The 72,089-nt window shown below is 47.8% G+C and overlaps 1 protein-coding gene across 1 annotated transcript; it reads right to left on the reverse strand.

Annotated features, from left to right (window-relative positions):
- Positions 1-4,643: 4,643 nt before the first annotated feature.
- On the reverse strand, positions 4,644-30,807 carry SEL1L2 (SEL1L2 adaptor subunit of ERAD E3 ligase). The gene is made up of 10 exons (XM_048506371.1): positions 30,791-30,807; positions 24,552-24,714; positions 17,321-17,374; positions 17,165-17,224; positions 16,997-17,078; positions 14,550-14,704; positions 8,256-8,316; positions 5,679-5,843; positions 5,435-5,543; positions 4,644-4,743 (listed from the first exon to the last, which is right to left on the reverse strand). The coding sequence occupies exons 1-10, from the start codon at positions 30,805-30,807 to the stop codon at positions 4,644-4,646; spliced, it is 966 nt and encodes a 321-aa protein (XP_048362328.1).
- Between the last annotated feature and the right edge of the window lie 41,282 nt (positions 30,808-72,089).

A 72,089-nucleotide genomic window follows, 5' to 3' on the forward strand; every position in this document is an offset into this window, starting at 1 on the left:
CACCCCCCCCCCCCCCCACCCCCCCCCCCCCCCACCCCCCCCCCCCCCCACCCCCCCCCCCCCCCACCCCCCCCCCCCCCCACCCCCCCCCCCCCCCACCCCCCCCCCCCCCCACCCCCCCCCCCCCCCACCCCCCCCCCCCCCCACCCCCCCCCCCCCCCACCCCCCCCCCCCCCCACCCCCCCCCCCCCCCACCCCCCCCCCCCCCCACCCCCCCCCCCCCCCACCCCCCCCCCCCCCCACCCCCCCCCCCCCCCACCCCCCCCCCCCCCCACCCCCCCCCCCCCCCACCCCCCCCCCCCCCCACCCCCCCCCCCCCCCACCCCCCCCCCCCCCCACCCCCCCCCCCCCCCACCCCCCCCCCCCCCCACCCCCCCCCCCCCCCACCCCCCCCCCCCCCCACCCCCCCCCCCCCCCACCCCCCCCCCCCCCCACCCCCCCCCCCCCCCACCCCCCCCCCCCCCCACCCCCCCCCCCCCCCACCCCCCCCCCCCCCCACCCCCCCCCCCCCCCACCCCCCCCCCCCCCCACCCCCCCCCCCCCCCACCCCCCCCCCCCCCCACCCCCCCCCCCCCCCACCCCCCCCCCCCCCCACCCCCCCCCCCCCCCACCCCCCCCCCCCCCCACCCCCCCCCCCCCCCACCCCCCCCCCCCCCCACCCCCCCCCCCCCCCACCCCCCCCCCCCCCCACCCCCCCCCCCCCCCACCCCCCCCCCCCCCCACCCCCCCCCCCCCCCACCCCCCCCCCCCCCCACCCCCCCCCCCCCCCACCCCCCCCCCCCCCCACCCCCCCCCCCCCCCACCCCCCCCCCCCCCCACCCCCCCCCCCCCCCACCCCCCCCCCCCCCCACCCCCCCCCCCCCCCACCCCCCCCCCCCCCCACCCCCCCCCCCCCCCACCCCCCCCCCCCCCCACCCCCCCCCCCCCCCACCCCCCCCCCCCCCCACCCCCCCCCCCCCCCACCCCCCCCCCCCCCCACCCCCCCCCCCCCCCACCCCCCCCCCCCCCCACCCCCCCCCCCCCCCACCCCCCCCCCCCCCCACCCCCCCCCCCCCCCACCCCCCCCCCCCCCCACCCCCCCCCCCCCCCACCCCCCCCCCCCCCCACCCCCCCCCCCCCCCACCCCCCCCCCCCCCCACCCCCCCCCCCCCCCACCCCCCCCCCCCCCCACCCCCCCCCCCCCCCACCCCCCCCCCCCCCCACCCCCCCCCCCCCCCACCCCCCCCCCCCCCCACCCCCCCCCCCCCCCACCCCCCCCCCCCCCCACCCCCCCCCCCCCCCACCCCCCCCCCCCCCCACCCCCCCCCCCCCCCACCCCCCCCCCCCCCCACCCCCCCCCCCCCCCACCCCCCCCCCCCCCCACCCCCCCCCCCCCCCACCCCCCCCCCCCCCCACCCCCCCCCCCCCCCACCCCCCCCCCCCCCCACCCCCCCCCCCCCCCACCCCCCCCCCCCCCCACCCCCCCCCCCCCCCACCCCCCCCCCCCCCCACCCCCCCCCCCCCCCACCCCCCCCCCCCCCCACCCCCCCCCCCCCCCACCCCCCCCCCCCCCCACCCCCCCCCCCCCCCACCCCCCCCCCCCCCCACCCCCCCCCCCCCCCACCCCCCCCCCCCCCCACCCCCCCCCCCCCCCACCCCCCCCCCCCCCCACCCCCCCCCCCCCCCACCCCCCCCCCCCCCCACCCCCCCCCCCCCCCACCCCCCCCCCCCCCCACCCCCCCCCCCCCCCACCCCCCCCCCCCCCCACCCCCCCCCCCCCCCACCCCCCCCCCCCCCCACCCCCCCCCCCCCCCACCCCCCCCCCCCCCCACCCCCCCCCCCCCCCACCCCCCCCCCCCCCCACCCCCCCCCCCCCCCACCCCCCCCCCCCCCCACCCCCCCCCCCCCCCACCCCCCCCCCCCCCCACCCCCCCCCCCCCCCACCCCCCCCCCCCCCCACCCCCCCCCCCCCCCACCCCCCCCCCCCCCCACCCCCCCCCCCCCCCACCCCCCCCCCCCCCCACCCCCCCCCCCCCCCACCCCCCCCCCCCCCCACCCCCCCCCCCCCCCACCCCCCCCCCCCCCCACCCCCCCCCCCCCCCACCCCCCCCCCCCCCCACCCCCCCCCCCCCCCACCCCCCATGTCCGAACACGCATGGGGGGCGACCGGACACGCAAGAGGGCATCCGGACAAACAAGTGGTCCGTCCGGACATGCATGGGGGGCGTCCGGACATGCAGGGGGCGTCCGTACAAACAAGGTGGCCGTCCAGACACACATGGGGGCCGTCCGGACAAACAAGGGGTCCGTCCGGACACGCAAGGGGGGCATCCGGACACGCAGGAGGGTGTTCGAACAAACAAGGGGGCCGTCCGGACACACAGGGGGTGTCCGGACACATAGGGGGCCATCGGGACACGCAGGGGGGCGTCCGCACACGCAGGGGGAGTGTCCGGACACGCATGGGGGGCATCCGGACACGCAGGAGGGTGTTCGAACAAACAAGGGGGCCGTCTGGACACACAGGGGGCGTCCGGACACATAGGGGGCCATCCGGACACGCAGGGGGGCGTCCGCACACGCAGGGGGAGCGTCCGGACATGCAAGGGGGCCGTCCGGACTCGCAGGGGGCCATCCGGACACGCACGAGGGTGTCCGGACAAACAAGGGGGCTGTCCGAACACGCATGGGGGCGACCGGACACGCAAGAGGGTGTCCGGACAAACAAGTGGTCCGTCCGGACACGCATGGGGGGCGTCCGGACACGCAGGGGGGCGTCCAGACAAACAAGGTGGCCGTCCGGATACGCATGGGGGCCGTCCGGACAAACAAGGGGGCCGTCCGGACACGCAAGGGGGGCATCCGGACACGCAGGAGGGTGTTCGAACAAACAAGGGGGCCGTCTGGACACACAGGGGGCGTCCGGACACATAGGGGGCCATCCGGACACACAGGGGGGCGTCCGCACACGCAGGGGGAGCGTCCGGACATGCAAGGGGGCCGTCCGGACACGCAGGGGGCCATCCGGACACGCACGAGGGTGTCCGGACAAACAAGGGGGCTGTCCGAACACGCATGGGGGCGACCGGACACGCAAGAGGGTGTCCGGACAAACAAGTGGTCCGTCCGGACACGCATGGGGGGCGTCCGGACACGCAGGGGGGCGTCCAGACACGCATGGAGCGTCCGGACATGCAGGGGGCCATCCAGACACGCAGGGGGCATCTGCACATGTAGGGGCGTCTGCACACGCATGGGGAGCATCCGGACACGCATGGGGCATCCGGACACGCAGGGGGCGTCCTGACACACAGGGGGGCTTCCGGACACGCAGGGGGGTGTCCGGACAAACAAGTGGTCTGTCCGGACACACATGGGGGGCTGTCCGGACAAACAAGAGAGACGTTCAGACATGCATGGGGGGCGTCTGGACAGGCATGGGGGGCGTCCGGAAATGCAGGGGGGCGTCCGCACACGCAGGGGGACATCCAGAAATGCAGGGGGCTTGTCCGGAAAAAGGGGGCCTTCTGGACAAGCATGGGGGGCGTCTGGACATGCATGGGGCGTCCGGACATGCAGGGGGCCGTCCGGACACGCATGGGGCGTCCGCACACGCAAGAGGGTGTCCGCACACGCAGGGGAGCATCCGAACAAGCATGGGGCGTCCGGACACGCATGGGGCATCTGGAAACACAGGGGTCGTCCGGACACGCAGGGGGCCTGTATGGACACGCAGGGAGGCTTCCGGAGACGCAGGGGGGCGTCCGGACAAAAAAGTGGTCCATCCGGACACACATGGGGGGCTGTCTGGACAAACAAGAGAGACGTTCAGACACGCAGGGGGGCGTCCGGACATGCATGGGGGTGTCCCGACAAACAAGTGGTCAATCCGGACACGCAGGGGGGTGTCCGGACATGCAGGGGGAGCATCCGAACACGCAGGGGGCATTCGGACACACAGGGGGCCGTCCGGACACGCAGGGGGGACCTCCGGACACGCAGGGGGGTGTCCGGACAAACAAGTGGTCCGTCTGGACACACAAATGGGGGCTGTCTGGACAAACAAGAGAGACGTTCCGACAAGCATGGGGAGGTGTCCGGACACGCATGGGGCATCTGGAAACACAGGGGTCGTCCGGACCCGCAGGGGGCCTGTCCGGACACGCAGGGAGGCTTCCGGAGACGCAGGGGGGCGTCCGGACAAACAAGTGGTCCATCCGGACACACATGGGGGGCTGTCTGGACAAACAAGAGAGACATTCAGACACGCATGGGGGGCGTCCGGACACGCATGGGAGGCATCCGGACATGCATGGGGGCGTCCCGACAAACAAGTAGTCAATCCGGACACGCAGGGGGGTGTCCGGACATGCAGGAGGGTGTCCGGACAAACAAGGGGTCCCTCCAGACACACATGGGGGGGCGTCAGACACGCATGGGGCGTCCGCACATGCAAGAGGGTGTCCGTACACGCAGGGGAGCATCCAGACATGAATGGGGCGTCCGGACATGCGGGAGGGCTTGCGGACACACAGGGGGCGCGTCCGGAAATGCAGGGGGCTTGTCCGGGAAAAGGGGGCCGTCCGTACACGCATGGGTGGCATCCGGACACGCATGGGGCGTCCAGACACGCAGGAGGGTGTCCGGACAAACAAGTGGTCAATTCAGACACGCAGGGGGCCGTCCGGACACGCATGGGGCGTCCGCACACGCAAGAGGGTGTCCGCACACACAGGGGGAGCATCCGAACACGCATGGGGGCGTCTGGATACGCATGGAGGGCGTCCGGACACGCATGGAGCGTCCGCACACGCAGGGGGTGTCCGGACACGCATGGGGTGTCCGCACACACAAGAGGGTGTCCACACACGCAGGGGGAGCATCCGAACATGCATGGAGCGTCCGGACACGCAGGGGGCATCCGGACATGCAGGGGGCATCCGGACACGTAGGGGGGCATCCGGACACGCAGGAGGGTGTCCGGACAAACAAGTGGTCCGTCCAGACACACAAATGGGGGCTGTCCGGACAAACAAGAGAGACGTTGAGACACGCATCGGGGCGTCCGGACATGCATGGGGGCGTACGGACAAACAAAGTGGCCGTCCGATCACGCATCGTGGGTTTCCGGACACGCATGGTGCGTCCAGACATGCAGGGGGCGTCCGGACACGCAGGGGCCCTGTCTGGACACGCAGGGGGGCTTCCGGACACGCAGGGGGCCATCCGGACACGCAGGGGGCGTCCGCACACGCAGGGGGAGTGTCCGGACACGCATGGGGGGTGTCTGGACACACAGGCGGCATCCGGAAACGCAGGGGGGCTTCCGGACACGCAGGGGAGCGTCCGGACAAACAAGGTGGCCGTCCAGACACGCATGGGGGGTGTCCGGACATGCAGGGGGGCCGTCTGGACACGCATGGAGGGCGTCCGGACACGCATGGAGCGTCCGCACATGCAGGGGGCCGTCCGGACATGCATGGAGCGTCCGCACACGCAAGAGGGTGTCCGCACACGCAGGGGAGCATTCGAACATGCATGGAGCGTCCGGACACGCAGGGGGGCTTCCGGACATGCAGGGGGCATTCGGACACACAGGGGGGCTTCCGGACACGCAGGGGAGCGTCCGGACAAACAAGGTGGCCGTCCGGACACGCATGGGGGGTGTCCGGACATGCAGGGGGGCCGTCTGGACACGCATGGGGGCGTCTGGATATGCATGGAGGGCGTCCGGACACACATGGAGCGTCCGCACATGCAGGGGGACATTCGGACACGCATGGGGTGTCCGGACACACAGGGGGGCTTCTGGACACGCAGGGGAGCATCCGAACATGCATGGAGCGTCCGGACACGCAGGGGGGCTTCCGGACATGCAGGGGGCATCCGGACACGCGGGGGGGGCGTCCGGACACGCAGAAGGGTGTCCGGACAAACAAGTGGTCCGTCCGGACACACAAATGGGGGCTGTCCGGACAAACAAGAGAGACGTTGAGACACGCATCAGGGCGTCCGGACACGCATGGGGGCATACGGACAAACAAAGTGGCCGTCCGATCACGCATGGGGGGATTTCCGGACACGCATGGGGCGTCTGGACACGCAGGGGCCCTGTCTGGACACGCAGGGGGGCTTCCGGACACGCAGGAGGCGTCTGGACACACAGGGGGGCCGTCCGGACACGCAGGGGGCATCCGGACACCAGGAGGGTGTCCGGACAAACAAGTGGCTCGTCCGCACACAGACGGGGGGCTGTCCAGACAAACAAGAGAGACGTTCAGACACGCATGGGGAGCGTCTGGACACGCAGGAGGCCGTCCGGACAAACAAAGTGGCCGTGCGGACAAACAAGGTGGCTGTCCGGACACGCATGGGGGGCGTCCAGACACGCAGGGGGGCCGTCCAAACAAACAAGGGGAGTATGTGCCACATGATTTCTGTGGTCAGAGCTGTGGCTGAGGGCTTAAGGTGTCCTGTGATTGTGGTTTGGGGTGGGTTGGTGAAGAAATCACGGGACTCCTTCAATATCCCTGTTTTTCAAACAGGGTTTTGCACCTCTGGTGCGCCAGGGAGCATGTGCTTTGTGATTGCTGTGGTCAGAGCTGCGGCTGAGGGCTTGAGGTGTGCTGTGATGGTGGTTTGGGTTGGTTTGGTGCAGAAATCACGGGACTCCTTGAATATCCCTGTTTTTCAAACAGGGTTTTGCGCCTCTGGTGCGCAGGAGAACATGTGCCGCGTGATTTCAGTGGTCAGAGCCTTCTCAAGCCACACCTCAAGCCTTCGCAGGCTGAAGGCTTGAGGTGCGCTGTGATGGTGGTTTGGGGTGGGTTGTTGCAGAAATCATGGGACTCCTTCAATATCCCTGTTTTTCAACCAGGGTTTTGCGCCTCTGGTGCACAGGGGAGCATGTGCCGCGTGATTTCTGTGGTCAGAGCTGTGGCTGAGGGCTTGAGGTGTGCTGTGATGGTGGTTTGGGGTGGCTTGGCTCAGAAAATTTAGGAACAGCTGAAGGGGAGAAGGGTTGCAGCATCTCAATTCAAGGGATAGTGCACATTTGCAACTTCATTAACTATAGCTCTGGCTTGGGTGTGGACATCAAGGGAGCAAATGAGTAGATTAACTCGCTACTGTTTGCTATTTTCCAGACTTGCTATTAGCCTGTTCCATCCTTCTCCACACCATGTATAACTATTGGCATTAATACAAATCAGAAATATATTGTAGCCATAAAAATCCCGGATTGAATGCATGTTCTGAGATGTGGGGTGGAAGGGGAGCATAACAATGCTCATGAGTGTTTTGGACTTTGCTTTCAAAAGTAACCTTGCTTCTTCCCTGCATTAAGTAAGTAAAAAATTCTGCTAAGAGTGCAAAACTTTGGCTTCATCCAGGCCAATCACTGGGGTTTCTGCAAAAGAAGATTTGCCTCACTAAACCTTTTGCAATTCTATGAAGGTTCTCCTCCTTTAAACATGAGCATAAGTTTTATTAAGTATATAGGTTTGAATTTGCAGTTTTTTGGAAAACACATCGGGGTGCAATCCTGAACCTCATGAAGAACAAGAAGAAGAAGAGTTTGGATTTATATCCCCCCTTTCTCTCCTGTAGGAGACTCAAAGGGGCTTACAATCTCCTTGCCCTTCCCCCCTCACAACAAACACCCTGTGAGGTAGGTGGGGCTGAGAGAGCTCCGAGAAGCCGTGACTAGCCCCAGGTCACCCAGCTGGCATGTGTGGGAGTGTACAGGCTAAACTGAATTCCCCAGATAAGCCTCCACAGCTCAGGCGACAGAGCGGGGAATCAAACCCGGTTCCTCCAGATTAGATACATGTGCTCTTAACCTCCTACGCCACTGCTGCATAGGCATGAGTCTGTGCCTCCCCTTTTCACCCATAGATAAACATTTTCCAAAGCCACTTTAGAGGACCCCAAGTAGTTCAATTTTTTAAAAAGCCGTCCTGAGGATCTGGTGCATGAAAGTTTTAAAGGGGAAATGAGAGAAAACAGCATGCACACATTGCGAGCATTTCCCTTCAAAACCGAATCAGCATCAACTGTTTGCAATTCATGGCACTTTAAAGAGCCACTTGGGCAGTCTCTTTGGGCAGATTCTAAAAAGAACGTCCATACAATCCCTTCCGGATAATAGAATTAGCCTGTGATCTTTAGCACATTTAGCTGGAAACGTCTTGCTGAAATAAACTAAAGACATTCATAAATACAAGGGCTCAGGATTAGGACAAGAAGATTAATTTTCAAGGTATATTTGAGTGTACTTGCAGTATGATCTCTTTCAAGTCCTTTTCTTCCCAAAAGGTGCAGTTGTCCAAGATAAACCTAGAAGAAATAAATATTTATTTTTTAAAAGTGCACGTTTTGTGTTTTTGTGAACCAAAACTATAAAAAGTTATTGATAAATACCTTGTGGCCAGAGGGTCAGATTATTTCAAGTATAACATGTAGGGTAAATATTGAATCTTCCAGATTAATCAAATACAAGCTTGCTAAAGAATTCTCTGTAAACCTAGTATACTTATGAAGAAGAAGAGTTTGGATTTATAACCCCCCTTTCTCTCCTATCAGGAGACTAAAAGGGGTTTACAAACTCCTTTCCCTTCCCCTCCCCACAACAGACACATTGTGAAATAGGTGGGGCTGAGAGAGTTCCAAAGGACTGTGACTAGCCCAAGGTCACCCAGCAGGCTTCATGTGTAGGAGCGAGGAAACCAATCCAGTTTGCCAGATAAGAGTTCGCCGCTCATGTGGAAGAGTTGGGAATCAAACCTGGTTCTCCAGGTTAGAGTCCACCTGCTCTTAACCCCAACGCCATGATGGCACCAAAAAGAATATGCAAGGGGAGGCCCTAATCTGGATGGCCCAGACTTGTCAAATCTCAGAAGGTAACCACCAAATCTCAGAAGGTAACCACCAAAGAAGTCCAGGATCACTACATGGAGGCAGGCAAACGGCAAACCATTCTAAGCATTTCTTGCCTTGAAAACCTATGGGATCTCTGTAGATCAACCCTAAAAAAATGGCTTCACACAAACAGACACTATTTGAGCTGTGGAGTGCTCTGGAAGTGCTGTGTTCCAATCAAAAGGCATTTACCCGCTGACCCCAGCATTGTGCTTGGAGGAAACTGGTTCTGTCAGTTTGCAGAGCTAGCTGTGCACAGCACTAATTGGCTGGTGACTGAGAGGTCAAACTCCCTTTTCCTTAGAGAAGGTTTGAAACTTACTTAACATTTGTGTAGCCAACTTGACCTGTGGTGGCGTGGAGGGGGAGGGAATGGTCTTTCTCCTGGGATGCTGCCCTGTCAGACCTGGCAGAACCGTGCCCTGAACGGAGGAGTCTGTTTGAATTCAGGAACTTCATATAGGGACTGGGCAAGGATGCCTAAATAACCCCCCCCACACACACACACACACCTCATGCCTGGCACATACTCAGGAAACAGCATTTGAATATGAACAACAGCGCACCTGGGTGAAACCAGGAACAGCACTGGCGTAGTGGTTAAGAGCAGATGCATTCTAATCTGGAGGAACTGGGTTTGGTTCCCCGCTCTGAACACTTGAGCTGTGGAGGCTTATCTGGAGTAATTCAGATTAGCCTGTGCACTCCTACACACGCCAGCTGGGTGACCTTGGGCTAGTCACAGCTTTTGGGAGTTTCCTTTCTCAGCTCCCACCCCACCTCTACCCCAGCAGGTGCGCTTTGCAGCGTGAGGGGGGAAGGAGCAAGGAAGATTGGTAAGTCCCTTTGAGTCTCCTGCAGGAGAGAAAGGGGGAGATAAATCTAAACTCTTCGTCTTCTTCTGTAGTCAGCCTCCTTTCGGAGCCCTCTGTTTACTGCTTCGCTGCTCGGGTAACATTAAATTCACGGATTTGGAACTAGCTCTCAGGCAACATAGTGGAGCCGAGGTGCCAGTGTACTTCAAAAAAGCAGAATATTTGATTTTCCCAGAGAAGAAGTTGCTTCAAACAGCTCAGGTAGGGGAATCACACCCTCGTAGTCAAGAGCAGCAACTTTTATATACACTTATCAAAAGAGGGCAAGGAGGCAGGTAAGGGGGCAGGTCCCTTACCTTGCAACAATAAAGAACACATCAACACATAAAAAGAAAGGTACAATTACAACTTTGTGAATGGGACCATGAGATCTCGCTGTCAGGAGTCTTTCCGCGAGACTTTACGACAGTTCTGGAACAGGGAGCAAAGAGTGTCCATTCATAAAACTGGGTGAGGCTGTTAACGCACCCAGGCCTCAGTCCCGCAACAAAAAGAAAGTTCAAATGGTCCAATGGTGATCTTGGCGCGTTCTCCAACAGCCGGGATATCTGGGGTCCGTCATCAGATTCAATTTGTAATTCCAAAAGGGTCTTTGTTTTCGCTAAAGAGGTTTACCGGGTGTTGGCCCAAACTGAATTCCAAGGCTAACTTCCTTGGGCCTTAATATTCAGCTGCTACAAGCTATTGCTCTTACTAACAGATACAAATATCTGGAATAACATTTCTAATTTAAACATTTGATGCAATCCTACAGAACTTACAATATATTAAAAGAGTATAAACAAGAATATCCTAAACTAACAGCAATAAACCTTAAATCATGTGAAACATTGGCACAACCACATATACGTCCTTTCCAGGTCCTATGGAGACTTTTGGGTAACACTGGTCTCTTTGCTCTGGCCTTTAGCCAGTGTACTCTAGCAACAGGCTTAGGAAAATATTTTTTGATATTTTCCTGGCGACAATAAGTCTTTTACAGGAGAGAAAGGGGGGATATAAATCCAAACTCCTCCTCCTCCTCTTCTTCTTCTTCTCTTGTCTACCTCTCTTAATCTACTCAAGAGCCTTCCTCTGACTCATCCTCCTTGTGACCATCTATGTTGCAACACCCATTAAGGGTCATTGCCTGTTTTGTCCAACACCTGGCAAAACCCATCAAGATTATAGGTCAGCTATCAAGTCAGTAGTCTGATACTCAAGACTATTACCTCACCTGGAACAGCAGAAAAAATCCTATGTCAAAGGATTTCCTTTGCCCCAAAACATGTTTTTCCTATAAAAACACCACAGTTAGGTGTTCAATATTATCTCACACCATCATGGTGCTCAATAATACTGTTCCATCAGCGCTGATCATTTCAGAGCCTAGTGCTGGCCCATTAGGTCTCTGTCTCCTGGATGTCCACTACAAGACTGGTAAATATATTCTTTGATATTCCTCCATTTCTCTATTTCCAAAACCTGTCCTTCACCTCTAAATTACATCCTCGGAAACCTTGTATGCATGTGTTTTTACCCCAGCAATTGAGTGATTGTGAGTGGGAATTTATTTTATTCCATTTCTTATTTTCCCAATAAAATCCTAGAAAAATAAATTTATTTTCTCTGCTGGTTTCTTATAGTGAGCTGAAACTAGAGGTGGGATCCAGCAGGTTCTCACAGGTTCCCGAGAGTAGGTTACTAATTATTTGTGTGTGCTGAGAGGGGGTTACTAATTGGTGATTTTGCCACGTGATTTTTGCCTTAGTTACGCCCCTCCTCTCAGCAGTAGCGCACAGAACTTGAAGCAGTCTCAAAGACTGGCGCAGCAGCTGAGGCCCTTCTGCCACAGCCCCGGCCAGAAATGCCCCGCCCCTGTCATGCCTGGCCACGCCCCCTCGTGCCCCACCCAACCCCATTGGCGCTACGCCACAGTTTGAATCCCACCACCATGGGAACTTATTATTAAAATTTTTGGATCCCACCACTGGCTGAAACCCATATACACGGGCAATATATTGATCAAGTTACCCAACATTCCTTAAGCCACGCTAAGCGACCTTGCGCTGTACAGCTAATTCCCCAACCAAAGAGGGTTGTTGCGTCCCAACTTTTTGGGTAACATTTGTTTCCTTTTTTAATATTTAAGAAGGGATGATCAACAGTGTAATCCTATGGAGAGCTACCCCTGCTAAGTAACCTGAAGTCACCTCTGCTTGCGTCTGCACTGTAGACGTACACATAATGCTTTAAAACATGTAGGAAGGGCAGGACTGAATTTAATTAGTATTTAATTTACTAGTAAATAATCTGTGAATTAAAATCCCAAGGAGGGGGAAAACCAGGCTCATAATGTAAGAGAATCCTCCCTACTGCAATAATGAGTGAGTTGGTTTACCAGCTCCAAGTTGGATAATTCCTGCAAATTTGAGGGTGGTGCTTCAAAAGGGCAGAGATCAGGGAGGGAATGATCTTAGTGGGATCCAGTGCCAAAGAGTTCACCCTCCAAAGTCGCCATTTTCTCCTGGTGAACTGATCTTTGTAGTCTGGAAATGAACTTCAGTAGTTTTCCAGGCCCCACCTGGAGTTTGGCAAGCCTAAATATTTATGTATGTTATTTATAATCTATGTTTCTCACTTAAAGGCAAATTACACACAGCAAGCTAATACAACGGATGGATGCGACATTTGAAGCACAAATTATAACAACATGCTAATATGTACCCTGTTTCCCCTAATATAAGACATTCCCGAAAAATAAGACATAGTAGAGGTTTTGCTGAAGTACGAAGTATAAGGCATCCCCCGAAAGTAAGACATAGCAAAGTTTTTGTTTGGAAGCATGCCCGACGAACAGAACACAGGAAAAATAAGACATCCCCTGAAAATAAGACATAGCACATCTTTGGAAGCAAAAATTAATATAAGACACTGTCTTATATTCGGGGAAACACGGTAAGTACAGATAGTTTTACAGGGAATACAATAGTGCTACCCGAAAAGGTTTGGACATGGATTCCATTATGTCAGGGTATGGCGCATATCAGATGATTTTGCAGTTGAAAATCCTTAGACTACAGGTCAGATCTGTGCCGTTAAACTTTTTCATCTCCCAGCGATTGAAATATATTTTCAATTTAGGACTTTTGTGCATGCATAGCTTGCCACAGATGTTCCTAATGGTCAAACTTGTGACCTGGAAATGTTTTCTCTGAAACCATTCCACACCCCTCCATTCCCACCCCTCCACCCCCGTAGTTCTTCCCCTTGTCCCTTTGCCTCTTCAGTTGCAGTTATTCCACACACTACTGCTGAAAACATATTAATCTTAATGGTGGTGGGATGTTATCAGTGATGCAGAAGAACAACCCTCCCCTTCGGCCATTTTCTCCTCCCCCTCATTTGTTGTTTTGAAAGGAAAATTTCAATATTTTTTCTTTCTACCATATTAGCGATGTAACAACACAAACCAGCTGTGTCAATTTCATTCCAAATGAGCAAAGTTGTGTTAAGGTGAAGATACAATGTATCTGCAATTATATTCTGTCTCACGGAAAGACTACAGTGCAATCATGCATTCTTTGGCAGAAGGGTTGCTTACAGCCGTCCGTGGCAATATAAATGCTCTTTTATCAAAATGCTATGTTTAACAGTGCAGAAGATAATGGTTTTGATGACGGTGGCACTTAAGTAAGATTCTTTACTTGTAAAAGAGAATCAGATGGGGCAAGGGAACAGAAACTAGGACCTCACGGAACATTTTTTTAAGAGAGAGTTTGGATTTATGTCCCCCCTTTCTCTCCTGCAGGAGACTCAAAGGGGCTTACAATCTCCTTGCCCTTCCCCCCTCACAACAAACACCCTGTGAGGTAGGTGGGACTGAGAGAGCTCCGAGAAGCTGTGACTAGCCCAAGGTCACCCAGCAGGCGTGTGTGGGAGTGTACAGGCTAATCTGAATTCCCCAGATAAGCCTCCACAGCTCAGGTGGCAGAGCTGGGAATCAAACCCGGTTCCTCCAGATTAGATACACGAGCTCTTAACCTCCTATGCCACTGATGCTCCTTTTTCAACACAAATTTCAACACAAGGATGGCCCAGGAAAATGTGGCTGATTCACTCAACTCCTGATATCTTTCCCTGAGACAGAATATAGGAGCCAGTGAAACTGAGAAGGGAAATTGCTTTTGCAAAAAGGAAATTGACAAGGGACTGTTGCTGTAAAGCACCATCACCACTGCAAGAGTCTCTTGTCAATTTCCTCCTGCAAAAGAAACTTCCTTTATCAATTTTAATCGCTTCTAACTGTGATCACATTGTATTTTTGACTTAACGCTACTGTGCTCACTTGGGGCAAAGCTGATACAATAGACCTGTGTCTGTGCCCCTACCTTATATCACTAATGTGATAAGAGAAAAAAAACTCCGTTGAAAATGGAGGAGGAGGGAAAATGGCTGAAGGGGAAGTTGGACGACTATACAGGAGCATGGGTAAGGGTGAGGGGTTTGATGGGGCAGAGAAATAAAATCCCTTTCAACATGATTGCACCTTCTAGGGAACCTGGCTTGGAAAAAACATCACAGTAAAATTGCTCAGGAAAACAATGGAGGAGAAATGAAGAAAACCAGTTTTTGGAACCAAACTCAGGGGGGAAAGTGTGGAATTAAAAGGGAAAAAGTATATTAGATAGCAAGGTATTTTAATTTTTCCTTGTTGTTCTCTGTGCGTACACACTCTCTCTCTCACACACACACCTCTCTATTCATAACCCAGTCATTGTCACTGGCATATCTCACCTGTATTTTTGTGTCTCCTCTCTCAGCCAGAAATTTGTAGTACTGATATACATCCCAATCTAAAAATTCTGTTTTCAAACTCTGTTTTTCAGGCTTCTCCATCAGTCTCACTTTTTCTACCGGCAGTTCTTTGTTTTTTTCTAATCGCTTAGCAACTGTGAATAAAAAAATACAATTACATCAACGGAACAAGTGTTGTGCAGAATGTAGATGAATCTGAAACATCTATTCTAAGAAGTGAAACATTTTCTGCTGGCATAATGTCTTTCTTGGGCTAGCATAACAGTTTGTAATGAAGTGTTCCTCACAGTTGGTCCACCATAATCTGAGCAACCCCGTCGTGACACTTTAATGTCTTAGCCTGGGTCCTGCCATGTTTCTTGCTTTTGACAGCTTCCTGCTTGAACAATGTGGGAAAGTTTGCTTGTGCTAGATACTGTTATCTTGCAGCTGCAAGGGGGTGGGGCAGGGACGTAGGTATAGATTCTTATGGGAGGGTTCGGGGGCACGGGCACGCCCCCACCCGCCCCTGGGGCATGGCCATGCCTTCCCAAGCCCCGGCCCCGGCCCCAGTGCTTATAAAAGCAGCTCTCTGAGGCCAGGGACAGCAGACGCCCCTGTCCTGCCCTGCCCTCCCCCGCCCCCCATCAGCTGGGCTCACAGCCGGCAGCCAGCAGCCCCTTCTGCCCTCTTCTCTGGGCAGAGGCGTAGCTAGGGGAAATGGAGCCCGGTGCAAAATCTGAGTTTTGCACACACACTCCCCGGGCGGCCGCTGTGATGTTGTAATCCATTGCCAAACAACATCACTTTCAATGGTGTTTAAACTAGAGAGCCCAAATTCTCCTTTTAAATCCAACTTAAAGGGAGAATCTGGGGGTCCTGTTAAGAATAACATTGAAAGTGATGCCTGCCCAGTGGATTATCCCCCACCCTGAAACAGCATCACTTTCAATGTTTAAACTTTGGACCTCAGATTCTCCTTTTAAATCCATGCCGAAGGGGGTGGATTTAAATGGAGAATCTGGGGAAATTTGGGGAGTGCCTGCTGTCAAGGGTGCAATGCTTAATCTAGCAGCACCAGAATTTCAGGGCATCTTTAGGAGACTCTCCTGATGATACTAATTATGCCTGGGTGCAGTTTGGTTCTTGGGGTCCTAAAGTATGGACCCTCATAGGTGTAGTCCCCATCTCCTATTAGCTTCCATTGGAAACAATAGGGGATGGGGCACCCCCTTTGGAAGTCCATAGCTTTGTACTCCCTGGACCAAACTTCACCAAACCTGGGAGGTATCAGTAAGAAACTCTCCTGATGATGCCACCCAGGTTTGGTGAAGTTTGGTTTATGAGGTCCAAAGTTACAGACCCTCAAAGTGTAGCCTCCATCTTCTATTAGCTCCCATTGGAAACAATGGAGGATGGGGCACCCCCTTTGAGAGTCCATAACTTTGGACCCCCTGAACCAAATCTCACCAGACCTGGCTAGTACCATCAGGATAGTCTCCCAAACAATCCCTGAAAATGTGGTGCTGCTAGCCTAAAAACTGTGCCCCCTGCAGGCCAAAAACAGAAAACACTTTAAAAATACAAAAAAAACCCACAAACGGAGGGCAGAGCTTCAGACCCGTAATGGGGGGAGGGTGAACCCAAGAACCCCCCGCTTACCTATATTCTTGGGGTGGGGTGAAAACACTGGGTTCTCACCCCGTTCACCTGCCCTTGCTATCTCTGTGTACGGAATGTGTGTGTGTGCTATCTTCCCTCTTTTCTTAAGGAATACTTGTGAGTATGTGTGTGCCTCCTCACCTTTGAAGAAGGGGTGGTGGGCCTCTGTTAGGGAATACAATCTTTTGGTTGTTGTCTTGTAATCAGTTCAGACAACAGAGCAGAGGTAGACGGCTCATGGGGACATGTGAGGTCACATGTCCAGGGGCACACGCCAGCTGGTCAGGTGGGGGGAGGGGGGCAGAGAATCGCTCCCAGACCCCTCCCCTTGGCCCTGCCCTACCAGGCTGCTCTTTCATCCAGCAGAGTCTCTGCTGGCCAAAGGAGCAGCCTGGCAGGGCCGGGCAGAGGGGTAGCCAGCAGCAGGCTCCTGCCAGCTAAGATAAGTGGGGAACGGGGGGAGATGAAGGGAGGCTGGAGGAGGTAAGTCAGTTGCCCCAGGCACTCATTCCTTCCCCAAATGCCCTTCCTGCAACAGAGCTTCACTACAGCCGGCTCTTTGGCGCGCTTGTCATCAATAAACGAGAATTCTGCTTCTAAAGTACTGATCGCTTTCATTGAGCAAATCTGGGGTTGGGACAAACCCTTGTGACTGGATTTTAGGTCTCCTCAATACCTGTGGTGGGTTCCTGTGAAGTCAGTGTCTTTGTATGTTTACAGTGTGGAACCTCAATACTAAATACTCCATTTCAAACCAGGGCTAGACACAATACATAGACACTTACCAAAACGTGCAACTTCTTTGTAGTGGAGAAGTGCTACCCAACAGCTCCTTGGGACATTGATTCCTAGCCTGAACCGATAAGCCTAGGAGAGAAAATACTCATGATGATTTAAATCTACATCATTCAGGAATCTAGAATTGGAAACCAGCAAAATTATGTTTTACAAACCAAGATAAGCTTGGACATCAGATTTCCTCCCAAGCTTGCGAAATTGTAGTATAAAATTGCCTAGGGGAAAATGAAGGAAAATATAATGCTGGGGATCAAGAAACCATTTGACAGTTGAATGACGATTTGGTAGAATTGGCTTAGGGTTTGCCTTACCTTTGCTTGATCATGTTCCACTCCTATCCCATATGAGAGCAAAAATCCTAATGCCTGTGGGGTCAAATGAAAGCAAACGTTCAGCATATCCCCTCTACTTTTTGACCATTCTTTTGGTTTTCAGGAATGTTGTCGGCATTACTTTCTGATTATTTTATCGAGTCAGTTGTACCTGGGGAAGATGCTGGCTGCATGTCCACAAGGTCTGAGAAAAGCCAATATTTATACTCTGGTACACCAATGGTGAAATGTGGTTGCCAGTGGTTTGCCCAATCATGGTAAACAACTGATATTACTACACAAGGAGTGGATGGAAACGAAATATTCCACCATGATAACAAAACCACCTTGTGAAAAAGTCTACCACACCAAACACAATGTGAAAAGCAGCCCTTCTTGCCAACTGTAGGTGAATTCCCCCAGGCATATGTTTTTGTTTTATTTATTATTTTATTTTTATTTATTATTAATTTTATACACCGCCCTCCCCCGGAGGGCTCAGGGTGGTTCACAACAAGGTTAAAACATACATTAAAACATAATTTAAATATCAATTACATAAAAACAGAAGCCATTTAAAAATGTGGATGGCGTCTGGCTACCCACCCCCCTTGTGCCCACAGGAGGCCAGATGACATGGTAGGGATGTATGTTTAACTCAGGCTGAGCCAAAACGCCTGGGCAGAATAAACAGGTTCATGCAGGCCCTAAGGGCGGAAACCTGTAAGTTCCCCAGAGGGTCCCTGATCTCCCTAGGAGCCTTGTTCCACCAGGTAGGGGCCAGGTTTTTCTGAAAAGGCTCCTGCCTCCCTCGGGCCGGAGGCCAGCCCTGATCATTTTTTTGGGCCAGGGGATCCACGAGTAGGCGTCCTCCCTCCGAGGTGAGCAGGAGGGCTCCTACCAAAGTTCTCGGGGCAATATGGGGAGAGGCGGTCCCTTATGCCCACAAGTGGATTTAGGAAGCTATATTTGCTTAAGAGACACTTGCTTGCAGACCTTTAGGTCCTGGAAGAATCTAACTGTGAACCAGTATGCTGTAATGTTTAGAGAGTCAGACGAGGAAACACCTGGGATTCAATCCTCATTCTGACATGAAATATTCTAGGCGATCTTCAATTGGTCGTTATATCGCTGTCTAATCTATGGCACATAATTTTTGTGAATGTTTCAAAATACTGCATCATCATAAAGTTGGGCAGCTTCATCCACAGCAGAGGCGGCAGGCCGTGGCGCAGATGTAGCGCCGCCCTGCCGCTCCCAAGAGGCTTCCCAGTGGTGTGGAGAGGACCCAAAAAATGCAAAAGCCTCCCCACTGCCAAGAAGCCTCTATAGACCATAATGGACTTACACCAGTCAAAAGGCTGGCTTAAGTCCTAACTGAGGCCAGTCGGGTACTGGCCGCAGGGACATATGGTGTCATATGTCCCCGAGCACTGGCATTAAGACCTGTGGGTCCCCACAGCCCTCCTCCTTCCCTCCCCCATGCCAGGGAACGAGACCAGGGAGGGCAGGAGGCCTGCGGCCATGGCAACTGGCAAGCAGCCCCTCGGTGGGCAGCCACTCACCACCTGCCGCAGTCGCAGGCCTCCTGCCCTCCCTCTCAGGTGAGCGGCCATCCTCGAACTTGACAGGGAGGCCAAGGAAGAAGCTGGTGGAGACCCTTTTCTCCCCCTCTCTGGCAACCTCTTAGATCAACAACTGCAAAAGGGTAAAACGTCCTGACCTCATCGCCATTCTCTGAAGGAGACACAGCCACCCTCCAAGACAGTGTCGAACAGCCATTACCATCAGGAAGTTCTTCCCAATGTTTAAGTAGAATCTCTTTTCTCATAGTTTGAACCAGAGGTGGGATCCAGCAGGTTCTCACCAGTTCCCGAGAGTGGGTTACTAATTATTTGTGTGCGCCGAGAGGGGGTCACTAATTGGGTCCGCTTTTCCATCGCCTAATGCATGCCTTGCTCTCCCCGTAGAGAGGCATACTCTGCCTTTGAACAGTAGAAGGTTCCATATAGCTTAATTCATGCGACTTCATAATGTAACTCCCTCGAACTGGGGTTAATCCCTTTCAGGTACTGCAATTCATTGATTCTCAGCCTTTCGTACCTTTTATTTCACCAGTCTCTATCAAAGAACCTGTGTGTTTCACCATTGCTGTGTTCAGATTTGTGAGTTGGAGCATTTTCTATAATGTGATGATGATTTAAAAATGACCTGGTGCAAAAAAATTGGGGGGGGGGGGGCGGGGTGGGGTGGCTGCCCATCCAACTCAGGTTTTGCCCAGGGCTCAGGTTTGCCCAGGTACGCCTCTGCTCCCTTTGCTGAGGGGGGGCTAGCGAGGGAACCTGTTACTAAAATTTTTGGATCCCACCACTGGTTTGAACCAATTACTCCTTGTCCTAGTCTCTGGGGCAGCAGAAATAGACTCGCTCCATCTTCAACATGACATCCCTTCAAATATTTAAACATGGTTATCATGTCACCCTTTAGTCCAGACTAAACATACCCAGCTCCCTGGAAGCCAAATTCAGATTGGGCTGGGGGGAAGGCCGGTGCTGCTGCACACCCCCCCCCCCCACTTCAAAGGGCTTTCCCACAGTACAGAAAGCCACCCAAAATAAACGAAAGAAAAGCCTGCAACTCCCCCATAGTGAAGAAAAAAGATACGCTATGAAAATCGTGGTGTATTTCCACTGACAGCTTTGCCAGTGCAAAGGGTCCAACCAGGCAGTGGAGGATAACGAAAGTCAGCAGATATTAAACTCATTTTCAGCCAGACAGGCTACAACCCTGTTTCCCCGAATATAAGACATCCCCAGAAAATAAGACGTAGTAGAGGTTTTGCTGAAGTGTGAAATTTAAGGCATCCCCCAAAAGTAAGACGTAGCAAAGTTTTTGTTTGGAAGCAGGTCCGACGAACAGAACACAGAAAAATAAGACATCCCCTGAAAATAAGACATGGTGGATCTTTGGGAGCAAAAATTAATATAAGACACTGTCTTATTTTCGGGGAAACACAGTAGTTTAGACCTGTTTCAAAATCTTCCTCAGTGTTTGTTTATTTTACAAAACAATATTATGTTACATATACATCAAATTAGTGACTGAAGACAAGTTGAATTTCTGCCTGGATTGTATCGATATTGGCTCGAAGCAAATTGAACTTCTGCCTATATTATGTGGATAATGAAAATAAGTTGAACTTCTGGTGGTAGTTATGAAAGCTTGTGGCTGAAAGCAAATTGAATTGCTGCTTGTATTGGGTCAATATTGGCTGCAAGCAAGTTGAATTTCTGACTGTACTACGAAAGCAAATTGAACTGCTGCCTGCACTGATGTAGCTGAAATAAGTAGAAGAATGAAGATTAAAGGCCCGCAACGCAGGCTCAAGACTTCATTTTTACACATGATATTGAAACTCTTGCCAGGTCATCGGCCGTTCTCACAGGATGTTTTGCAATAACATTTTCTACTGTATGTTTCCTTGTTTGTATTTTTATACGGAATTTTTGTGAGAATAAAGTGGAAAGAGGGGGAAGTGGGAAGGAAAGATAAAAATCAAACACATACAAAATAAATTTATCTTTGGGCCATGCTGAGCCTGAATACACACTCAGGCCCCTTCTGCACAGCAGTCAGGATAAAGTAAGCCATTTTCCTCGTGTTCACATGCATCTGCGCAGGCAGCGATTGGAACCCCCGCCTTTGCATGGAGACACGGCTATTTTTAAAAATTTACTTCCCAAAGCTACACAGGCATGCACAAATGAATCCCCATAGCCATGCCGATGTCTCACAATACGACTGTCTGCACCTGTGTAGTTGCACAGATGTAAGCCACAACATTAAAAAAAGGAAAACAGAGGCAAATAAAGTGCCTCCTCCCCAACCGTTGGCTCGCGAGCAGCTGCAACCCGGGATTTTTGAAAAGCTAGTGGCGTGATTCTCAAAAAACCCATTTTGGGGAAAATAGCATGAGGCAGACTCATTTTAGGGACCGGATCTGCACAAAGTTCATCCCTGAAACAGGTTCTGTAACCATCCCACACCTGTGTTTATTGGCCCGTGCGGATCGCACCCCTAAAATGAGTCTGCCCCATGTTATTTCCCCCAAACCAGGTTTATTGAGAATCGCTACTAGCGCGATTCTAAAAAAAACTGGTTTGGGGGTAATAACACGGGGCAGACTCATTTTAGGGGTGGGATCTGTGCGAAGCCCCTCCCCCCATGGTGTTTTTACTGTCCTATACCCATGTTTATTGGCTCATGTGGAAGGGACCTCAATGACACATGAGCCAAGACCGGCGCAAGCAAAATAGGGATATTTTGTGATGAAAGTTAATATATTTCAAGCTATTTTTGTGATGAAATATTTCAAGTTAATGAAAGTTAATATATTCCAAGCTATTTTGTGATGAAAGTTAATATATTTCAAGCTATTAAAGTAAGCTAGTACAGAAATATATCGAGAGAAGGAAATTGTGATGGCAACTGATGTCAAAGAATGCCACCAAATGTTTAGCTCATAACACTTGCTGACAACACTTTAATACCAATGGAGGACTGTTACAGTATAAAGTCTTCTGTATAGATTTTTCCCCTAATGGTATTGGTTAAGTGCTGCTTTCTTCAAAACCGCTTTCAAGCAGCAAGATGGATCAAATTGGGGCCAAGGTGCTTTGGAAATATAACTCAAAGACCTGAATAAAGGGAACAAACAATATATAGAAAGAAAGCCAGAGCAGGATATCCTGAAATAATTTTCCTGAAGTTGTCACATTGTTCATGTTTTTCAACGATGACACATACATATGTGGCACAGACATTTTCAGGTTATATTAAGACATCGTAACAGAACATTATGCGAAAATACACACATATTCCTGTTCACAAATTTTCATGGCTGAGCATATATTGAAAGTATTAGGGACAAAATAAACCTGGCAGATAGAATGGGATGTGCTGTGTATATACTTTCATCTTTATTACCAAGGAATCTAGATTTACGTTGCCGTCTGGAGCAGAGTCACACCTTGCTAAGCCCATGAGATGCAACTGGCTTAGAAGGCTGTAACTCTGCATTGTTATTCTAGCAATTCTATGTTCAAGATAAGGTAGATATTAAACGATTGAGTGGCATGCCACAGATAACAAGTGAAAATGGGGAAACGGTGGTTGCATTTATTCTATATGAATTAAACAACTAGCAGCCCCATCCGGGGTGGGGGGTGCGGAACCCACCTGTGGCAGCAGCCCCAGGCTGCACTAGAGAATCTGCCCCCCCCCATGGCACTTACTGCGGCGGAGGGGTCATTTTGCTGGCGTGCAGCTGCTGTTGCCCTCCCTGGTGCTGGGATGCCATGCTGGACGACATGCTAGAGTCCCAGTGCCCTTGCCACTGCCACAGCAGCGGTGGTCCAGGGGTGTGGCCATGGGAGGAGCCGATGTTAGTCAGCTTCCTCCCAGCCATTAGCTCCATTACACCAGCAACTGGGGCTTTAGACTTAAGCCACCAAAAAGGTAACATAAGTCTATTAAGCCCAAAGGGGGGCTTCTCGGAAGCAGGGAGGCTTTTTTTGCTTTTCAGGCCTCCCCACACTGCTGGGAAGCCTCTATGGGAGCGGTGGCACAGTGCAGCCACAGAGTCATGGCCTGGGTGTTTGGATGGGGCTACCCATTTTATATATAATACTTTCCACAGACATTTATAGGACAGTTCCAGATAGGATATTCTCTATGGAAGAAAGTAGACCTTTTCGAAAAACGCGTGGGTAATCTGAAGTGGTGGGGAAGTTGGGGGTTGAATCCAGATTCGAACTACTCACCCTTGCGAGTAAAGCGGAACCTCTCATCCAATCAGGATGCAGTGGGCTGTGCGCGCCTTTTTTTTATTTCGCAGACCGGAGATCCATGTGGATACGAAGCAACAAGGGGGCGGTTTTGACTGATTGAGTAGAAGGCAGTACAAAGCAGTGCTACATGTCGTATCCACGTGGATCCGAGTGCATGGAGGTGCGTGGAAACGGCTTTGTTTTAATCGCCCATTTCTTTGTCTCCACGTAGAGTCATTCTGCGCATGCTTGCGCAGACGTGGATCGGTCAGTTTGAAAGTAAAAAAAATTCCCGCCCCAACACAATGCAGCAGCCAATCAGGATAATAGCCTCCTGAGAGCAGGATTTCAGCGTTTGATCCTGGCCAACAGTAGGGACTCCTGCATTGCTGCCAAGCAAGCTTCTGAGAAACAAGAGGGGCAGTGAAGCTGCGAAGTGAGGGATAAAGGAAACTGTGTTCAAAAGGTCCTGAATCTTACCAAACCGGTTTGTATCTACTTTCGTTTTTGAAGTGGGGAATCGACCTGAGAGGATGTACACAGCTTCCTAAGATTTTGGGGATCTTGGTTGAGAGCCAGCGTGGTGTAGTGGTTAAGAGCAGGTGGCTTCTAATCTGGAGAACCGGGTTTGATTCCCTACTCCTCCACATCTTCCTGGAGTGGCAGGAGGCCTAATCTAAAGTGAAGTCACACAGATGTGTTTCCGTGATCTCCTACATTCCCAAGCTGGAGTGTCCTTGGGCAATAGCCTTCAGCATTTCTTCTGAATACTCTCTCAGCCCCACCTACCTCACCAGGTGTCTGTTGTGGGGAGAGGAAGGGAAAGAGTTTGTAAGCCACCAATGCATAGCGACATTAACACGATGCACACAAATTCCGAACCCTAACAGCCATGCTGATGTCTCCGCGATACGATCTTATCATTGCACCTCCAGTGGCCCCTACACGCAGATGTAAGCCGTGACATTAAAAAAAAAGGAAAACAGAGGCGAATAAAGCGCCTCCTGCCTGGATGTTTTGGAGGAAATTGATTGATAGGGTTGTCAAGAGTTGGAAAAGGCTTGACAGCAGTTAACACATAGACCACTGGTGGCTGGAAATGAGCCATGTCCCTGTGGTCCATCAATACCCTTCTTATTGTACTTCCTCAGCCTGTCACCTGGGTGGCTTGGACCGAGAACCAGCCCTGGTCAAATTTCATTCGTTAAGGTGTTTTGACAGACACTTCCACAACGCAACCAATTATCCTCTTTAAATCGTGCAGCCTGATGAATCATTAACTTTGTGTCCCCCGCTTTGCTGACATTTCTCGATTCCAAACAAACCCACTTTGTACTCCCTTTCAAATATTTATGTACTTTTAAGTAGAAGCGTGTCTGTTCAGCTAATTGAAGAACACTTACAGTCTGGCCTCTGTGAGACCCTTCTTCAGCTAAAATCTCATATAGCAACACAGCAGCTTTTATATTTTGAGGACTGTTGTCTCCAAACAGCATGTTGGCAGCCAGCTTCTCCAGAGCGTTCTGGTTTCCTGTTTCTGCTGCCTTGGCGAGGAGCTTGTAGGCTCTGATTTAGAGATACAAACCTCAGAATTAATCAGCTAGCTACATATAAACTATACAGAAGTTCATGAAAAATAAATGTATCTTTTATCCAATGGGGATCAATATATCACCTGTACGATGTCACTGTCTCCACTGGCAGCCAAGAAGATTTGAGCCAAACTCTCGTCCCAGTGTTTGCTGTTGCAATCTGTGTTACACCCTGGTTTTGCCAATCTTAAAACTGTTTTTAACCTTGCTGTGTTTTCTTTTATTGTTACATGTTTATGGGCAGTTACTTTTGCTATATTGTTATGGACTTTGACCACACACAATAAATTTTAGCTACCCACCTACCTATACAGAATTGTATTTGTAATCAGAATTGCCCCTCCTATAACTTATTTACTTTTTGATTTCTATCCCGCCCTACCCCAATCACAGGATGGGCTCAGGGCGGCTTACAACATTAACAGCATTACCTTCAGCGATGAAAACATTCTCTCAGCCATGGAGGCTTGCTAGGTGACTTTAGGCCAGTCACACATCTCAGCCTAACCAATTTCATAGGATGAAGATATACTGGAGGACAGGAGAAAGTGTAAGCCACCTTGAGTCTCCACTGAGAGAGGCTCAGAGAGAGCCAGAACGGTGTAGTGCAGTGATGGCGAACCTTTTTGAGACCGAGTGCCCAAATTGCAACCCAAACCCACTTATTGATTGCAAAGTGCCAATGCGGCAATTTAACCTGAATACTGAGGTTTTAGTTTAGAAAAAACGGTTGGCTCTGAGGCGCGCATTACTCTGGAGTAAGCTTGGTGAAGCAACCATGCAATACTTCGAATGGGTGACTCACGACCCTAGGAGGGTTTACTCCATTGCCAGCAACCGAGCTTACTCCCAGATAAAGGATCATGCCCAGGCCAGCCTAGATGTGTGTGGGGGTGGGGGTGATTTTCTGCCCTCCCCCCATGACGAACTCTGTGCACGTGTGCCCACAGAAAGAGCTCTGAGTGCCACCTCTGGCACCCGTTCCATAGGTTCACCACCGCTGGTGTAGTGGTTCAGAGCAGGTGCTCTCTAAACTGGAGAACCAGGTTTGATTCCCCGCTCTGCCACTTGAGCTGTGGAGGCTTATCTGGGGAATTCAAATTAGCCTGTGCACTCCAACACATGCCAGCTGGGTGACCTTGGGCTAGTCACAGTTCTTTGGAGCTCTCTCAGGCCCACCTACCTCAAAGGGTGTTTGTTGTGAGGGGGGAAGGGAAAGGAAATTGTAAGCCCCTTTGAATCTCCTTACAGGAGAGAAAAGAGGGATATGAATCCAAACTTGTCTTCTCTCTTCACTGGGAAGAAAGGTGGGGTATAACTGAAGTAAATAAATGAGAAGAATAGGAAGAGATCCTCATGCGTTGTGCTGGGGCGGTTTTTTTTTAATTTTCAAAAGGACGAATCAACATCTCCACGAGTACGTGCAGATTCGCCATTACAACATATAGCTTTGCTGATGAATCCACATCTATTTGAGCAGACGTCGACTTGTGGTGTTAAAAATGAAAAAAAAAACAGGCTGCACATGCATCGCGCACACCCCGCCGTGGCCTGATTGGAAGGAAGGCTCCACGTCACTATCAGCGGCAGGAAACCAAACCCAGAGTCACCCCCTGGACTTCCTCACTGCTGCACGATTGGCGCATGGTTTTGAAAAAGGTGCACTTCCGACCAGGATCCGAAAGGACGCAAGCTGAGGGGTGGGAGGAGCAGCAGAATCGGGGGGGGGGCTGCATTCTCGCCGCTGGTGTAGTGGGGAGTGCTGCAGGGCCCCAGGATATTTTCCGCGAGGAGCGCGCATCTAATGGTGAGTGGGGAATCGACCTAAGATAGAGCTGTTCCACCAGGCCTGTGGTTGAGAGCGGCACTGGATTTCCAACTTGACTGCCTCCCTTTTCCTGCCCCTTTCCTCCCCGCGCCTTCCTTTGGGTATTATGTCTTTATTTTTGCTTATTCTTTCCCCATTGACATCCACCTAGACCAGGGGTAGGGAACCTGCGGCTCTCCAGATGTTCAGGAACTACAATTCCCATCAGCCCCTACCAGCATGGCCAATTGGCCATGCTGACAGAAGCTGATGGGAATTGTAGTTTCGAACATCTGGAGAGCCGCAGGTTCCCTACCCCTGACCTAGACACACAGTGCAGTGGGGAGGGAGAAACCGTGATGAAAAAGGTGTTGTTTCTTTTGGAACTGGAATGTATCTGGCTTAATTCCTCAGTGGGGATTCAACCAGAAATATGGTTAAATGATACACTGTGATGATAAATGGTTGATTTTATTGTTATATGATGCAACTGTTGTGAGTCACCCTGAGCCCACTGATGGGAAAAAGCAGCCTATACATTAAACAAACACACACCCACACAGGGAACATGTGTTTGGCCACTGACCTGTGCTCCCACCCTGGTAACATTTGGTTTTAAGAAAGGACACACAGTCACACCCAATATTTCCTTGACTGCTGGGCTTTCACACCAAAGCTTTGCAACATATCAGCCACCCAATTCCGGTGGTTTCTTTCTCATGCTTCTGTTCCTTCATTTAAAAAATTGTCCTTTATTTTCAATTTTTTTTAAAAAAAGTGTTTTTAGAGGAGCTAGAAGGATCTGCAATCTTCTCGTATTTGAAAGGGAAACAGTGCAATTGCAGAAGCCCAGTGAAGTGATAATCAATGACTCTTTCCATGGTGGATGACCGCAAGGGGCCGGTTTGTTGTAGTAATTGCAGAAATTAGTCTAACAGCACAGCACTGGTCACATCTGATCCTTCCTATTCATTGGAAATCCGGGAGGTGCAATCCTGCAAAGCCACCACTGTAGTACTTAAAATACCATCAAAGTCCTCAGCTGACTTCTATGGGCTTGGACCCCGGAGGATTTTCAAGGGGAGAGATATTCTGATGTGATTTGTCATTGTCTGCCACTGCATAGCAACCCTGTATAGCAAGAGCCAGCGTGGCATAGTAGTTAAGAGCAGTGGACTCTAACATGGTTTGATTTCCCATTCCTCCGCATGAGAAGTGAAGGCTTGTCTGATGAACTGGATTTATTTCCTCAGTTCTCCTCACAAAGCCTGCTGGGTGACCTTGGGCCAGTCACAGTTCTCTCAGAACTCTCCCCGCAACAACCTGCCTCACAAGGTGTCTGCTGTGGGAAGAGGAAGGGAAGGAGTTTGAAAGCCGCTTTCAGACTCCTTTTGGTTGAGCAAAATAGGGTATTAATCCAAACTCCTCTTCTTCTATTCCTTAGTGGTCTCCCATCCAAGGACTCACTAGGGCTGACCCTGCTTAGTTTTTGAGATCTGATGAGATCAGGCTAGCATGGGCCGTCCAGGTCTGGACAAATACAATGATGCGGCTGGTCTCCACGCCAATCAGGGCCTTTACGGCTCTGGCCCTGGCGGAACTCTCTTCCTTCAATGGTCCGGGCCCTGCGGGATCTTGATGAATTCCGAAGGGCCTGTAAGACTGAGTTGTTCCACCGGGCCTTTGGAGAGACCAGCCGCTGAGGAAGTTCCCCCTCCTGTTCTTATTACACCAGGGGTCCCTTAACATCCGTGGGACCCACCGTTCCTCCTCTTTGGGTGGGGTTTTTAAATTAAGAATTTAGCTGGACGCCGTTTTATTGTACTAACTGTTGCTTTAATGGATTTTTAGTTTTTATAGTTTCTAGTAGATGGAGCTTGTGCATTATCATTTGTAAATTACTTACTGTATGTAGCTATCTGCGCCGCCTGTTTTTTGGAGTTTGGGTTTTGTTTTGGGTTTTGTTTGTATTTTGTGGGGAAACTTTGTGCTGTACACCGCCCTGAGCCCTCTTGGGATAGGGCGGTATATAAAACTAAATTATTGATTGATTGATTGATTGATTGATTGATTGATTGATTGATTGATTGATTGATTGATTGATTGATTGATTGATTGATTGCATTTATAGGCAGCCTCACCCCCGTAGGGCTCAATATAAATAAATAATAACTACGTTATAAATAAATAAATTTATACTGAAGGGCTCGATATAAATATAAATAAATAAATATAATAAATACATTATAAATAAATAAATAATAAATACAATATAAATAAATAAATTTATATCGAAGGGCTCGATATAAATAAGTAATAAATATAAATAAATAAATAAAAATATTTTTTTTAAAAAAAGGTTTTAAAAAAGAACTGTGCTATTCCTATGCAGAGTTACCCTTGCTCCTAAAATAAGCTCCAGCTTCGGGATCTTCAAGAGGCACTGCAAAACATTTTTTTTTATACAGGTCAACAATTTCCTGCTTCATCTCCTTCAAAATTAGACATTTTGTGGGGTTTGACTGGGACAGAAAGCAGGGCGTAGCTAACCAGTCTACGGCAACATCTAATTTGAATAATTTCAGCCGATGAAATTATTTCCTACACTTATTGTCCACCCCACAGTGAACGTGTACAGACCTTTACCAGACCTTTACCATAATGGGTCTATCTAGGCCTGTTGGAGGAGGGGGTTGATTTAGCAAGAACATTCCCTTCGGAGCGAAGTTTCTCTTACTGACAGGTTTTCACAAGCCCAAATTCATAGCACCCACTGCAAATCCAAAAAGCTCAGCAGTTTCAAAGAGCCGGCAAAGTGCAAAGGTTTCCCTGCCAGCGCAGGGGACATGAAACAGAGTAGTGCCTGTTTGCCCAGCGTCGGCTTTTCCACTCCTTTGTCCCACCCCTGTCCACTAAGGAGCACACTTCCCAGAATGCATTTCCAGGGGAGCAACTGGCTTCCTTAAAAAAATGTTTTACCCATTGTAGGGTCAATATGAACATTAAAACCTATTTAAAAGGTGGGATTTTAAAACCAACAGTCAACCAGCCGGACTGGGAGTGACCCAGAATCCGAGGGAGATAATGGTGGTTCAGCTTGGAGCAATCAGTGAAGCCTCCTCACGTGTACACAAAGAAATGTTGGGAGACCCCACCATGGAACAAACTGAATCGGGCTAAGTAGTGCATGCATAATGGGTCTACGCCTATTGAAGGAGGGGAGTCAATTTAGCAAGAGCATTTGCAATGTTTTCTTGGCGTGCGCTATTTTGAATCTTATTCAGGTGAATTTAAAAGGGTGGCATGGGTTCATGCAGCCTTTCTATTTCCCTGTTCTATGAATCACCCCGGCTGCTGATCAAGGCAAGAGAGAGCTTTGATTGAGGACATTTGCTACCATAATCTATGAAACACAAACATGGAGTCTTTGCGTGCTGTGCGATCACATCGACTTATTTATGCCTCCCCTGAGGCTGTGCCCACAAAACAAAAGGTGAAAGAACACTTACGCTTCCTTATCTTTGCTGCTTTTCAAATATTTTAATATTTTAAGGCTTCTCTTATGCAATTGTTGACTTCTGTCCTTTTTTGCAGCCTGTTCCTGTGCTAGAAATGTGGTCATGGGGGAAAAAAAGAGTACCATGTTATTTGTTGTCATTGATTTAAAGGAAACTATATTTTCCTAAGGTACTTGAGAGAAGCAAAGTTTCTGTTTTGTAATGACCTTATTTTAGTTGAAACCCCAAAGGAATACGAAGGAGTAAAATGGAATACCGAATTCAGAACTGATTTGCACGCTGTTGCAAGCCAAGGATGTTCCAGGTAGTGCAGTACATGATTATTACGTGCAACTGTTTTTATACTGCACAGCCCTGTTAAGAATTTCTGAATCCCCTCCACTGAAAACTCTGGGCTCTAAGCTATGCACCTTTTACACATTAAAAAGGGGAGTCTCTTAAATTATAATAACGGCTAGCATTGATTGTCTCAAATTTCACCGGTTTCAAATTGATCCATTGCTCTCCCTCCTACCCGTTGCCTTGTAAAACACGGAGGAGAAATGCTCTGTAAACAGTTTATTCAAGAATGGTACTAACCTCATCTAAGATCTGAAGATTAGACTATAAAGTATGCACATTAGACAATAAGGTATGCACAGGTTTGTTCTTTGTAACCTTGGAATGAGTGCACTTTTACTCAGAAAAAGTGCACTCACTCCTCTATAAGACAGGGTTGCACTTACCTGTAATTGTTGTTCATCAAGTGGTCTTAAGTGCAGGCACAAATGGGACTGTGCAGGAGCGGGTCAGTCATGGAGAGAACGACAAACTTTATGAGCATTTCCCCTTCCATCTTACACTGCTTTTTCCCGCCCAAACAAGTGCATGATGGAGGCCGGGAGAGTGCTCTTCTCCCAGATCTCCCTTTGTCATGGTGAAGCATAACAGTTTCCTGTGCAAACACCCCACAGTTGGGAAGGAAGGGAGGGATGTGTGCCTGCACAGAAGACCACTCAATGAATAAAATTTACAGTCAAGTGTAATCCTGTTTTCATGGTTGTGGCTTCTGTGCAGTCCCACGAGGGGGAGAAGTGGGTGGTGGTGGGTGAGAGTTGGTCAGTGAAAAAAGGAGGTGGGTGAGAGTTGGTCAGTGAAAAAATAACTTCCCACAGCTGCCTTGTTTCTCAAATCCATGTTGATGGAATATGTCTCTATGAGGGACTTCTGGAGAAGGGTTAATTTTAAAGTGCAGTCCTGACAGAGAAAAGGAATGTAATGATTTAACCCAGAGCTCCACCTGATTGGCTGGCTGCTGCTGCAGCTGTCTATAGAGGCCAGAGCAGGGGTCTGCAACCTGTGGCTCTCCAGATGTTCGTGGACTACAATTCCCATCCGCCCCTGCCAGGACGGCCAATTGGCCATGCTGGCAGGGGCGGATGGGAATTGTAGTCCATGAACATCTGGAGAGCCACAGGTTGCAGACCACTGGGCCAGAGGGTGTGGGTTCGTGGGGCAGACTGGAAAGGCAGACGGGAGACCGAAGTGAAAGGCAGAGAGCTGAGAGAAAGAGAGCTTTGCTGCTCAAGAGGCTGTATAGCCAGTTTTAAGGAAAGACTAGGAAAGGCCAGGCTGTGTGTGTGATGCTTGAACCTTAGTCCAAAGCAGGGGTCCCCAAACTACGGCCCGGGGGCCAAATGTGGCCCCCTGAAGGCATTTATCCTGCCCGCCAGGCATGGCGGCGATGGCTCCATTCATGTGCAGTGGGGGCCCGAGGGAGAGGAGGAACCGGCCCCAACGGCTGTTGATTGCAGTTACATGATGGCACCCCCAAATCTCCATGAATTTTCTGACCCAGAGTTGGAAACCTTACATGTGGTAATGCCTGCTCCGCCCTTCCCTCTCAGCTACTCCATGTGTTGCTCTCAGGCTTTCTGTTTCGCCTCACTCCCATTGGCATCAGCCAGGCTGGCGAATCGCTCGCTGGCTGCTAGGCAGGAAAGAACCCAGGAAGATACCTGATCCTGGGTTAGATGGAATGTTTCATTGGGAAAGTTCTGCTTTTTTTTTTTTACAGGGGAAGGTATTCCACAGCCTCCCCAACAATATTTGGAGCCCACCCTGTACTTGACATACTTTAGTCACTGTTCTAAAAATAGACCATGACAGAAAGGCTGAAAGGTGAAATCAAACATTTTACAATCATTTGTGCATAGGAATTTGTTCATAGTTTTTTTTAGTCCGGCCCTCCAACAGTCTGAGGAACAGTGAACTGGCCCTCTGTTTAAAAAGTTTGGGGACCCCTGGTCCAAAGGGAAGCATCATCACAAAGGCAATATTTATAACACAGGGTGGGCTTGGTTATAGGTCTCTGTGGAGAAAGCACCTAGGTACAGGATAGTGAAGTCTGTGAGGGTGTGTGTTATTTAAATAACAGTGTCAGGAACAGGTTCCAGGTGGAATACCCCAGAGACTGCTCTGTGAAGCCCAGTGTGCCTCTTCTTCAGTGGAAGGAATAGTAGGATATTTAAGTATTTGTAAAGATCTGTGAAAGAAAGATTTTCCCTGAAGAAAGTAGTTTAGTAGAAGGAAGTTATATTAAAACTGAGTCAAAGAACTGTCTGAAACGACTAAAAGGTTTACCAAAGGAAAAGCAACTATCTCTGTAACTTACATTCTTGTAAATCTGTAAATAAACGTTCCGTCTTTATGTACTTGTTAATAAGCCTCAAGGAGTCTTTTCAGAGAGCCCCAATCCAGACTGACAAGAGCAATCAGTTTTTGGAGGGAAAAGTGAAATCTCCTCACAGAATTAACAATATTCCCTCAGAGGTGGCAGATAGACTGACAGGATCTCCTGAAGAGCGTAGGTGTGTGCCTGCTTGCTCTGCACCTAGACTGCCTTTACGAGAGGTGCCTTAGGGTAGCAGTTGTTATTACAGGGCCTTTCCCCCACTTACCTTATTACAGGGCCTTTCCCCACTTCCCCCGCGCTACTTGAGGAGAGTAGTGCGGGGTCCCCCGGCACTTCCCATGACGGGTGGCGACAGCGCAGCCGCCCCGACGCTGCTTCTGTCGTGCCCCCTCAGCACGTGGCATCCCAAGCGCTCTTGCAAAGGGCGCCTTTTGATGACCCCACGCAGAGCGCGGGGTCATGGGGATGCCCAGGCGTCCCCACGATGCTGCCGGGATGCTGCGCGCTGAGAGCAGCGCGCGGCATGGGGGGATCAGGGTGAGTGGGGAAACGCCCACAGTCTCACGAACATGGAAGGAGCTGACCAGGTTGCTGCTCTGCAGGTATCCAACTGAGACCTGGCTTAGAACTTTTTTTTAGATGATGCCCAGGCTCTGATGGAGGGAGATTCGAGTTGAATGGAAGCGAGCAGGATATGTCAGCCAAGGAGTATACCATTCTTATTGCAGAAACGAACCATCTAGAGACAGCCTGAGAAGTTGCTGTGCTTTTCATACAGTGGCAAAACAAACAAGTTCTGGTCTTTCCCGAAAGCCTTTGTATGAATCAGAACAAAAGTGCACTCCTCATAGCTAATGTGTAAAGTGCCTGTTCAGCTGGTGAGGTTGGCAAAAAACCTGGGACAATAATGTCTCATGAATGTGGAATTTAGAAACCACTGTAGGAAGGAAAGAGGCTGGGACAAAGTACCATTTTATTAGTGTATGTGAAGAAAGTGTATATATTCCTATAAATGTACTTAAAGATTCCTATAAATGTACTTAAAGTCTTTTAGGAGACAACCACTTGGTTTTGCTAGGTTGGCCTCGCTAAAGTTGTAAACTGTGTTTAGTTTAAGAAGTGTTATTCTTTAGATAATGGAACTGGCTTTTACAAGGCCACATTCTAAACCAGACAGATAGGGCTTAATTGTCAAGAATGCTCAGGTGGGGGGTCATCTCCTTCATCATCTAGAAAATCCGACTCTATTCGACACCCAGTTGTTTAATTACTGATCAAATGGTCTAGATGAGCCAATTCTATAAAAACCCTGACACCATTTTAGAGAGATTCATGCATAAAGGATTATTTTAGAAATTTTCTCATGGTTGTTCTTCTGCCTTAGGCTGAATAGTCTTGTCTTGTTTTTATACTTTTAACAATCTAGAACTGAGAGAGAACTTATTTCTTTTTCTTTCTTTTAAATAACATTGAAAAATCTCAGCTATCTGGATAAAGAACCCAGATTTCGGTACATTACTGGTAAGGCACCTGACTTTGGGTAACCTTTTCACAGCGTGAAATTTGGTAAATGGGGTGGTTAGACCACAGTGCTCTTACCTCCCCTATGAACACACGTAATGGCTTCTAGAAAAACAGTTTTAAATGCCAGGAAGGAAAACTTATGATAGTCTTCATTGGGGAACGGGGGAGAGATATGAGAGGGGAAAGGTTGCTTGAGCCTTTGAGAAACCTTTAGGTTGTAATGTTGAGAATAGAGTGCAATTGTCTATGTTGATGTGAAAAACCAAAATGGCTGCTACATTAACATTCAAAGACAAAACTGATAAGCTTTCATCTTTTGCCACCTGAGGAGGGGAGGAAGCTCGCTCTGCCCCCCAGGCCATTTATGGAGGCCCCCACCAAATGGGGATGGCTGGTATGTTGGCTTCTCCTCCCCTGAACGGATCAGTCCCCATATGCAACTTGCCAGGCTGTGACAGATGAAATGCAAATAACAACAACAATCACCGTAAACAGAAGGCCAACAGCAAAAAATGGAGACCCACGAGGGACGGACGGACGGAGGGAGAAGCCGTCGGTGCTTGGGTGAGAAGAAGTACAGGATGGCCTGGCCTGCCCATATAAGGCTACGGCCCCGCCTCCTCCAGACACATCACTCACTTGCACCAGCAGTTGGGCAGCCCAGCCTCTTGCTGGGCTGGATGCTGGCGCTGAGCCTGCCCCTCTCTCTGTCCCATCCCCAGGCAGCAACGGCAGCCAAGGTAAATCTCAGCTGCTCTTTGCTGCCTAAAAAGGGGAGGAAGCAGTCCAAGGGTGCAGAAGGAGGCACATAAAACCCCATTGTGTGGGTAAAATTTGGCCACAGCCATTTTATGGGTGTGCTGGCAAAAGGAAGCAGAGGCGCAGCACTGGGGATGGATCTAGTACTAGGCAGCAGGTCTGCTGTCCCTCAGTAATAACTTTCCCCCAGCCTGATGTATGGGGGAAAACACCAATGCCTAAAGTGGCAAGATAGTGGAGCCATCTGGGCGCTGGCCTCCCCTTGCAAGCCACCAGCAGCCCCTGCCAGGGCATGTCATTCACAGGCTCACTCCACCCCCCAGGCCTCTTATGGAGCCCCCCACCAAATGGGGAGGGCCAGCACACAAGCTCCTCCTCCCCTGAACAGATCAGTCCCTATGCGCAGCCCGCCACCTCGCTTCCGCCAAATCTTCCTAAGCCAACAACCAATCACACAAAGCAGATCTGGTGGGCCGCTGTGAGTAGCAGAGTGCTAGACTAGACGGACTCTGGTCTGATCCAGCAGGCTTTTTCTTATGTTCTTATCTGATGCTGTGTAGCCAAAGGTCCGTGCCCCATTCTGACAGATGGATGCCATCATTCCGATACAGTGCCAGAAGGCAAAACAAAACGTCTTTAATGACAATACTCAAAAAAATGTGGTTCAAATAACTTATTCAATGCAAAGCCTTTATTGGCATGCAAAAAAAAAAATTACAAAATCACAGCCTAAAATATATAATCATATATAAAATCAATCAGACTCTCACTGATGTTCAATGGTTCGAATGGCTTATAACCATGGTTTGCTGTGACAGATTCCATTGGGTAATGGCGGAGATACAGGAGGAAAAATGTTAGTCAAGCCTTTGAGAAATTGGATTGTAGTGCTGAGAAAACAGAGACATTGCCTATGTTGATGTGAAAAGCCAAAAAGGCTGCTACATTAACTTTCAAAGAGAAAACGGAGCCTTCATCTTTTAATGAGAATAGTAAAAAAAAAAAAAATCTGCCAACGGACGAGAATCAGGAGCAATACCATTAGCAGGGACATAAATTTATTCCATTTATTGAAATAAGAAGTGCGAGTAGATGGTTTTCAGGCTGAGAGGCAGACGTGAGCTACTCTCTCAGAAAATTGTCCTAATTGCAAATAAGCCATGCCGTGAGGTGTAGGATCTTACGCTGTGATAGAGAACTGGAACTATATGTTAGAGGCAGTAATATGGGCTTACCCCTAGAAAGGGGCCGTTACTGAAGGAACCGGATTCTTCTGGGGCAAAAAGGGGCTATGAGAAAACAATTTTGGTCTGCCCTCAGTGAGCTTCACTTTGAGAGGATGGCAAAACAAGAGAACATATACAGTAGCTCTCATGAACTGGAAAGCATTCCCCATACGACCCTTGTCCCGTGCTGCTCTAGGTCAGAATATGGGGCACTTGGAATTGGTGGCTGAAAGCAAAAAGGTTGACTGGATAGTGTACCATACCTCGAAAATTAGCTGCAGGTACAGGTTGCTTAGAGAACACCTCCTCTTGCCCCCCCCCCCTGCTGAGAGCAACTGCTGTGAAGTTGGACTGACCTGCCATGTGGATGGCAAGGAGAGACAGGTTCCTTTGGTTAACGTTTTGCCAAATCTGTGAGGTCTTTCTGCCTAGTACCGGACTGCCTGTCCGTCCCCGTTTGCTGACATGAAATTTTGTCGACATGTTGTTTGTTGTAATCAAAAAGCGCTTCCCATCGAGGAGGACTGCAAAAGAGGCGAGAGCATCCCTGCTGGCTCAAGGTGCCAACGAATGAAAATGCAAACGTGATTCTGGTTGAGACATAGGCCTCTAACGTGAAAGTCGCCCCGTAGGATTCCCCAGCTCGATAGCAAGGCTTGTGAGTACAACTGTATGTCAGGAGGGAGCATCCTGCCAGGCATGCCTTGAAATAAATTAAAAACCTGCAGCCACCAGGAGAGTGTCTTTAGAAAGGCCCTGGAGACGAATTAACACAAACCACGAACCAGTGCTGAAGCGGTCTCGTGAATAATCTTGCACAAGGGATAACCACAGTTGTGGCGGCTGTGAGGCCAAGGCATTTTTTAATCTGAATGGCTTTCTGAAATCTTTGATATGTAAATTGAGAAATTAAAGCTTGTATGGAGTGGTGAGATCCAAAAATTTCAGTAACAGGTTCCCATGGTGGTGGGATTCAAACAGTGGCGTAGCGCCAATGGGACTGGGCGGGGCACGACTGGGGCAGGGGCGGGCATTCTGGGGGCGGGGCATTAATAATTTCTCTGTTACTGTAAAAAAAAGTTCCTAATTTCCAGCTGGTATCTTTCTGTCCATAATTTAAACTCATTATGGCAAGTCCTATCGTCTGCTGCCAACAGAAACAACTACTTCTCCTCTAATTGACTGCCTGTCAAATACTTAATACTTTCAAATACTTAATTTTGTTTCCAGAAATCAAAAGAAGGATGCTTTTCTTAAACAAGGAACTTTGCCATATTTCTAAAACATGTTTTTAAAACAGCCCAACAGGGAGAATGATCCCGTTTTCTACCTTCGCTAACCAGCCACATAGGAAACAACAGGACTTTATGATTTTTGGACCTAATGGAATTTCTAACGGAAAAGCAGACCCAATTAGTAACCCCCTCTCGGCACACACAAATAATTAGTAACCCACTCTCAGGAACTGGTGAGAACCTGCTGGATCCCACCTCTGCTTGTATGGCTCCAGCTCTCCTATGGGGCAAATAAGCCCCCCTCCCTCTCTCTCTCTTTCTCTCACTCTGATGTGTGTGTGTGTTTGAGAGAGAGAGAGAGAGAGAGAGAGAGAGAGAGAGAGAGAGAGAGAGAGTACTGTCAATTCACAGCTGACATTGACCCTGTATGGCATGGCGAAAGATATTCAGAGGTGATTTGCCATTGCCTGCCTCTGTGTGGGCTGAGAGTGTTCTCAGAGAACTGTGACTTGGCTCAAGGTCACACAGCAGACTTCACGTGGAGGATTGGGGAATTGAACCCAGTTTTCCAGATTAGAGTCCACTGCTCTTAACCACTACACCAGGTTGGCCTCGTGCTACCGTCTAAAACGGTTCCAATAAACTTTATGTGCTGCGTAGCCAACAAATATATAGTGCACTCAAATATTTACGGGGCAGCATAAGCTCTGCTTCACTCAGCGATGTACCTGAGCACACCTGGCTTTGGCCAGTAAACTCACACCAGTAAATATAAAATAGAGCTTTATTGTGAAGAAGTTGTTAAAACAAACAGACTTACAACTTGGCATAGACAATAAAAGCTATATTTCGATATACTCTCAGTATTCAGCTTTCAGTTCAAGTATTCTAATCTGGAGAGCCAGGTTTCATTCCCCACTCCTCTACCTGAGTGGCAGAGGCTTATATTGTGAACCAGGTGTATTCTTGCACTCCTACATTCCATCTGGGTGACCTTGGGCTAGTCACAGTTCTTTGGAACTCTCTCAGCTTCACCTGCCTCACAAGTTGTTTGTTGTGTGTGCGGGGGGCGGGGGGGGGGGAAGGAGCTTCTAAGCCACCTTGAGTCTCCTTACAGGGGAGAAAGGTGGGATATAAATACACATTCCTCCTCTTCTTCTTTTTCAACTCCTCCCTGCACCCACTGTGTGCCAGCGATTCCCAATTCCTTGTGGACCTAGGTAACACTGATAAAGGGAGAGAACTGAATGTTCTCTCTACATTGAGCTGAATATTCAGTTCTCCCTGCCGCTGTCACTTCTCAAGTCCTTGTGGACTTGGGAAGCGGCGGTGAAGGAAGAGAACTGAACGCTGAGCTCGGCATGTTGACATTTTCCCTGCTATGGACTTGAGAAGCCGTGTTGGAGAGAACCAGTACATTTCGGGTTCAGGTTTTTAAAACCTGAAAAAAATTCAATAAAGACAGATAAAGCTAAGATGCAACAGCTTTTTCGGCTTAACTGAAAATTCAGGGAGTTTTTAAACCGAAATTTACCAGAAAGAAATTGTGCACACCCCTACACAGTAGTTCTACATGGCATACTTGTTCCTGAGACCATAAGGTTGTGAGGCACAAGCAAAGTTCTTTGTGCCAGAAGAGGTAAGGTAAAGTAGTAATATTTGTTGTTGGGGGTGATTAATCTTTATGCAAAACTCAGTGGTCATACTTGATGATCCCAACTGACCAATCCAGGGGCTGCACTGATTAAAATTTCCAGACGGAGAGCAAAAAGCCCCCCTCCCATCTGGGAGGGGTAGGTAGGCCCCCCTCCCCATCCAGAACCTTCTCAGCTAAAGAAAACATCCCAATTAACCGCTGTCCTGGGGAAAGCCTTGAATAGATAAGAATAACTGAACGCAGTCTGCACCTGCGAATTTGCACAGCTAGCTAGAGCTAGAAAGTTACTCTATGATGGCTACTCTCTTGACAATTTCCTACAAGAACCATGAATTTGGATGTGAAACTATGTGTCCTTGAAGTCCAGGACAGCAAACCACATCCCTTTATGCAGAAGTGGAATCATCTCACGTAATGACAACATTCTCAACTTTGAAACTCTGAGAAATGTATTCAGACTTCTGAGGTCCAGGACGGGCGATCTCCCCAATTTCTTATCAATAAAGAACTACGGGGGGGGGGGGACCCCTGTTAACTTCAGAACTAGGAACTTGTCTAACAGTTCCTTTACAAAGAAAAAGCAAAGAACAATGGTGCTTGAGGGGATTTATGTATTGTCGGACCTGCGAGACTGCATTACCCCATGTTGTCCCCAGAGGGCACTTCACTTGAGGGGCAATAACCTCCTGGTCATCTCAGGCCCCAAGAATGTCTGGCTGGTCTCAACAAAAGTCAGGCTTTTTAACACCTGGCTCCAGCCTGGAAGAACTCTCTGGGCCTTTCCCCACTCACCGTTCGCTGCGCGCTACTCTTGCCAAGTAGCGCGGGGTCCAGCGGCACTCCCCAACAACGCAGCCACCCCGACTCTGCCACTCTCGTGCCCCCTCAGCATGCATCATTTCTGGCGCTGCTGAAAACGGCGCCTTTTGATGACCCCGCGCAGAGCGCGGGGCAGTTGGGAAGCCGGGGAACACAATCCCCGTGCTGAAAAGGTCCACGCTGGATGACACCGGCGTCATTTTTAAAAGTGGGGAAACGGCCTCTATCTCCCAAGACCAGGGCTCTGCGGGATTTGTCAGGAGCTGTCAAGTCCTGATGGGCAAAATCTAGTTGAAGTTTGTACAGTCTTGAAAAGGAATGACTCAGCTCCATGTGCAATGATGAACTGATAAGGATCCGCTACCTGATTGGTGTACATTTGTACATAGTTGGACAAGGTGTAGCCTGCTGGGTGTGCTAAGGACACTCAGTTGTTGGCGAAGCACTTTGTCAGAGATCACCACAAAATAATAAAGTCCTCCTGTGGAAGAGACATCCGTTGTCGTGTGCTTCCTTGATTTGCTGGCAGAAGCAAACTGCTTCACTCCTGAGGGCAAGTCCATTGCTGGTCTGACAGGATTTACTTCAGCTCCACAGGACCTATAAGATGGAGATGTTCCAAGCTATTGGTAGAGGCAACTATGGTATTGTCCAACTTGCAGGCCTCTTCTCTCTTCCCCAGTGTGATAAAATTGAAAACTAATTTAAACTGGGGGGGGGGGGGGGCAACTGCTTTTATACTTGGGCCATATTGGAGCCTATTGAAATTTTAAACTGTCAATCACCATCCTTGGATATACAATTAGTTCAATTTTAAGTGGGATTGTTAGTGGTTGTTTTTATGCTGAATTGTATTGGTGCATATTTTAATCATGTGTGTAAGCCTTGTTGAAATAGCTTTGTTTGCTTGCTTGCTGTTGTTGTTTTTGCTGTGGGAGGGGGTCTATGTATTCTTGGTTGAGAACATTAAATTAACATTACAGATCCTCAGAAGATGCCAGCCACAGATGCGGGCAAAACATCAGGAGAAAATACTACTGGAACACGGCCATACAACCCGAAAAACCCACAACACCCTAGTGATTCCAGCCGTGGAAGCCTTTGATAATACATTAAATTTTTTCATGGTGGTGAGGGGTGTGCCGCTTCAGCCAAAGCTGGATTTAGGGCCGCTAACAACAGCATCTCAAATATATTAGGGACAAATCTAATAAAAGCACAATAACATCACAAGCAGCTTAATATCCATCCCCAAAATATATTAGCTTTCTGTTTGATATGTGGCTAGCTGCAGCAATTTCCATTTCCATTTTAAAATGGTGAGGTGGTATCCTTTGAAGAAAAGGACGATTCCTAAAATGGCGGCTTGGGTGCAGCCTCTCTGAAGCAATGAGAAAGCCTACTAGCATGAACAAGATGGAGGGGGGAAATGCAGATCAAAGGCCTTTTTAAAATGCCCTTTTGCCCTGTGTGCAGCCCAGTGAGAACATTGGCAAGGTATGCCACTCCATACATGTTCATGCTCTTTATTTAGCTCTTTTCTAAGATGGCGTGGCACAGTTTCAAAGAAGAAGAGTTTGAATTTATATCCCCCCTTTCTCTCCTGCAGGAGACTCAAAGGGGCTTACAAACTCCTTCCCCTTCCCCCCTCACAACAAACACCCTGTCAGGTAGGTGGGGCTGAGAGAGCTCTGAAGACCTGTGACTAGCCCAAGGTCACCCAGCTGGCATGTGTTGGGGTGTACAGGCTAACCTGAATTCCCCAGATAAGCCTCCACAGCTCAGGCGGCAGAGCGGGGAATCAAACCCGGTTCCTCCAGATTAGAGTACACCTGCTCTTAACCACTGCGCCACTGCTGCTCCTATCCATGGGGAAATTCTCCTCCTTCAGAACTGATATTTTCCTTTGAATTGTTTTCAGTCCTCCAATCCATTCAATTTGCCACAGATAGATTTGTAATTAGAAAGAGGAAAGTCCTTTCTGATGATGACGATTCTTCTTGTACACCTAGGGCATCCTGTCGCATAGGCCTGAATGAGAGACCTGGAGGAATCTCCACTACATCTTTTTTGACAGGAAACTTAACGAAGGGAGAGGGAGACTCTTCAGAGAAGACAGCTCCTAATGTGAAGTGAAAGCCAGGACGACAGTATTAAGATATTTGGGAAAGAACCTAAGGATGGCTCTCATATGATGCGGCAGGAGACAAAGCATATTGTGACATCTGTCGCTTGGCAGTAAATGACACGAAGGTTCCTCTTCCAAACGCATCAAGAGACAAGGAGCTACGGATAGCTTTTATTGAAAATGGCTTCTCAAACTGGAAGAAGGCACTGTTGAGATTTCATAGGCATCAGAATTTTAACTAGCACTGTGCAGCTGTCCAAGCCGTAGCTTCTGTTAATGCTGAGGTAAATGTATGTAGCAAATTTTCAGAAAGTCAGCAGAAGGAAATGGAAGTTTCTTGATGTTGAAGAGGTGGATCCTTTGAACTAGTTGGAATTGGTGGGATCTGAAGGAGCCTGCAAAGGGACTTGAGCAGGGGTCTTCAAACTATGGCCCTCCAGATGTTCATGGACTACAATTCCCATCAGCACCTGCCAGCATGGCCAAGTGGCAGGGCTGATGGGAATTCTAGTTCATGAACATCTGGGGGGGGGCATAGTTTGAAGACCCCTGGACTTGAGTGTGAAGACTTTTCTGAGAGAACAGAGACTGTGGAGGTGGCATCTTGAAAACATTGCCCTCTGATGAAAGTGGTGATTCTGGCTACCTGATAGTTGGTGATGGCATCCTTAAATGGGATATTATGTTGGAACCAATAGCTGTAGCCAATTCCTGACATCTCAAGGGGAGGGTGAGCTCAAGCACTGAGGGGAAATCTGAGTTCGGTGTTGAGCCCTCTCAGCTTTGAGGGGAAGTCTCTTGACGTTGAAGAGGTGGAACCATTGAACTAGTCGGAGATGGAAATCGTTGACATCGAAGGCTGTTTAGATTTCTTCCTTTGCCTTTTTGGAGATGGTTCAGAGATGTCCACAGACTGAAGTGGGGGAGGGACAGATGAAGCAGAGATGAATGACATTGTCCTGGCTCTTTCTTCAGGTCTCTCTTCACTTGGTCTCTCTTCACGCCAAGGCAGCATCTCCCCTACCACCTTCTCTCATAAGGCTGCCTCTAGCCTAGCACTTATTTCATGGCCTGCTATAGGCACAGGTAAACAGCATGAGTCACACAACAAATTGTTATAGATTTCTCCAGGACACATGAGGCACGAATTGTGCTTATCAATTTTGGCCATCTTGGTCCCACTTTTTGAATAGTATCATGACTGATTCAGTTGAGATATCTATCCAGTCAGAATCTTGATGAGAAGAAAAAGGTTTGAGACCTAATTCACGGTGGCAAAGAGAGATTGGAGGGAAGAGAGCTCTCCTCACCTCCCTCACTTGCCTGTTTGGACAGAAGAAGAAGAAGAGTTGGATTCATATCCCCCTTTCTTTCCTATAGGAGACTCAAAGGGGCTTACAAACTCCTTCCCCTTCCCCCCTCACAACAAACACCCTGTGAGGTAGGTGGGGCTGAAAGAGCTCAGAAGAACCGTGACTAGCCCAAGGTCACCCAGCTGGCTTGTGTTGGAGCGTATAGGTTAATCTAAATTCCCCAGATAAGGCTCCACAGCTTACAGGCGGCAGAGTGGGGACTCAAGCCTGATTCCTCCAGATTAGAGTATACCTGCTCTTAACCACTACGCCACTGCTGCTCCTGGATAGGAAACAGCGGTGCAAGATGGAGGGGGAGAGTGCTCCTAATGCTTCAGTTCTTCTAGAAACCTTGTTAAGTCCTCTCTGCAGCTGTCTTTCACCTCAACAACCCCCCATGTGTACATGCACAGGATGTACAATGATGAACTGTATATTATTTGATTACAGAAAAAAAGGCCAGCATATGATTTAATCCTCTGCTTAGTCAACCTGAAATTGACTTCTCACCATGAATCACAAACTTGCACTCACAATAAGTCAGATCAGAACACAAAATGGATTTTTGCCTATTTAACTAAAGCACCATCTTGTATGTGGCAAGCAAGCAACTTGAAATTGAATTCTCACCATGAATCACCAACTTTGCACTCATGTTAAGCCAGATCAGAATACAAAATGGACTTCTGTCTAACTAAAGTGCCATCTTGTAAAGCACCAGATGACTGCAAGATATGTAAGAAAATGGGAATAATAAAATATGTGCTAGGCACAAAAGATCATGCTGATATAAGGGACTCACGTATGAAAACAAGGAAAGCTACCTTACCCTGAATCTTAGCCTTAGTCCATCAAAAAGCCAGCATGGTGTAGTGGTTAAGAGCAGGTGGTTAAAACCAGGTTTGATTCCCCACTCCTCCACCTGAGTGGCAGAGACTTATCTGGTGAACCAGATGTGTTTCCACACTCCTACATTCCTGCTGGGTGACCTTGGGCTAGTCACAGTTTTCTCAGAACTCTCTCAGCCCCACCTATCTCACCAGGTGTCTGTTGTGGGGAGAGGAAGGGAAAGGAGCTTGTAAGCCACTCTGTAAGCCAACCTGAGTCACCCTGTAAGCCAACTTTACAGGAGAGAAAGGTGGGACATAAATAATCTTCTTCTTCTTCATCATCTTCATCTTCATCTTCATCTTCATCTTCATCTTCATCTTCATCTTCTTCTTCTTCTTCTTCTTCTTCTTCTTCTTCTTCTTCTTCTTCTTCTTCTTCCTCCAGTCATATCTACGTAGATTTGCAGCAGCTTTTCAGGATCACAGGCAGTGATCTTTCATGTCACCTACTGCCTGGTCCTTTTAACCTGGAGATGTCAAGGATTAAACCAGGGACATTCTGCATGCAAAGCCAAGGCACTTCCCCTGAACCGCGGCTCAGTGGTGGCTACGGTGCTGTTTACCCCATCAGGTTTTTTCTGTATACCATGACTAGAGGCCTATACTTTGCTTATGGAGTCAGTGGTTTCTGCTGGCCGTTATGCTTCCATAAAATGTAATTTCACAGCATGTGCAAGGTTATTTAAAACAGTTAAGATGAAGATTAATAACTACCAAAAAAACCCCTTAGAACCATTGGGCAGCTTTATCAAATTCTTGTTATGTCCTGTGACACCGTCCCGTTTTACAGGTATTCAGGATCCATAAAAGAGTCTATTAACATATTACACAGTCCCATGGCTTTTAAAGAGATGTACTGAGAAGCGTTAAATGAGTTTTGCAGAGCACTCTATATTTTGACAGCAGAATACTACGTTTTTAAAACATTCTATTTGAGCTTGATCACAGGGGCCCTATCTTTCAGACGCAAAGATCTAATGGCTGGTTTTTATTATTTATTCGTTTTACTTCCAGTCCAAGGAAAACGGTGCAGAACGGGGAGCATTGTGGTTTCTAATCGCACAACAACCAGGCAGTTCCATTACAACAGCAAAGAGTGCCTGTTCCATCCCACCACCAGGAAGCTTTAATAAAATGGTCTGTGTGGTGCTATATCAATCACTGGAGACAAGGACTGCTGAGGCATGGTGCAGAAACCCTGTACTTTGAAAACCCGTTGTGAACACTCATTCAGCGGGCTCACTCCAGTGAAGATCCTAGTCCAACTCTTTAACCGTTACATCACGCTGACTCTCAGGGAATGCCTGCATCTGAACCGGCTGTGTCAAAAGCAAGACTACACTGGGCCCGTGGATACTGCCAAGCATCAATCCGGTCCTCCAGCCACCAGGGATTTAATCAGCACGGATGTAATTAAATGATTGATTCATTTTTCCCAAGTTTCAGGGATGATCTCTGCCATCATTCCTCGCTTGTTCATTCTTTTTAGATTAAAAAGGGCTTGGACAGATTTATGGAGGAGAAGTCGATCTATGGCTACCAATCTTGATCCTCCTTGATCTCAGATTGCAAATGCCTTAGCAGCAGCAGAAGGCCATTGCTTTCACATCCTGCAGGTGAGCTCCCAAAGGCACCTGGTGGGCCACTGCAAGTAGCAGAGTGCTGGACTAGATGGACTCTGATTCAGCAGGCTAGTTCTTATGTTCTTAAAAACAGCTTTCAAGGCACATTTCTACTGTTTCCTCCCATATCGAAAGACTACATTAAGGGAAGTGGATTTTTCACTTCCTTTCTCTCTTATAGAAACAATATTTTTTTTGACATGCTTAACAAATGACTCTCTGAGCCCCCATATTGTAAAACGTGGTGGGATTTTCCCCTTCGTTCAACTGACTGAAGACCGTTTCTCCAAAAAGAAAATCCATTTTTCAAGACAGCAAATGTGGAGGTTCTTTTGGATTTTCCTTCTGGACGGTTCTGCTATTTGATGTTTGTTTGAGAAGTCAGTTGAAAACATGGAACCCGGGAATACGAAATATGGAACTAAAAGACACTGATTCTTTCAGTAGAGCATGCTGAAGGTTAGGTGTCTACCATATAACTTTTCTCATTTTTTTAAAACCTGGGGGAGCGGGGGGACTTATATTTTTACTCCATCTTCCAAGCTTGTTAATATGCATATATGCTCAAATAAATTTGAGTACAATTTACTTATTGATGTATTTACTTGCTTAATTTATATGTTATCTTTCCAGTTTCCTTTGGTGGGAGCCAGCGTGGTGTAGACATTAAGAGCAGGTGGATTCTAATCTGGAGAACAGGGTTTGATTCCCCACTCCTCCACCTGAGTGGCAGAGGTTTATCTGGTGGACCAGATTTGTTTCCACACTCCTACATTCCTGCTGGGTGACCTTGGCCTAGTCATAGTTCTTCAGAACTCTCTCAGCCCCACCTACCTCACAAGGTGTCTGTTGTGGGGAGAGGGAGGGAAAGGAAAGGAGTTTGTAAGCATTCATTCGTTGTCACGCATTCATTCTACCATATCTTTCATGGCTGGGACCAGGCTCGATGTGATGGTGGTGATGGAAAATGCCATCAAGCACTAGTCAACTTATAATAACCACAGAGGGTATTCAAGGCAAGAGACGTTCAGGGGTGGTTTGCCATTGCCTGCCTCTGTGTCGCAACCTGGTCTTCTTTGGTGGTCTCCCATCCAAATTCCAACCAGCACTGACCCTGCTCAGCTTCTAAGGGCTGAGGAATTTGGGCTAGCCTGGGCCGTCTAGGTCAGGGTGGACTCAGTTCCATGACTACTTAAATTCTGGATCTGTTTTTTGTCTTTGCTGGAAGAAAGGAAGAAATAGGACACATCTGATGCTAAAGCCCCTGTAGTGCATAGCGAGGACCAGGCTGGTGACGAAGGAGCGTTTGGGTGCATTCGTCTGAATTCTGAAAGAGCTGGGAGGGAAACGGCATAGGGTTGATTTGAAGCAGAGAGCAAAGGGTTAAACACTCTCCCCTTCGCCCTTTGTTGAAGCTGAGCTGAATAATTCATCGCTGGATATTTCATAGAATCATAGAGCTGGAAGAGGCCATAAAGGCCATTTAGTCCAGCTCCCTGCAGAATGCAGGATCAGCCTAGACCTAGAGCATCCCTGACAAGCACTTACCCAAATGCTGCTTGAAGACTGCCAGTAAAGGGGAGCTCACCACCTATCGAGGCAGCTGATTCCACTGTTGAACTATTCATCCTGTAAAACATTTCTCCCCCATATCCAGTTGGTACCTTTCTGCCTGTAATTTATACCCATTATTGTGAGTCCTATCCTCTGCTGCCATCAGGAACAGCTCCTTGCAGTGATGTACTGGGCCTAAAAGGTTCCAGGGGGCATGACTGCCTCCCTGCGCCCCACTTCCAGGAGCCAGCAGAGAGGGCAGGGCTCGGAGGCCAGCTCAGACGGGCGCAGTGGCACCCACCTTGGCAGCCTGCCCTCCCGGCCTCTAGGAGCCAGCCAGCAGGGAGGCTGGGAGGACAGGCCACCGCAGCAGGCGGCCCAGGCAGGTTCGCCCTTGAATCTTGCCCCCTGCCTCCCTGCAGACCAGCTTCTGCCCTCATGAGGGCCTGGGGAGCAGAAGCCAGCCTGTAGGAAGGGTGTGGTGCTGTGGTGGGTGGCCCAGGCGGCCGTTGCAGCCACCAAGTCCTGCTCTCCTGCCTCCCTGCAGGCCAGCTCCTGCACTCCACAGGTCCTTGGGAGGGCGGGAGCCGGCCTGCAGGGAGGCCAGGAGGGGGGTGGGGCTCAGCAACGGGTGCTTGGGGACATGCAGGGAGGAGGGGAGGGAGGCAGGCACACAGAGTGCGCTTGGGGACATGGGATGCCCAGTGGTGGGATCCAAAAATTTTAGTAACAGGTTCCCATGGTGGTGGGATTCAAACTGTGGCGTAGCGCCAATGGGGCTGGGCAGGGCACAACGGGGGTGTGGCCGGGCATTCCGGGGGTGGGGCATTCCTGGGCGGGGTTGTGGCAAGGACGCAGCCGCTGCACCGGTCCTTGGGCGGGAAACAAATGCACACAGGCGCAGGCTGCCACGCACGCCGGTGCACCTCCTGATAGACTGCTTCAAGTTCTGCGCACTACTGCTGAGAGGAGGGGTGTAACTAAGGCAAAAATCACGTGGCAAAATCACCAAAAATCACGTGGCAAAATCACCAAAATCACCCCTCTCTGCACACACAAATAATTAGTAACCTACTCTCTGGAACCTTTGAGAACCTGCTGGATCCCACCTCTGGGGATGCCCCATATTCCCATTAGAGGCACGCCACTGGCCCATATCCCCATTAGCGGCACTTGCCGTCCTCTAAGTGTCAATTTTTGAAATACTTAAAAAGAGTTTTGTAAAATATCAAACCGAACTGTGGCCAAAGTTTGTATGGACACTCAAATGGCATACTGCTGACTATTTCCAGTGTTAGATCCAGTTTCCCAGCTATGTCACTACCTCTCATTCCCGAATTGAAGGAGTTATGTTCTTCGAGTCCCCGTCTGAACTGAAACAGCCAGTCCTGCTGCATTTTGCATGCTTGTTTAAAAAAATGCAGTTAACTTGACAAGCATGTCGACACGAATCCTTATTTTTTCCGTTGCAAAACAATATTGACTTTTTAAAAGGCATAGCCTTCTAAATACGTATTTGTAGTGGCTACAAGAACTTGAGAAGGCAGATAGTCGCAACAATACTTAAATTGCTTAAACCATGGGTAACGCCTGAATGAAGTGAAATAGGTTATTCACACATTTGCTCATTACAGCCCAACACGCAGGGCTTAGATGTCTGGGGACGGCACTGCTGCTGTACCACCGCCACACTGTCTCTAGATGGCTTCCAGGAGGCATCAAACAACAGAAGCTCCCTGGAGGCCTTAAAGCCCTCCATAGCCCCAAATGGACTGGACTAGCTGGAGGCATCCCCAACTCCAAAGCCAAGCTGACTAAAGTCGGATTCATCCCCAGGAACGCCCCTGGAATGGCCTCAGCCATACTGGCATCCACCTGGATGCCAACATAGCTCTCAGAACCAGGCTCTCTTCTGGGTCGGGTGCTGGTAAGGACTGTGGTGCCCACTTGCCTTCTGGTTTGCCCTCCCCACCAGCATAAGTGCCACTTACACTGGGGGTTAGCAAACACATCGGCACGGCCTCAAGTTGGCTCCAAGAGCCCATTCAGCCCCTCCATAGGAGTGGGTTGCCCCTCTTATGCCCCAAAGGTAGAAGACAACTAAATCTGAGGAAACTGTGAAAATACATGCTTTTACTTTACATTAAAGTATGACCTGACTGTATCTTTACTGAAAAAACATACTGTTGAATCAATAATATATTCATCAAATACTCTTTCTAAAAGAAGTTTATGTAAGTTTTTTTCAATTGACTTGCCCACCTCTCTCTCTCTCTCTCTCTCTCTCTCTCTCTCTCTCTCTCTCTCTCAAAACCCATGCGTTTTTAAAAAATTAACATGTTGGTGAAGAGAGGCCTGGGTTGTTAGCTAACATGCAACTTGTACTAGAAATGCCATGTAAAGTCACATCCTAAAACAAGTGTTCCCAACATAATGCCTGTAGGCACCATGCCAGTCACCAACACCTTTAGAAATACATTTTATTTCAGCTTTAGAAATTTTTTACTACTGCATTAATACCAGTGAATGAGCAGTCATTGATGCAACCGGCAGTGAAATCCTAAACAGTTATACTCTTCTAGTAGTGCAACTGTGCTCAGGATTACAATGCAGAAGATCCAGTTTGTCCTAGGTTTGTTTTGAAGATTTTTTTCCTCCTGTTCCTAAGATATTTTTTGTGAGGGGTCACTTTTGTCAGGTCTCATTCTCATGACCCTCCTTATTGTTGGAAGAGAAGGACTTTACGCTGTTTCCTGCCTCAGCCTACAGAGGGGTTTTTACTAGATAGCCAGTGGCTAGATAAGGACCTAAGAACATAAGAACATAAGAACGAGCCTGCTGGATCAGACCAGAGTCCATCCAGCACTCTGCTACTCGCAGTGGCCCACCAGGTGCCTTTGGGAGCTCACATGCAGGAGGTGAAAGCAATGGCCTTCTTCTTCTTCTGCTGCTGCTGCTGCTCCCGAGCACCTGGTCTGCTAAGACATTTGCAATCTCAGATCAAAGAGGATCAAGATTGGTAGCCAGAGATCGACTTCTCCTCCATAAATCTGTGGGATTGACACCTTTACGCTATCATGCTGGCTCTATCCCTTTGATGTTAGACTGATACTCTCAGGGACTTCCTTCCTTCCGCCTTCTTCTCGGACTTCTCCATCTTACTTTCACCATGCCTAAAGGGTGGATGGGTGCTCCGTGCATCCATCACCATCCAGCTAGATTAGGATAGATTAGCGAACCTATCTACCTACCTTTCTATCCAGAATGGAGTTCACTAATAAATACTCTTTTTATTAGATTAGAAACTACAACTGACTCCGACTTTCTTTTGTGCAAGCTTGCATGCACATGGGGTCCTCACTCGCACGCACACGAGGTACGGCTTCTGCTGTGCTCTCAGTCTCCCGTGCACTCTGCTTGTTATGAACAGGAATAATCTCCATTACCAGGAGATATTATTCCAACACTTATTATGCTTGGCTGCCGTGACTTCCGAGTGCAGATTCCGCACCCTTGAGCTGGTTGTGTGAATGCCGATACCATTCACCTCTCTCAGGATGAACTTGCTTTTTGCATGCTGCTCATAGATTTTTTAAAAAAATGAACAAAAATGAGCATGCAAAAAGATGTTTCCACTATGAGTTCCACATGGGACACAACCATTCACCCAGCTCCCATATACCACTCTTGGATATTATCTCTCAAATCCAGGCTTTAATTAAAAATCTAGATCATAGGAGCAGAATTCAGTGGACGCAAACAAATCCCAGGATTGTTAATTTTCAATGACACGACTGAAATTCTTTTTGCAAAGACAAATGTTGTTTTGAATACCCCTTTGCCAATCTCCGGTTGCGTCACTTCCTTTAAAAAGTGACAAAAAACCAGAATTTGTTCCTGCTGCTGTGACAAAGTACATTTTGCCTCAAGGGATTTCAAATTCTGCCCCAACAAAAGTCTAATTCTAGAATCAGACTACATTATGCAAATTAAACAAATTGACTCTTGTTTTTTCACATAATTCATTCTACTAATCATGGGAAGGACAGCAGATTAGTAAAATGCAGAGCTCTGGGTATTTTGGCTCCTGGAGGGTCTGAGATCGCCACCTGTCAATAAACTTGGCATTTAAAGGGATCGAAGATCCTTTAAAGTTACTGGTGGAATTCTGAAGACATCTGGTCTTTAAACTAAAACCATTAATTACCTTGTGAAGAAAAAGGATCTTGCACTATAAATTTTCTACTCTTGTTCAGCGCCTCCTGCAAAACACAACAACCATGTCATCTGAGAAAGCTGAAATAAATCTTTGTCTGCTGGGGTGCTAGAAATCGTTTGCTTTAGTTGTACGTTATGTGGTGCTTGCTAATTTTATTTGTGTGCACAAGACAAGCAGTGGCTCTAGAGCAGTGTGCTGATTCTGTGCATGTTTTTTAAAAGGCCTCAAAATGAAGACTGTTAGCTGACCTACAGAAATTTCTTTTAGCAGTTAACTAAGAACTGATACAAAACGCATGTGCCAAATCTAAACTCTAACTGGGCAGTAATTTTCAAGTTTTCTGTGGCAGATGACAATCAGGAAAAAAAACACCCTCAAGGATTTAAACCAGAGGTGGGATCCAGCAGGTTCTCACAGGTTCCAGAGAGTAGGTTACTAATTATTTGTGTGTGCCGAGAGGGGGTTACTAATTGGTGATTTTGCCATGTGATTTTTGCCTTAGTTACGCCCCTCATCTCAGCAGTAGCGTGCAGAACTTGAAGCAGTCTAGCAGGAGGCGCACCGGCGTGCGTGGCAGCATGCGCCTGCGTGCATTCGTTTCCCGCCCAAGGACTGGTGCAGTGGTTGCGTCCTTGCCACAGCCGCGCCCAGGAATGCCCCGCCCCCGGAATGCCTGGCCACGCCCCCGGAATGCCCCACCCAGCCCCATTGGCACTACGCCACAGTTTGAATCCCACCACCATGGGAACCTGTTACTAAAATTTTTGGATCCCACCACTGATTTAAACTGATTTGTTTTAAACTGCAGAGGTATGCTTTTGACATAAATAAAAGAATATTAAGTGACTTGAATTCTGCCACAAAATACATTCCACATCACTAGAAAAAACTGATGCAGTGACCCACAAGGTTTTATCAATAACAAAAACATTTTATTTCCTGGAGTGTTTTTATTCATCTTTAACCATCTAATCAAGTTTTGCTTCCTTCTTAATCTCTAAAAGAAGCTCCAACTGTTTATGTTTAAAACTGTATTTCACTGATCTGATTTTTACCCACAAGAGCACCCTGTTTAACCCCAATGAAGATTTTTTGTTAGCTTGACAAGATTCATTTTGTAGCAGCCTCTTTTCGTGTTTTCCTTCAAGGGAACTTGCATATGGAATACAAAACAACTATTCGTCAGCTAAATCATCTATCAGCCCGCGCAAGTTAACAAATTTGCTGTAGGAAGCACGCCAGTGCTAAGCAGGGAGAAAAAAAAGACTCGACTCTAATCCACATTAGAAGTGAGCAGTGCGGTTAATTATCTCAGAGTTCACCTGAAGGTCTGCAAAAAAAAAAACCAAAGAAGTACCGGGATCTACTGCACTTCCATATGTTTATGAAGACGGGAGTCTTTATTTGACAATGCTTAGGAGTACTACAGACTGATCATTCTCTTTGGGCATTTCACCAGATACATTGTATGTGCCCAGCTGGATGTGTGGTTAGAGTGCGAGCAGGTGGCAGTGTAAGAAGCTCTATATTGAACCTTACTTTTCCTTCTCTTTTGCTGATGGAAAGGGGGTTTTTTTTGCCAGTCAAGAGAATTATCCCAGTGTCCCTCTTAGGGTGATTCTACCTCCATGCACACTTCTGATAGGTTTCAGATGCACTTTTCCCCAATGAGTTGGCAGAGGGAGTGGGGAGGAAGGGTGCCAAGCATACCTTCAATGAATGGTCCATTCTGTTACTGCTGCCCAGCTGCCTCTGTCCGCCTTGCCTGTCAAAAAGCTACTCTTTTGAGCATTGTTCCTCCTTTGGGACTTGAAACTTCGGTTCCTTCCGCACAACACAGGTAGAGCAGGTTGCAGTCGGGATAAAGCAGAGGTCTGCAACCTGCGGCTCTCCAGATGTTCATGGACTACAAATCCCATCACCCCCTACCAGCATGGCCATGAACATCTGAAGAGCTGCAGGTTGCAGACCCCTGGGATAAAGTAACCCGCTCCCCTATTTTTGTGTTCGCATTCCTCTGTGCAGGCAGCGACCAAAGCCCACGGAAAAAATGTGGGTATCTGGCGCACCTTTGCACAGAGATGCATCTTTTTTCCTAACTTAACTCCCTCCACTGCATAGCTACGTGGGCGGGCAGGCAGGTATGGACCCCCCACAGTCGTGCTGATGTCTCGCAAGGCCACAAGACGTCCCTGTGACCCTATGTGGCTAAGCAGCTGCGAAGCAAGGACTTCAGAAAAAAGGGAAACACGCCCAATTAAAGTGCCTTCTGGGCAGCCGTTCACTTGCGAGTGGCTACAACCCAGGTTAAAACAAAATAATCTTGGATAGTGCGATTCTCAAAAAAAGACCAGTTTGGAGGACTTAACACAGGGCAGCCCTGTTTTAGGGACGGGACCCATGCAAAGTCCCCCCCACACGGGTTTTTAACTGTCCATATCCCAGGTTTATTGGCCCATGCAGAGGGGGCCCTCAACTTGGAGAGGCTATGGCCTTTCTGGGCAGGTTTCCCCTAGCCTTATCATGTTGCCTGCTTGCCTGTAGATCCTAGCACTGACCTCCAGCCCCCACCGTGCTCCAATGGGAGCAAAAATGGGGATGGGTGAGAAGCAGGGCCAGCATCATTATGGGATGGGGCTGTAAGTCTTTAAAAATAACTGCGATTATAATTTGATTCCAGTTTCCTTCTTCTGTTGTATTCATTCTGAGCTATAAAAAATTCAAAGAAAAAAGGAAAACAGTCTTCCATTACAATATTTAATTTGTTGACTAAATTTACTTTGAATAACATGATTAAAAACTGTGAATATCAAGCAAACCCTTTTGTGTAAGGGCAATACTTTACCTCTTGCGAAATGGGTTTCCCTCTCTGACTGGCAAGGCTTTCTTCTGTTTCTGAAAGACAATCAAAATCATCCGAGGGAGTGGAATTTTTTTACAAAGGCCCATCAACAGCTTATTTAGTTTGGAAAAAAGCATTGGCCAAAATCCAGAGAACTACACAACTAGTAATATGTGCCTAAGGCAGCTTTAGTACAAACACTGTCCTAATATTTATTATTTCAGAACATCACAAACATGAGCTATCTATGGTATCCATAAATGTATCTGTTTTATTTCCTCCTAATAATTATATGTTATGTATTATATAATTATATGTTGTGTATTATATTATGTTATGTATTATACATAATTATATGTTATGTATTAATGGAACAACTGAACGACTTCCCTCATTCTACTAAATCAGTCTGAAATTCAGATATACTTTGACCATGTTCCAGCACGCCGCAATACAAATTAGGGCTTCAATAAGCTGACTTGCAATTAGCTCCAGACCAAAATTGTTAGCAATATCAGTCATGTAACAAGGTACTATTATGTTAGGGTAATACTGAATAACCAGAAATCTAATTAATCAAACTAACGGTGTGATCAACAGTGGGTTTAGAACAGTGTAACATTTTATAGGACTGCATCAAATGATTTTTAATCCATATTAACTGAATCGCAGGATATATCCAAAGGACATAAATAAAATCTGCATGTTCGCTGTGATCTACCCAGTATAAATCTACAGATAATTTAAACATACACTCAAAGAAAGATTGCTCTTTTTAATCAACATATATTAATTTGAAAGGGGCTTTTGAACAAATCATATTCTACTGCAAAACAGCATAGTTAATATTATCAGTGGAGAGAAACCTATCTCACCTTGCTACACTTCTGAAGATGCCAGCCACAGATGTGGGGATAACGTTAGGAGCGAGAACTACCAGACCACGGGCACACAGCCCGGAAAACCCACAACAGCCAGATGATTCTGGCCAGGAATTCTAATAGTTGGGTTTTTTTTTTTTAGCAGAACACAACCTGTGTGTTTTCTGTTATGAGATGCCTCTTAATAATACTGCCACTATGAACTGTTCATTGCAACAACAACAACAAAAGAGCTCCAAAGGGAAAGACTTGGTTTCAGCTTGCCCTAGGTAAATTAATAGCTACTGGGACCACGTTAGCCTTTACGGTATGTCTGTGAAATCGTATTAAGGTCCTTAAACAGCGTTCCAAATATATCAGCGGTGTAAAGACTTTTTCATTATGATCAATCCAAACAGGGTTAGCAGGGAAGGAAGGAGGAAGATTCGGGAAACTCGCCAAGCAGCAGCGGGGAAGATCTGAGCTGACTTTTCCCCCTCCTCTGCTTTCAAATATTTGATCTGGGTGCTGTAGGAGTGTTGGAATATTTGTAAAGCTGAGTTAGCGCAATAATGAGGCTGAGTCAGTTGCTTACTGAAATAAAGTTTACCAACTATAAAAGAAGGGTAGGGTAACTTGGGAGAAAACAGGAAATATTTTTTCTAAAGAGCTAGCTCCTTCGGCTAGCTCCCGCTTGGCTATTACATTGCTAGAGAGCATGTGCAAAGAGTAACAAAGAATATATACCTATAGCCTACGTGCAGACTCGCATGTAGCCCACGCCAGGTCTGCTTGACCAATAGGGATCAATTACCTGGTCAGTGACGTCTGAACTCACTAACTAATTAGCATGCATCAATTAACTCCTTCATTACTGGATCGTGTGACTGGAACTTGCCAAATCCCATCACAGAGGCACAAGCGAAAGGGCAGGAGCGGTCACATTCTTTGTGAATAATTTTCAGGATCCAGGATGCAGTATAACATAAGATGTACTTTATTAACTGTTTACATAACTTATAAATCAGTATTAGAAGAAGAGCTGACTTGCTGCTTCAGCCACAATTCCGTTCATCCTCTCTGACCCTCTGGATCTGTATCACATTAAGCATCACCCGTCTGAAGTCATGATGTCCTCATCTCTTTCCCGTCCGCAAGAGAAAATCATGCACCAATCAGCAGTTCTCTGTTGGTCTCTGGTATGACTTCCTCAGCCGGGGAAATCTATGGGGCATGACCAGCATGTCAGCCTCGGCTTCCGTTTGGCCAGTCGAGTCTTTGTACGTTGAGTTTTAAGCCCGCTTCACAAGACTCTTTCAGAGCTTTCTGTAGTCCCGGATGGGGTTAATCTAATGTTTGTTTCCATATCAGGATATCATCTCTCCAAACTGTCATACCTGCAGCTCCATCCAAGAGTTGTATCTTTCCATGAAAGTCTTTGGGAGCAGAACACAATTCAAATGGCATTCAAGTAAAGCAGTCCCATCCAAATGGGATGCTGAGAGTACATAATAGCTTGCTGTTTTGTTCCTGAGGCACCTGCCAGAATCCAGCAGATAGATCCCAAAAAGACATTGCACCTGCAATTTGACCAAATATCTCTAGTCAGTAGAATAGAATAGAATAGAATAGAATAGAATAGAATAGAATAGAATAGAATAGAATCTTCATTGGCCAAGTGTGATTGGACACACAAGGAATTTGTCTCCGGTGCATATGCTCTCAGTGTACATAAAGAAAATACATTTGTCAAGAATCATAAGGTACAGCACTTAATGATTGTCATATAGGTCTAGTAAGCAATCAGGAAACAATCAATAGTAATAAAAACATAAAATGTAAAATCATAAAATGAAATGAAATGTCAGCACAGGCTATAGTCATACAGTCATAATTGGGGAGGAGATGGAGTAATAGGAATGATGAAAAGTAGTGCAGTAATGGTATATAATGAAATATATAATAAATAGTTTGACATTGTTATCGAGGGAATTATTTGTTTAACAGAGTGATGGCATTTGGGAAAAACTGTTATTCTTATGTCTAGTTGTCTTGGTGTGCAGTGCTCTGTAGCGGCGTTTAGAGGGTAAGAAGTTGAAACAGTTTATGTCACAGGATGCTAGGGGTCAGTAAATGATTTCCAGCCCTTGGACCCGTGCAGTATACAGGTCCTCAATGGAAGAGCAGGTTAGCAGCAATTGTTTTTTCTGCTGCCAGTTCTGATTATTCTCTGAAGATGCTGTGTCGATCTTGTTGGGTTGCAAGAACCAAACCACACAGTTATAGAGGAGGTGCAGATGACAGACTCAATGGTATATCTGTAGAACTGTATCAGCAGCTCATTGGTCAGTTTGAGCTTCCTGAGTTGGGCGCCAGAAAGAACATTCTTTGTTGTGCTTTTTTTTTTAACATGACATTTTGATATTAGAGTGTCCATTTTAGGTCATGAGATATGAAAGTGGAGCCTAGGAAATTTAAAGGTCTCTACTGTTGATACTGTGTTGTCTAGTATTGTAGAGAGGAGGTAGGATGGGAGTGGTTTCTCCTGAAATCTACCACCATTTCTCACGGGTTTTAAGTGTGTTCAGTTCTAGATTGTTCCAGTGGCACCACGAGGCTAGTTGTTCAACCTCCCGTCTGTATGCGGTTTCATCGTTGTCTCGAATGAGACCAATCACTGTTGTATCATCTGCAAATTTCAGTATTTTAACAGATGGATCATTTGAGATGCAGTCATTGGTATACAGAGAGAAGAGAAGTGGTGAAAGTACACAGCCTTGGGGGGCCCCTGTGCTCATTTTACAGGTGTCTGATGTAATTTTTCCTAGCTTCACCTGCTGTTTCCTATCTGTTAGGAAGCTTGTGATCCAGTACTGGAAAATGTTCCCACTGAACACTGTTATTCAGCTTTCTAGGATCTAAACACTGGTGCAGGGATCCATCTTTCTATTTTTTTTGGTTCTTCAACTTTCTCTACAATTTCTAGCTCAGTCTATCCCATTTCTCTTTCAGGTTATCTCTGACAGAGAGGGAGACGTTTTCAGGGGCACACAGGAAAATTTGTTTCAATTACTTCTATTTTATATTTTTCTGAGAGCTTTCCTACACTAATAAAGGCATCCAATGTTTGTGTGTCTCTGTTCTTTCACACTGTACAGTTTTTCAAAAATAAGAACTAGAGTCTAATAGGTTTTCTGTTTCATATGGGTATCCCATTACCTAAAACAATGACAAATGGTAAAACTGGCATATTACTGTTTGCCTGGATATTCTACATCGTGAACTCCCAAGGTTGGAATAAGCTCTCCACTGTAATATTTAAGATAGATCTGTTTGTACTCAGTACGACTTGGCTTTCTCTTTAAGCCCCTTAAAGTTACCTCAAATGCTACATTTACTTGTGCTTGTAAGTAACAGAAATCCCATTCATGCAGAGTAATCATCCAGTTATTGGATGCTGATGTCTTTTACAGACTTCTCAAGAAAAAGGACATGCTATAACCTGTGCATGTGCTATAACCTCTGTGCAAACGAGTATTGATGGTTTCTCCACCTTGCCAAACATTTTTTCTTTGTGAGCCCAATCTCTGCCTGCTTACCAACAATTGCGAAGTGATCCAGCTTTTTGCAAATGTGGCAGGTCTGTCCAAAAGCAGGACATAGCCTAGCCTACAGCCTTTTATGCATGCAATGCTTACCCCACGTCTGTCAACTTTGCGGTGCGTTTTTCCTTTTTTGTTTAAATGGGATTCTCCTCCTGCTCCGTGTCGCCAGTTGATAAGATCCACCATTTTACCCACTTATTCTTTCCATGCAACCTCCAGCAGGGGGAGGTTGCTCTCTGTTGTCTCATGCGTGCATGTGCACGAGTGTGTGCATGCACACACCCCACCTCGGGTCTAGCTTTACTTTGCTAGACAATGTAAATATCATATAAATTTCACAGGCCTACTGCTCCAGTGATAATGTGCTGCTTGCAGGGGTTAGTTAAGGCATGTCAGGCAGTCCAGTGTCAAGATGGGTAGCAAGCAAAGATGTAATCAGGCCAGAGTCAAGGCAGGTGGCAAGCAAAGATGTAGTCAAGCGGTCTACAATCAAGGTCAGGCTGGAGATCAGGAAGCAGGCTGAGAGCCAGAATTCAGAGAAAGGCCAGATACGTGGAGCTTCCCAGGAAGTACATTTGTTGCCCTCAGGCAGAGCCAAGCCCCAGGGATGGCTTAAGAAGGATGCCCCTGCTAATGGGGTCAGGTTTCTGCGGAGCCTTACTCCTCTTCAGATGCCAATGGGTCTAGCTTACAGAGCCTTCTGATATACCAAGCAGCAATATGGGTATTTCTCCTTTTAGACTGAAGTAGCAGCCTCTGTCTGTCTCATTACTTTGCCCGTTGAGGCTCCTGATGGCTCTCTCAGCTGCATGGCATCAGGCTCTGCCTTGGCTGGCAGGAAAGAGCTTGCAGCTGGTTCTGTTGCCTGCATATCCTCGTGAGGAATCAATTCTGTATCCACAGTGTCTTCAGGCTGTACATCAGAGTCTTCATCATCCAGGGACTGGCTCATGACAGATAGGCAACTTCTGGTTTCTCTGAATTGCTGCCCCGAAGAGCGAGAGGAACTGTTGTTGGATGGGTGGGGAAGGCGAGGAGAAAACCCAATATAAGCCAAACACATACTGTCTCTCTTCACTTTCCCTGTAAGGGGAGAAGAAACATCGTGCTTTCAGAGGGTTTGGAAACTGCAGAGATTCTCTAATCTGAGGCACAGTGAGTTTGGGAGAAGGGGAAATGTATGCATAACTGAGAATCCAACCCGAAGGGAATGTACACTTGCTTCGAGGAGACCACACGTGTGTAAACAGCCTGCATCTCAGTTTGCTTCCCCGAGTGAACATTCATTCATATATATATATATTTGCAAATGGTATCCTGTGTTGATTTTACATGTAATTTTGGCTCTGGGGCTCTCTAATCCAGTCCACTGTTGCACTGCTTTGATTTCCTTCCAGAATTTGCATTCTGGCCTTGTTCTGCTCTGCAGCTCAGCAAAGTCTGATTTTTCCAAGATGAGATCAGAGTTCTCAAGCAATCTTTTCTTTAGGTCTGATTCTGGATGTCAATTACAACTTGGTCCTTAATAAGGGAATGAACACGTCCTCCAAAATTGCAGGTCTGGCTTAAGATCTGTAATGAAGGATTAGAAAGTTTTCTAATTCTCTTCTAATTTCTCTTATTTCTGTGATCTTGTATGAAACTGTTGCCCCTCAAAGGTTTGGTTTAGGGGTGCAAAATATTTAAGGGTGCAAAATAAACTCAATGCCTCTGACCCCACAGTATTAAAATATGTCCACCTTTTGTTTATCAGCTTTTCCGGTTGGTCCATGTGCCATCATAAAGAAATCAAAGCTCCTGTTTAATCTTTTGCAGTTTTCAGCTACATTGCTAGAAAGAGAAAGAGGTGCTGGAGTTCTGACCTGCTCCAACTTATCCTTGTTTGTTCTGATCTACAGTTACTTCCATCTTCCCTTGTTGTCAGACCAGGTAGTGGAATCTGCAACCAGCCACTTCTGGTACCAGGTCACATTCTTTATGAATAACTTTCAGCATCTAGGATGCAAAAATAACTTTCAGCATCCAGGATAACATAAGATAATCTTCCTTAACTGTTTATGTAACCTAGAAATCAGTTAGAGGAGCAGAAGTTACTTGCTGATTCAGCCGTGACTCTGCTCATCTTCTCTGACCCTCCAGAATTTATAGTACGTTAAGAGCCCCCCACTTAATGTCATAGTGTCCTCGCGAAGAGCCAAAGGGCTCCTGGCCCGTGGATCTCAGCTTCTGACTTCCACTAGTCAGCCAGGGGGGTCAGGACCTGCTCAGGAATGTGCTTGTTTTCTTTGTTCTAAACTGAATTGTTGGTTTAAACAGGCTAAGTTGTTATTTTGACATTTTGCTGTAAGCAACTTTGGAGAAAACAGCATAAAATGTCCAAATAAATAAAAATCACAAAATAGCGAGCACATGCTTTTGAGATTCCCAGAGTTCCTTTTGTCCCTGTTGAGGCCACCCACCTCACTATGTGGAGCATACTGGAGCAAAACAGGATGGGGGACTGGCATCACAATTTCTGTGATACTCTAGGAATCCCACCTAACCTTTATGGTTTTTATCGCAGAGATGGGAGAGGCATTACTAGAGTGTCTCTTGCTGTCATGGGTACAGTCTTTATCCCCCAAGTCATCTGTCCCCATCAGTGGTCCTGACTTGGAACTTTTGCCGAGTTCTCTACTATGTTATATTTTCCTCTATCTGTTCATGGCTAAAAGATAAGTTCTGGGAACTCCATTCAGAGAACTTACTTCCGTGATGATTGGGTCCCCAATTAAGATGAGGACCACAGCATAAGCAGTATGAAGCCTTCTACCTTCTCTCTTTTCTCTGTCTCTGGAGGTCTCCCAGTCCTCTACCTGTCAGTGCTGCCAACGGTTCCTGGACGCCATGCTGGCCAACATCTGTGCTCATGTGTGGTTCCCCACTGGTGAGGGGGAGCTGGCATTGATGAAGCCCAGGTTTCACTCCACTGCGAGCTTCTCCAGTGTCTTGGGTTCTATGGACAGCATGCATATTGATCTGACAGTGCCAAACGAGATGCCCTGGGTCTACCTGAACTGCCATCACTGCTGCAATATCAATGTCCCCCCTGTGACCACTGTGGCCTCTTCACAGACCTCGTTGCTATGTTTCCCAGAAGTGTCCATGATGCCCAAATATTCGACTTGCCTGGCCTCAACTGACTGCTCCAAAGGTGGCCAGTGGGCAAGGGGTGGCTACAGACTGAGCGCTGAGAAGGGGAGGAGAGATTCCTGTCCCCTCCTAACCACCCATCCCCTCTCCACAGATGACTGCAGGTACCCCTTCCTTCCCTACATCCTGATCCACACAGCCATGAGGATCCAGTGTATAGCATGGTGTAGTGCAGGGGTAGGGAACCTGCGGCTCTCCAGATGTTCAGGAACTACAATTCCCATCAGCCCCTGCCAGCATGGCCAATTGGCCATGCTGATGAGGCTGATAGAGGTATGGTCCCTGGAGAAACCTGGGATTCTGGTGTAGTGGTTAAGAATGGTGATCTGGGTTTGATTCCCCACTCCTCCATATGAGCAGCTGACTTTTATCTGGTGAACTGGATTTGTTTCCCCACTCCTACACATGAAGCATGCTGAGTGACCGAGAGCTTTTCACAGCTCTCTCAGAACCCCACCAACCTCACAAAAGGTCTATTGTGGGGAGAGGAAGGGAGGGAGTTTGTAAGCTGTTTGGAGACTGCTTATGGTTGAGAAAAGCGGTGTATAAATTCAAACTCTTCTTCTTCTACAACAAAGCAAACCAGTTATCCTAGATGGACATCAAGTGCACCTTTGACCAGATGAAGATGCGGTTCTGCTGCCTCCAGCATATGGGTGGCCATTGAGCCATGCAGCCTGAGATGGTAGCCAAGCTCCTCACCAACTGTGCCATTCTGCCCAACACTGTGGTTCATCAGTCTCTGCTACCCATGGAGCTAGATCCCTGTGAGGGGCCATGGATGCCCGGGTACATGCTAACAAGGAGGTTGAGATGCCACCTAGGAGACAGAACCTGGAGAGTTAAGTAGCATAGGAGCAGGTGAGGGTGGTACTGTGGAGGGACTACCTGACATCCAGCACCTTTGGGTGGCAGGTGGAGAAGGATATAATGACTGTGAGCTCAGTTCAGTTAGGTTTATTTAAAGCTATTTGACCAGTAAAAACCTGGGAGGGTAGTCAAGGTTACAAGGTTAACAGGCAAGGTTACAATTTTGTTACACCAACCAGAGATCCCCATACTCTACTTGCTATATTTTTATTTATTTATTTTTATTTATTGTTTGGACTTTATTTTATTTTTATTTATTGTTTGGACTTTTATACCGCCCCATCCCCAAGGGGCTCTATATAACAAAACTTCGCCACTATGTAGGAATAGTAATAAGTAGAGTTGGTCTATACCAGCCAGATTTGTTCAGATTCAGACCAGATTCAAATCAATAGGCTCGGATTGGCCAAATTCCGAACCTTGCAGATTCGGACTGCCCCGAATCTGTGGGAACGTGTGAGAATCTGTGGGAACATCCCAGAATTGATTCAGGTTTGGGAGACTTTGCTTCAGGGGGCAGTGGGAGATGGGCCCTACCGTTTTGGGTCCCATAGACTTGAACCCCCGGAAGCAAAGTTCCCCAAACCTGGAGGGTGTCATCCAGAGACTCTCCTGAAGATACCCTGAAAGTTTTGTGACTGTACCTTCAGAAATGTGCACCCCACAGCCTTCCACCCTAAATTCCCCATTGGCAGCAATGCAGCTAAGTCACTGCAGAACGAAGAATCTTGGGCAAATTTCTGGGGGTGCCTGTCAGGGGCACATTTTTAGACGTTACTTGGCATGAAAATATGTTCAAGGAATACTCATCAGAGGAGACAGTTCCACGATGTTGCCCCCGAGAGTTTGAGTGCAGTTTGGAGTCTGGAGGAGGCCCAAGAGTTACCTTGAAGTTCCTCAGAAGGGGGGGTGCCCCATCTCCTTAGTTCCCATTGGAAACAATGGGGGAAGGGGCACCCCCTTTGAGGGTCCATAAATTTGGCTCCCCTGACCCAAACTGCACCAAACTTGGGGGGGGGGTATCATTGGAACAGTCTCTTGATGATACCCTGAAATGTCGGTGCTAATATGTCTAAAAATGTGCCCCCTGCAGGCTGAAACATAAAAAAACACCAAAAATAAAAACACGGGATTTGGATCAGATGGGATTCGAACGGCTCGGATTCAGACCCTGCTTGTCCGAACCGTCCGAATCAGCATGGGTTCCATCCGAACTCCAGATTCGGATTGTCTAAATCTCCAACCTTAGTAATAAGTTAACAATAAAATCAGCCAAATGTCTAAAAATTCTGGTCAACAGGGATGAAATCAACAGATTTCTAGCATCCCAATAAAATTCACAATACAATAAAAAGTGGGTCGTTTTTTCAATTGCGCAGAGTTGCAAGGACACAACTGGGCCTCTGCAGGTGCATGATGAAATCTCCCACTAAGCAGAGCTGATGGAAAGGCATTAAAAACAAGCTATTGAAAAGGCTAATTAAATGGAACTGAATGACAGGGGGAACGTCCAGAGGGGGCACACCCCAGGTCCAGCAGTAGCCCATCCTTTAGGATCATCTTTGCTTTTGGGTCCCCCCCCTGAATAGGGGGATGGGCAAAGGTGTCTTCCATGTTTGAAAGTAACATTCTGTGAGTGGGGGAGGAGAAGGGTGTCCCCCCGGCCCATTTCAAGGGAATGTGCCCTGGCAACAAACATGGAAGGTGGGCACTGAAACCGCTTATCTGATTAGACAGGGAAGGATGTGGCTTGAGGAGGGGAGAGATCTCAGCATGGTACAGTACTATAGAGTCAACTCTCCAAAGCAGCCCCCCCCCCCCGGAAACTGATCTCCATTCAGTTGTACCAGCCTGAAACCTCGGTGCTCCGCTTGGAGGTCGGTAATCCTGAATTAAAAAAACCATGCATCTCCTGTGGACAACAGATTGAATACAAGAAGAATCCACCAGGCTAAATCCATCAGAATAAACGTAATTTAACCTTAGCTATATGGAAGACTTTTTTGTTTTCTTTTAAATGTCCCTTAAACAATTGCTGATTCCTGTTTGCATGTCTCAAAATGATATAAAGGGAGACAAAAATTAACCGGTTAGAGAGAATACTGGTATATATGTTTGGAATATGAATGAATTTGTGATTTTATAATCACCCTAGTATGCCAGAAATAGTTTTAAAAGGTATTTATGTACATGCTTGGAATAATACTCGATTCTATGGTGGCACAAGCAGAAAGAGCTTGCACAACAGTATCTTCCATGCTCCTTTCTCCCCAGTGTCTCCCCGGGAGGAAAAAGTCACATGGCATTGGTTGCAGTGGTGAACTGGGAAAATTGTCCTCCTTTGCACTTATGTAAACACAACTGCCTTGGTTCATGGCTTTCCTGCACACATGCAATAGGAAAGGAAAGCCATTTTGCCAGATATCCCCTCTCTGTTGCCCCACCATGCCACATGGCACTGGGCCCACAGCAAAGGGTTCGCAGTACAAGGAAAATTCTATTGCATAAGTTTCTTCTGCTTGTTCAGTCATAGAACCCAACCAATTCTTTGTTTTATCCCCCCCCCCCCATTTCTCTCTAACCTACATTTGGGACACAGATATTCAATTGGGCAAGAATTACCTCTGTAAATAACAATATGATTGGACATACTGCTGGCAGTAGGCGATGCTTAAATTGCTTTCAAGTTATGTTCTGGTTTTTAGGTCACCCTGTAGCACCAAGATGAAAATCCTTTCCATCTTTTTTTAAAGGAAGAAATGATTCCTAGTTGAAGATATGTGTCTGATAAATATATCCACACCCATCTGCGATACGTAAGTAAAGAGTGCCAAATGTTACTAAACTGAAGGTTGTTTTCAATTTCAAGAGAATGCCAGAATAATTGTTACTGTTGTTGTTAATTAGATTTAATTGGCCACCCCTCTCCCTTTGGGCTTGGGGCAGTGAACAACAAACATACAAACATTTCAATAGCGACAGTATAAATATCACAACCAACCTAGTTAAATCATTAAAATATCCAAAAATACAACAATCCAGATGGCGAATTCCTTAGCAATCCTACAAATAATAAAAAACCTGCCACACCGATGGGAATAGCTGGAAGTCAACAATTAGTAATTCATAGTCAGTGGTTGATTTTAAATAGTAGATTGTAAGTGGTGGATGGGAGAGCCCTAGATGGTAACTGTAGCAGCTTGAACCAGGTGCCTGGTGGAACAGCTCTGTCTTACAGGCATGTAGTTTAGCATACTATACAATATGCATGCATTCATTCTAATAATATAAACATAGTTAAATAAATCGCTTTGTAATCTCTCTTAAGAGAATAAACTGGGCACAAGCACTGTGGTCTGTACAGTCTCAGGCTGCAACAGATGTTGTTCCAGTGCCGAGATGCCCAATGTGGTGCCATGGCGCCCTTAACCCCTTTTCTGGCACCCGCCACATTTTTTCAGAAAGTGGGCAAGGCCAGGTGGGGCTTTTGCCCAGCAAGGCTTCTGATTCACCATTAGAGATTAAATTGGGTATGCAGATTTTTACAAACATTGCTTTGGCAGCAGCTGCCACCACCACACACAGATCTTTACTGTGTGAATGAAGGCAAGCTGCGGCCACCATTTTGTGGCTTCCCTTCCTGCAGCAGCCATTTTGTGGCAGCCAAAGGAGAATCTGGGCTCCCTAGTTTAAACACCATTGAAAATGATGCTGTTTGGGGTTGGATTCTAGCATCGCTTGTTTAAACTAGGGAGCCCAGAGTCTCCTTTTAAATCCACCTTAAAGGGAGAATCTGGGGTTCCCAGTTTAAATAACATTGAAAGTGATGCTGTTTCTCCCAATTGGGGGGACTGGATACAACACCATAAAAAGTTTTCATAGCAGTAATAAAACATTTTGAAAGCATTTTGAAAATGTTTTCAAAAAATATTTCTGCTATGTGGCTAGCCCTATTGCTGTGTTCAGATTTGTGAGTTGGGGCATGTTCTATAATGTGGTGGTGACTTTGAAACGACCTAGTGGAAAAAAATAATTGTTTGGTCACAGTGGGGGAGGGTGGCCGCCCAAGGGGGGGGGGGCATCAAACTCAGGTTTTGCCCAGGGCTCCAGTTTGCCTAGGTATGTCACTGCTCGACCCACCATGACCTGTCACAAGTTGAAAGGTGCCTGAAAGATTGGAGACCCCTGCTCCGGAAGGTCCTCTCATCTTCAGAAGGGGAATTAAGGAAATGCTAGGACAAGCCCTAAAATGGCCCTGCGTGATTCCATTATATTCCATTAAGGCCTTACGCGGCCTGGGGCCTCCGTACCTTCATGGGACCCGCTCTTACCTTGACATGTCCTTGCAAACCCGGTCTCTGCGTTAGAAGGCAGAGGCCAATTTCACCTGCACGGTGATCCCTGGCCTCACATGATACGGCTGGCCTCCACCCGGGCCAGAGCCTTTACAGCTCTGGCCCCAGCCTGGCGGAACGCTCTTCCTCCAGCTGTCCGGGCCCTGCGGGACCTCGTTGAGTTCCGCAGGGCCTGCAAGACTGAGCTGTTCCACCGGGCCTTTGGGGAGACTAGCCGTTGATAGGGGCCCCCTCCCTCCCTTCTTGTTCTTCTTCATGAAGACCTATAAACCCCCATTCTGGGGCTTTTGTGGGAATGATAGCAGGCGCCATCTGGAACTAAAGTTTTAATGCTGCATTTTAATAGAGTAAGGTTTATTTTTATCAGAGCCATCCTAACTATATTTATATTGTATTTTAATTGATTGTGCTCTTTATATTGTTCACCGCCCTGAGCCCTCCGGGGGAGGGCGGTCTATAAACCTAATAAATAAATAAATAAATAAATAAATTTTAGCAATCAAAAATCTCCAGTGTTTCCTCCCCACTCTGCTAGTTCCTGTTATCAGTTTGACCTATAATCAAAAGCTCGCTCACTACAAATTCTGCACCTCCAAGTAATACACGTAATAAAACTGCAGGAGCCAAAGAAACTTCACACTCAATTGTTCTGGGGAGAAAAATCAACAAAACAGAAGACAGTGGTGGGGGTAAGGGTAGGGAATCTGGTGTGCTCATTTTGAGACTGTGAAGATGTGTCCACATATGGGTTACAAATTCTGGTGTTTTCAAGTAGCACTGCCTGCACGGTAACGTTCCCCTTTGTGTTCTGAGCAAACATGCTACATCCTATTTATACATTAATGACAGTCTGCTGAGCACAGACAAAAACACACAGCAAAATCTCTCAAGCTAGAACTGAGGTTTCGTAGAGAGCAAAACTGATGATGACTCAAAGCTGACGCAGTCCGCTGGAACTTAATCGCACCTACGTGGACTGCGAAAAAACGGTCCCCAGCGGTGACCATAAATTCAGTTGTGGGGGATGACGGCTTGCCCCTTGAGAGAGCATATTTCTCTCTCCTGGTTGCCAAGCATGAAATGAGTGGATGAGAATGACCCTAAAGCCCTCTCACAAGTCCACTGGGATGTTGAAGAACTCAGGAGTGAGCCAGTCTCTTGACTGCACACCAGCAAATGAGAATCATCATGGATCTCTTTTGCTCTCTGCTTTAGGCCTTCCCAACAACTGTGTTTCAAGGGACGCAGGATCTCTCCCACTTTGCACTGGAACCCCCTGATATGCCTTTGGAAAATTTGAGACAGGTGGGGCAGTGGCAACCAACGATATTATTTAACTATCAATTCCAAGGACTCCAGGTGTATTCCTTGTTGTATCCATCCTGTTTTTGTGTGTGTGTTTCTGATTTTAGAGGTAGAGGACGGCGAACAGTTGCGGGCTCTTTCTTCGAACAGTGCTTTACAGTTCACGCCATGCTTCTTCCTCAACATAGCACGTGTGGCCTCCATTAAATCTTCACAACAGGCTGAGAGAAGGCTGGCCCAAATTCTACCACAATAACTTGATTGAATTTGATGCTCAAATTCTCCCAATGAGGTTCATGACTGAACAGGAATTTGAACATAGATCTTCCTAATTCTAGTTCACCTGTGGAACCACTACATGGTACGAGCTCTCCTTGTTTTACAATTACTGTTCATATGGCTAAGCTGGCAACATTTTTTCTTAGGGATAATAAATGTTTTACACTTATCTGCAAGGCTGAAATGTTGTATTTGCGTATAATCCACTAATGATTATACGATTGTCGAAGGCTTTCACGGCTGGAATCACTGGGGTGTTGTGTGGTTTGGGGGCTGTATGGCAGTGTTCCAGTAGCATTTTCTCCTGATGTTTCGCCTGCATCTGTGGCTGGCATCTTCAGAGGATCCACTGAAGATGCCAGCCACAGATTCAGGCAAAACATCAGGAGAAAATGCTACTAGAACTCGGCCATACAGCCCAGAAATCACACAACACCACAACGATTATATGATTGACTATAATCTACTAAAAATTATAAGGGAGAACTACTCCCTTAGTGCTGCCATGGTGTGACAGCTGTACAGATATCATGAATGATAAACGGTAAAGGGGAAGTTTCCTGAACTAATCCCACATTGTAGCTATGGCTGCACAGGAGAGAATGGGGTTCTTCATTCGCATGGATTACAGAACAATTTCTGGTGACAGAAAGTGCCTTCAAGTTGGGGCAGCCTAAGGCAACCTTGTGGGGATTTCAGGATCTCTGGTTTGTAACCCTAGACTTCCTTTGTGGTCTGCCATCCAAAACTCTCACAAGATCAGCCTAGCCTGGATCATCCAGGTCAGCCAAGACAAATAAAGAACATTTGCCATAGTTTCTGCATAGCCACCCTGACCTTCCTTGGCAGTCTCCCATCCAAAAACTAACCAGGGCTGACCGTGCTTAACTTCTAAGATCTGATGAAATCAGGGTAGTCAAGGCCATCCATGCTGGGCCCATTTTATGGTACAGTCTATTTAACTTCAAAGAGGGAATCATTTGAATGGTAGAGCACAGTTGTGTGGAAGTAGTAACTTTCCATTGTTTCTTTGCCTGGATTAAAGGGCCTATATGAAATCTCCTGGGGTTCAGCAGTCATCCTTACACATTAAATAATAATATGCCTAAAAGACAATGGCAACTATGTCCTCATCTTCATCTACATTCATGGAGCTCTTCAGGGGAGGTCTTTCTCCTAAGCTTTTCTTATTTGGTTCAGATTAGTGAGGGCATAGAGCAGGGCCTTTTCAATAGCGGCACCCCTTTGGTGGAAGTTCCTCCTCAAGGAAGTTCACCCAGGCCATTTCACCCAGTGCCAAGGAGTACAGGCAGACTGCTAATTTTAAAACAGACTTAAGAAGAGTTTTATTTGTTCCTGTGCAACTATCATTCATTTCACTAGACAAGTATTCTTATTGTAGTTTTATTTGTTCCTGTGCTACCAGTGAAGTTTCGTTTATTTGTTTGTTTATTTATTTGGGCTCTGTGCTACTATTGCTCATTTCGCTAGACAAGTGTTGTTACTGTAGTTTTATTGATGTTTTGGTAGAGATTTGTTTTGTTTGTTCCTGTGCTACTAAAGTAATTTGTTTATTTGTTCCTGTGCCACTATTGTTATTTTTGCCAGACAAGTGTTGTTATTGTAGTTTTATTGACTTTTTGGTGGCGATTGTGATTTTTGTTTGCTGCCCTTTGGGACGACATGATGGTGTATAAAATAACAACAGGCACGCACAATAGTTAGGCTGCAAAGTTGCAGTCGATGCAACAGTGTTTGGCCACACTTCTGTCTTTTTCAGAACACAGCCTGAAGGAATATGATTTGCAAAGCCAGATGGCATAACCTGGCCTATTTATGAGAAGACCTTGCAAGGGCAGAAATGTTTACCTTTGTGCCTCAAGCATAAAGCATTTATCTCTACTGAATCCAACTTCAATCTAGGTTTGGAAAGACTAGGGAAGGCAAATATCCATGCAGTTTTAAGGACAGTTATGCCCTTCTGAAAATGATGGACTTAAAAAGGTATAATTCTGTTTAGGAATGTGCTGTGCGTGTCCTATTGTGCCGGTCTAAGAGCATAATAAAAAATTCATTCAGGTTTTCTCAGCTGTAAAGGTCATAATAATCTACAGGTGACAAAAAGAATCTAAAAAAACCTATCAGCAATATGCAACCTATGATAGGTGACCCAGCATCACCTTTTTTTTAAAAAAAATAGTTTTCTCATATGGAAATCACCATGCAGTGTTCTCCTAATCAGATCGTTTCAGAGGGTAGCCCCATCGGTCTGCTGTGGAAAAGTTAGATTTGAGTCCAGTAGCATCTTAGAAACTGACAAGATTTGCAGTTTCTTTCCAGAGTCAAACTATCTGATGAAAGGAGTGTTGACTCTTGAAATTTCACACCCTGAAAACTGTGTTGGCTTAAGGTACTACTGGACTCCACCCTCTCAAACAAAAAGAACGAAGTAGAATTGTAATTTCATCTGCCCCATCATGGACTATCTTTGTTTGGTCCCAGTGCCTACCTAACAGGTGGATGAAGTTACACTTCTATTGGATGTGAGGATGATCTGGCTGAGACATCTGTCACCCCACTGATTCGGCCAATATGGTTGGCTAGGCAGGTGTCCCCTTCTTCCCTCACCGCTCCATGTGAATCTCTCTCAAAGCTGCACACTCGGTGGAAGAGGACAACCATCCCAGATGGAAGGAGTGTGCCGCTCTTTGGTCAAGGGCACACGACAGCTGTGCTCCCCTGCTAGAACCTCCAAACAAACTGAAGTTACAATTACTTAGTTCTTTTCGTTGAAAAGGGTGTAGCTCACCCTACACACAGTTATGCCCTTCAAAACACATTCACTTTAATGTAACTTTGCTTAGGATGCAGGATGACGCTGTCAGTTTCGGGAAATGCACAAAACAGCTAGGGTGACTGCACATGTCTTTTTTGCTTCCTGCATTTGTACCTCAGGATGCAGCAGTTTCAAGCGCTTGGTCCAAAGACACTTTTCAGGTCATCTTTGCTTCCCCCCCATCACGTACCCAGGCTGCAATCCTATGCACACTTTCCTCA

The sequence above is a fragment of the Sphaerodactylus townsendi genome, linkage group LG01 (genome assembly GCF_021028975.2).
Source record: "Sphaerodactylus townsendi isolate TG3544 linkage group LG01, MPM_Stown_v2.3, whole genome shotgun sequence".
NCBI classification, from domain to species: Eukaryota; Metazoa; Chordata; class Lepidosauria; order Squamata; family Sphaerodactylidae; genus Sphaerodactylus; species Sphaerodactylus townsendi.

Excerpts from the sequence above, each read along its gene's own strand:
- SEL1L2 (XM_048506371.1), bottom strand. Across the intron at positions 17,079-17,164 it reads TGATGTCCAAGCTTATCTTG|GCTTATCGGTTCAGGCTAGG; the intron begins GTTTGTAAAACA and ends TTTCTCTCCTAG. Across the intron at positions 4,744-5,434 it reads GTCCGGACGGCCCCCTGCAT|ACGCCCCCATGCGTGTTCGG; the intron begins GTGCGGACGCTC and ends ATGCGTATCCAG.